The 72,089-nt window shown below is 43.5% G+C and overlaps 1 long non-coding RNA gene across 1 annotated transcript; it reads left to right on the top strand.

The window, feature by feature from the left end:
• The first annotated feature begins 17,243 nt into the window (after nucleotides 1-17,243).
• Nucleotides 17,244-59,213, top strand: LOC122939992. The gene is made up of 3 exons (XR_006390221.1): nucleotides 17,244-17,319; nucleotides 21,105-21,178; nucleotides 59,028-59,213. It is a non-coding gene; the product is annotated as an uncharacterized LOC122939992 (long non-coding RNA).
• The last annotated feature ends 12,876 nt before the right edge of the window (nucleotides 59,214-72,089 follow it).

Below are 72,089 nucleotides of genomic sequence, written 5' to 3'. Positions count from 1 at the left end.
GTATATGGCCAAAAAATGAACAGACTATTGCTGGTTAAATGCACTTGGTGTGACAGCTTGACCAACCACACTACTGAGGGTTAAATGCACTTGGTGACGGGCGCAGCTTGCCCCTGATGTAGGATATGGCCAAAAAATGAAAAGACTATTGCTGGTTAAATGGACTTGGTGACGGGCGCAGCTTGCCCCTGATTTAGTATATGGCCAAAAAATGAACAGACTATTGCTGGTTAAATGCACTTGGTGTGATAGCTTGACCAACCACACTACTGAGGGTTAAATGCACTTGGTGACGGGCGCAGCTTGCCCCTGATGTAGTATATGGCCAAAAAATAAACAGACTATTGCTGGTTAAATGCACTTGGTGTGACAGCTTCACCCTGATGTAGGCTTTAGCCAAAAAACAACCACACCATTGAGGGTTAAATGCACTTGGTGACAGGCGCAGCTTGCCCCTGATGTAGTATATGGCCAAAAAATAAACAGACTATTGCTGGTTAAATGCACTTGTGTGACAGCTTCACCCTGATGTAGGCTTTAGCCAAAAAACAACCACACCATTGAGGGTTAAATGCACTTGGTCGCAGCTTGGATGCACTTGGTCGCAGCACCGCACAAGACACAAAATGGCCGCCGATCACCCCAGAAAAAAGTGACTGACAAACGGTCTGGGCAGCCTAAAAACAGTGAGCAATTGAGTATCAGCAGCTCAATGATCCACAGCTGCAGATCGATCAATTAATCAAGTGCTTTGGAGGAGTTAATCAGCCTAATCTCGCCCTACTGTCGCAGCCGCAACCTCTCCCTATGCTGATCAGAGCAGAGTGACGGGCGGCGCTATGTGACTCCAGCTTAAATAGAGGCTGGGTCACATGGTGCTCTGGCCAATCACAGCCATGCCAATAGTAGGCATGGCTGTGACGGCCTCTTGGGGCAAGTAGTATGACGCTTGTTGATTGGCTGCTTTGCAGCCTTTCAAAAAGCGCCAAGAAAGCGTCACAAAAGCTCCAAGAAAGCGACGAACACCGAACCCGAACCCGGACTTTTACGAAAATGTCCGGGTTCGGGTCCGTGTCACGGACACCCCAAAATTCGGTACGAACCCGAACTATACAGTTCGAGTTCGCTCATCCCTAGTCATCAATAGTAAAAGCCCGGACAGCCCCATTAAACTTAAAGACACATTGAAGTACACTGAGGGGGTCATTTACATACATTTCTACAACAGTTTTTGTCATAAAAATAGTCACAAGACCCCTGTTTGCTACTTTTTAAACAGCCCTGCCACAAAATTTTGTGGCATGGGTGTTTTTACGCCATCATCGCCACTTTGGAGTGGTGGGGGCTGCGCCAATTTGCTAAGATTTGCACCTGGAAACAGGTGTAAATAAGGAGTAAAAACGACTCTAGTCAGGGCCTGGAGTAGTTTTTACTCCAGGCGCACAGACTGCCGGAGGAGAACCTAATTTATAAGGTGCAGGTCTCGTCATACATTAGGCAAATCCTCCGGCAGCACAGGTGAGAAACAAAGATCAGCATAAAAAGCTGGTCTTTGTAAATGACCCTGAGTCTTTTCTTTTTGAAACCACTCTTGGATTTTGGCTTCAAAAACTGCATTGAGAAACCTGAATGTGGAAACCCAGCCTAATGATTTTTGGGCGTTTCTGTGGTATTCTGCCATTTTTTTGCCTAGAAAACACCAGCTCCAGATGTTCCATGGAAGTATATGGGAAACATTAAAAAAGTTTCCCAGGATTTATTTTTATGATGACCCATCCTCTGGATACAGTAGGTCACCAGTATCTGATCGGTGGGGGCGGACACCCGGGACCCCCACCGATCTGCTGTTTTGAGAAGGCAGTGACACTCCTGTGAACGCGGCGTCCTACTCTCTGCTCACCAAGCACAGTGCCGTACATTGTATAGGGGCTGTGCTTGGTATTGAATGGGGCTGAGCTGCTTCTAGGCCACGTGAATCATGAACGTGTCATCACTCGGCCGAGGAAGAGCTGACAGAAGGCTGCGGTGCTCACAGGAGGGCTGCTGCCTTCTCAAACAGCTGATTGGCGGGGGTCCTGTGTGTCAGACCCCCACCTATCCAGAGGACAGGTCATCAGTATGAAAATCTCAGAAAACCCCTTTAATTGCAGGACAAACAGAAGTTTAGTAATAGCTTTTCTCACCTTGAGGTGCATTTTTTTGTCTCAGTGGGGGTCATTTACGTATGGTGCTACACCTATTTTTTGGGTGTAAAACTAAAAATGCACAGACCTTCTTTGCGACTTTTTAAAAGCTCATGCGACAATATTTTTTTTCGAACAGCGTTTTTACGTCTCATTTAAAGGGAGTGTCAAGGGAGTGTTGAGGGCAGGACATCAGCCCCAACAGATTTACTGACATTTACGCCTGTTGTAAATGTCATTAAAAAAAATGTGGATCTTTGTAAATGATCCCCAATAACTTCAATTTTTTTTCTAAAATCACAGTATGCTCTGGGTCTGGTGTTTTCCCTCATTGTCTGCCATTTTTTTTCCCATACACATAATTTTTTTTCCCAGCTTCAAAATAACGTGTGTTGCCATTTTTTTTTTTTATTAATGAGGAATTTTTTTGCACACCGTTTATATTTTACAATGGTCTTTTTTCTACACAACTCTACAGAGTTAAGTGATGATATAAGTGTAGTACAATAGACCCCCAGTCCGACAGGAACTCACTGACTCATAAATCGCTATCGAGGACGAACTGGGAACTAAAAGTGGCCCCATGTTGTAGGTTGGTCCAAACTGACAGAAGGCGAAGCTACACGAGCAGGCGGGGGGGGAAGCAATTCCATTACTGCCCCCTATAGCCATACTAAGGACGTTAAAGCAACAAATGAGGCAGCACTCCAAGTTAGGGGAAGAGGTGGTGGACCGCCTTATCCATGCCAACCGCAACAACCGCAACGTTTCAGCACAACACAATGGTATTATACTGACGACAGTGATACAGTTGAATTCAGGAGTGCACTTGCGGCCGGCAGCCAGGTGGGCTTGGGCAGCACTGTGGGCATTGGCCCCCTGGGATATTTCCCTGTAGGGTCTATGGCCAATCTGCCCCTGACCGCTATGATGCAGTAAGTTGGGGTCAGATGAACAGCTGTCGGCCAACACAAGAGGTGTGGTTCCCAAACATGGTCGTGTGCACATGGCTTTTTTTTTTTTTTTATAAATGTCCCTGAGAACCCCTTTCAATCCATCCCTTTCTGATGAGAGGTTTAAATTATTGCTCTGTTCCTCCCCTTATACTTTACACTGCAGCTCTGCTTGTTTAGATTGGATGCACTGTGGCAAACTTACAGCTGTGACAAGTCCATACACATTTTCAGCCGCGAGTGTAAACAATTAATGATTCCACGTACTGACAGCAAATCCTGAAAATGGTGAGGGATCGAAGCACGTTAGAACGCAATGATTAATATTTATTTACATAAGACTGGTCGAGCCCTTCAATGGAGCGCACAGAACACGGAATACATGGGAATAACCTTCTGCTTACCAAAATTTACATAAGGGGAATAGCAAATAAATCTCATAAAGTTTTTTATGGCCTGAAACCAAATGTGGTATTGATCCAGCAGTGTTTACCCTAGACCCTGATAAATAGCTGTGTTTATGAGCGGAGCTAATGAGATGATGAAACAAGTCGGAGAATGTATATTCCTTGTTGAAGCCGGGCGCACAGTTAAAAGTCTGCCAGTCTTTGTGGCACCTCAGTGGCTGGCAGGTCTCCTAGTGATCCGTGTCGGGGCGTTATCAGCGCTCGCAGTCTCTACTATTAGGCAATGGGAAAGAGCCAGTGTTAGTGTGTAAGAGCCATGTTCAAAGAGGAATGAGTTCCCGTTCCATCTGTACTCAATCAGGGAGCATCTGCTTCTCATTCCAGCTTTTAAAGAGGCTTTTTCTTTTGTAGCCTCCTGCCTGGGTGTTAATTTTACGCACACACGGCTCTAGGTATATACATATCTAAGGGACTGTATACTTTAGGTGGACTGGACTCTGCCATTCCCAGCGCCTGGTGTTTGATGGAGCGTGTGAACGTGGCAGAGATATATCTCATCCCGGGCATTCTGTGAGAAATTTCTCAGAAACCGGAGATGTTCGGGAACATAGTTGCTCAATTATTTTTTCTGTATTTATACAATTGTGTAGCAAAAAAGGAAAGAACGAAAGAAAAAGAACCATATTACACAACAAGTGTTAGACAAGTTAGTCAAGTCTGTGTCATACATTTACTGTTTGGGGGAATCATCAGAGCCATACAATACCCTGGAAGCTTGAATGCAGATTGACTACTGCAGGATTTTTTGCCCCCCAGCACCCGTATCGCTTCAACCACCGCCACGGCTGCCACTGCATCTCCCCGGCATCTGGGGGGCAGCCAATCGTGGGTAACGGTAGACACAAGTGCCGTGGAGTGAGGTAAGTATAATCTCTGTGAGGGCACCGGGCATATGGGGGGGGGGGGGGGGGGGGGCATTATAGAACTTGGATAACGTCTTTAAGTCAAAAAGGGGAGAAATGATGTCTCTGTGTAAAGCCCCATTCACACGTCAGTGTTCCACAGATGTATGCTATACGCGTTCTCCAAAAACAGCACACGTCCTTATTCATTTTAATGTGTGTATTCACACATCAGTGTTTTTAGCACGGATGCATGCTCTATATTGTCAGTCCATCACGCCCATTATAGTCTATGGATCCGTGAAAAACACAGATGCCATCCGTATTTCAGGGATCATTATTAGTAAGAGATACTTTGAAAATTATTTTACAGCTGTGCAGTGTCAGTGAAACATGGACACAGACAGCAAAAAACGGACACAGCACGGATCCATAACGGACATCTTCACAGAGGTATCACTGACCAACTATTCACGGATTTAAGCACTGACGTGCAAATGAGGCTTAAGCCAACAGATTACTGGTATACAGCTACGCAAAAGTGTCTATCCCTAAATCACATTTCTAATCCACCATGAGCCACAATTATAAATTTGGCGCAGGTCTAAATATCTTGTGTAAGTTTATGCCATCTACAGACTTAATAAATGTGCTCCAAGATGTTTTCTGCTACCATAGCCAAAGAGCCAGTACTTTTTTTATTTTATTTTTTTACAGAGCTGCGAGAGGAATTGTTTTATGTACCAGATCTGACCCGTGTTATGTTTGCTGTTCTGCTCTTGTAAGAGAGTAAATCAATGCAAATCAATAGCACTAGTGTGAGAGAAGTCTTCGGTAAAATTAGGCATCTTATTAGGCCCTGCCAGAAGCAGGATGTACCAAGGTGTCAGACCTCACAGCTTTTGTTAGGCCCGCAAGTGCCATGACAAACCCATCGGACCGATGGGGTTGACAGAGCGTCCTCTGTCTAAAAAATTAGGAATTTAAAGGGGTTTTCCAGGATTTAGATATTGACAATCTAGCCACAGAATCAATATCAGACGAGTGAGATGTGGGGTGGTGAGATGTTCCAGGCAGATGCAGATACCAGAAAATGTAAAATGGGCATGGGCAGCATGGTGGCTCAATTGTGCCTTGCAGCGCTGGGGTCCTGGATTCAAATCCGACTGGGGACAACATCTGCACGGAGTTTGTATGTCCTTCCAATGTTTGTGTGGGTTTTCTCCAAGTATTCCAGTTTCCTCCCACACTCCAAAAACATACTGATAGGCAATATGTCTTTCTACGAAATGAACCTTGTGTGTGTTGTGGGTTTGACTTGATCCCCTATATGGCAGCCACTGACTTCCCAGGGAGTCGCCCCAGCCAGACAACCATCCCTGTGCTTTGAGTGCCTGTGGGAAAAGGGGCATTACCAATGTTTGTCATTTGTCATTGACATAGGGTTTGTACACTGTGTGTGGGTTCTGGTGCCGGTGTACAGCAGCTCAGCTGGGATTGCATTCATGAGTTTCAAGGTTCATGGTGTATTGTTAGAGAAATAAAGGGGTGCTCTAGGATGAGCTATAGGACATTAAGGTTCCCATATACTGTTCTGCTGTCTGTGTACACACCTGGAGCTGCAGTACCCTGGCATGGCCACTACACAGTGGGCAGAACCTTCTGCTACTAGCTCCGGCAGCTGATTATGGGGAGGCTGGACATTCAACCCCCAACAATTTGATGCTTATGACCTTTCCAGAGGATGGGTAATCAATATATAATTCCTGGAAAAACCCTGTAAATGCTGTTGTAGATAGTGACTGCAACATCTACATTACATGGTAAGAAAGAGGGAGCAGGTTCTTTCTGCCAATCTAGTGCTTGTCATGGCACCTGGGGGCCTAACAGTGACTCTGAGGTCTGACATCTTGAAACATCCTGCCTCGGACAGGGCCTAATAGGATGCCCGTCAGTGTTATGCATAAGGCTTCTTTAACACTAGTGCTATTGATATCTCTTGTTTTGCTCTGTTATAGGAGGACAACAGCAAAAATAATAAAAGTGCTGGACATAAAACAATGCTTCTCATAGCTCTGTCACAGAAAAACTAAAAAAGGTTATGACTCTCAGGAATATGGCGACACAAAAACAAATTGGGACAAATTTACAAAATCTGTAAATTGCATTAACTTAGAAAGGATGCCTAGATATACTGTACACCAAATGTATCACAGTGGTTTAGGCTGGATGATAAATATGGTGAAAGGACAGACGACATTGTCTCACCGTATATTAGCATGCAAAGGGCCTTTGCCCGGCCATATTGCGGTCTCCAATCCAGAAGGTCTGGTACGGAACGGAGGCATGGAACCCTAAGGAGTGCTTCCGTGGGGTTTCTGTCCATGCCTACGCACCACAAGAAGAGTAGTGCATGCACTACTTTTTTGCGGTGCGGACGGACCATGGATCTATTCAAGTTGAATGTGTGTGGATCCGTCTGCAGAATCCGCACAGATGTGGCCGTGCATTGGGGACTGCAAATTGCAATCCCCAATACACGGAACGGCCGTGTGCATGAGGCCTTACTTTGAGACAGAATTTTATTTTAGGACTGTGGTACTATTTTGGCATAACACGTTGCATATTAGGCAATGGCCCCTTTCCTGCAAAACAACCCCTTTAGTCAAGCCTCAATTTTCCAACTAGGTGTAGAAACACGCTAAACCTAGATGCGCCGTGTTGCGCCACTTTTTTTATGTATATGGGAAGTCAGGAGAGATAGCTGGTGTACAACAGTTATTGAAGGACTATACATATTTTTCGCTTGGCTGTGTGTCCTATAAAGCGAATGCTGCCATTTTTACTCTAATGACACATATGCGGTCAGCAATATGGCAACGGAACCAATACGTTTATGCGAACAAGCCCTAATAGAGCTCTTAGGGTGCCTTCACATGCAGAAAAGTCAGCGACTGAATATCAGTCCCATTCACCTTAATGGAACTTGCAGAAATCCATGTGCCTGCTGCTCCATTCAAATGAATGGAACTGATTTTCACAGAATTTTTGGTCACAAAATCTGCCACGTGTGAAGGCTCTCTTAGGGGCAATAAGGGAAAATAATATCCCATGGATTGAAAGATGAAAAACAGCATGGGTTTACTTCAGGGAGATCATGTCAAACTAATCTTATTGATTTTTTTGTTTGGGTGACTAAAATAATGAATGGCAGAGGTGCAGTAGACATCGCTTATCTAGACTTTAGTAAGGCTTTTGATGCTGTCCCACATAGAAGGCTTATCAATAAAGTGCAGTATTTGTGCTTGGACTCCCATATTGTTAAATGGATTAGGCAGTGGCTACATACCTACATGGGCTTGTTTATCCTTGTGGGAGTTTGCACTCTATAGGGCCACGTCTTCATGCATTGTACTCCCAGAATAATTTGCACATGATATGCCTTGGGATGGTACTTATTCTACGGGCTTCGCATCTAACCCGTTATAGCTTGAATGATTGAATTTACTAGGCTATTAAAACCAGCTGAACTATGTCATCATAATTGAGGGCTCGGCCTACTGCTTCGCCACTTCTCAATGATTACTGATGCCAAAAAATAGCATTGTACTAAAATATGTCCCCTGAGGAACCTGGCAATCAATTAGGGTGAAACGCGTTGGCACCTGACTATACGCCACCAATCTAGGAGGCAGTTCTCTGGTGCCAACTCTGTATATATAAAATACATCCATATGTACAAATGTGTACGGCAATTTTCTCTTGTGTGAACATTACACATTAATATCTTTGGTGTGTGAACATCACACATTAATATCTTTTATTTTGATGATATATATAACTATAGATAATCACACCTGTGGTTGTCTCAGTATCTTCCATGACGTAACTTCTCGAGCAATTTTCCGCCTGTAGACGCAGCATCCATGAGTATGGGCGGTTTACTGCTCTGTATACTGTAATATTTAATATCTTTTTCTTTTGTTCTGTAAACCTAGCGTAGGCCCCCATCAGGGACTCACCAACGTTTTAGGGTCAATCTAGGACCCACTAGGAGGTTCCAGAACATGGGTTCGTCCTTGGCAGGGCGGCGGTCCCGTTTACAGGCAGGGGTACTGAGTCTAGGGCTAAACTCAGGGACAGACCATTATCCACGACTGTCCACCCTGTTCATTATTGACTCATGCCATTGAGCGTTGCAGAATTATCTCTTATGTCGTCATGGTGATATCTTTTCTTCTTTTTTTATTTCTTTTCTATATTTGTTTGTGGGAGTTTGTTATTTTATGTGTAAATTAGATTAAAGGCTACGTTTTATAACAGGTTGTTTTCCTGTGATTACATAAAATAATGAAAGGTGCAGTAGACATCGCTTATCTATTCTTTAGTAAGGCTTTTGATACTGTCCCACATAGAAGGCTTATCAATAAAGTGCAGTCTTTGGGCTTGGACTCCCATATTGTTGAATGGATTAGGCAGTGGCTGAGGGACAGACAACAGAGGGTTGTAGACAATGGAGTATATTTGGTCTTGTTACCAGTGGGGTACCTCAGGGATCTGTTCTGGGACCCATATTGTTTAATATCTTTATCAGCGAAATTGCAGAAGGCCTAGATGGTAAGGTGTGTCTTTTTGCTGATGACACAAGGATTTGTAACAGGGTTGATGTTCCTGGAGGGTTGATGTTCCTGGAGGGATACACCAAATGGAAAAGGATTTAGGAAAACTAGAGGAATGGTCAAGAATCTGGCAACTAAAATTTAATGTTGATAAGTGCAAGATAATGCACCTGGGGAGTAAAAACCCAAGAGCAGAATATAAAATCAGTGATACAGTCCTAACCTCAGTATCTGAGGAAAGGGATTTAGGGGTCATTATTTCAGAAGACTTAAAGGTAGGCAGACAATGTCACAGAGCAGCAGGAAATGCTAGCAGAATGCTTGGGTGTATAGGGAGAGGCATTACCAGTAGAAAGAGGGAGGTGCTCATGCCGCTCTACAGAGCACTAGTGAGACCTCATTTGGAGTATTGTGCTCAGTACTGGAGACCATATCTCCAGAAGGATATTGATACTTTGGAGAGAGTTCAGAGAAGAGCTACTAAACTGGTACATGGATTGCAGCATAAAACTTACCAGTAAAGATTAAAGGACCTTAACATGTATAGCTTGGAAGAAAGACGAGACAGAGGGGATATGATAGAAACTTTTAAATACATAAAGGGAATCAACAAGGTAAAAGAGGAGAGAATATTTAAAAGAAGAAAAACTGCTACAAGAGGACATAGTTTTAAATTAGAGGGGCAAAGGTTTAAAAGTAATATCAGGAAGTATTACTTTACTGAGAGAGTAGTGGATGCATGGAATAGCCTTCCTGCAGAAGTGGCAGCTGCAAATACAGTGGAGGAGTTTAAGCATGCATGGGATAGGCATAAGGCCATCCTTCATATAAGATAGGGCCAGGGGCTATTCATAGTATTTAGTATATTGGGCAGACTAGATGGGCCAAATGGTTCTTATCTGCCGACACATTCTATGTTTCTATGTATCTCTCAAGCAAATCGAACTGTCATCTTCTGGACGTGACTTCCTATTAGTCAAAGTCTGACTTTTTAACAAGCTTTGGGACATGACAAGGGAAGATAGTCAAGCTGAATATTCATTCACAGGCAGCTGTTTCGGGGTGTTTGCCCCTCATCAGTACGGAGTAGGATGCTGGCTCGCTGAGTGAGATCCATGGACACAGCTTAGGGTACTATGGGACAGAAATCCCAATGACCAGTGAGATTTTTACTGTGCATCCATTTTCCAAGTGAATAGTAAGTATCTCTGTGCCGTTATATTGCATTTAGAGTTTCATTTTAATTAGGTGACTATATTAGTGTTGCCTTAATAACCAACCCCTATATTTAGCAGTAAGCAGAACGAAGGTTTCTGGACTGCACAACCTGGACTGATCACAATTCCTTTCTATGTTACCTATTAGGTTAACCTTGGTGTTATTGTATTTCTTTTTGGGTGCAATTTCATTTGAAGGCAGTTTTAGGCTTCCCTTGTCTTCTCTTACAGCAGAACATGACCCAGATATAAACTTACAAAGGTTTCCATCGCGCGGAATGTGGTTTCCATCCATCTTCCTAGAGCTTGCATGTAAGAGAAGCCATTCCTACTCTAGAAGAGCTTAACCAAACTTTTATTACAAGGCGCAAATCTAAGAGCTATTTATTTATTTTGGCTCCGCATCCCGCACTTGGATTGAAGCCTGTGATTCATTTGAGAGCTGTGGTTAGCATTCACTAAATATAGGGCATTTTTGTGCTAATTGTATTGATTGTGCGGTGGTTTTTGCTGTATTCTGTTTATAGTCTTGCTGCTCTTTCCTCTCCATCTTCCCATTAAACTCAACTTTATTATCCTCCAATAATTAAGCATCATTACAGAAACGACTTACAAGAGTGGAGCCAGCTATAAATCCCACAGTAGTGGGTCTCTGGGTCATGCTGGTTCCTGGAGGGGGAGGTAAGAGTATAGTGGTTTTAATACTGGATGTGGCGTCAGGGATTTCATCATTTTCATCCGGGATATCTACCCCCTACAGTCACTGCTTATGTCAACCCTCAAAAATCCTATAAAAGTACCCCCTATAACCGTGGTGTCATTGCCGCCCCACTTTTAATATGTGTAGATATAATTAATGTTATACATTAGAAGTAGTTATCTATTCATGTTGTGTAAGGCCGTGCTTGAGCGGATTAGGTCCGGATGCGTTCAGTGAAAAATGCGCGATTTTGCAAGAAAGTTTATTCAGCTTAGCATGCGATTGCGTTCAGTTGTTCAGTTGTTATCACGCTGGTGCAATGCGCATTGATGCGTTTTTCACGCGCCTGATAACTGAAGGTTTACAAACAACATCTCTTAGCAACCATCTGTGAAAAATGCATCGCATCCGCACTTGCTTGCGGATGCGTTTTTCACGCAGCCCCATACACTTCTATGGGGCCAGCGGTGCGTGAAAAACGCAGAATATAGAACATGCTGCGATTTTCATGCAACGCACAAGTGATATGTGAAAACCAACACTCATGTACAAAAACCCATTGAAATGAATGGGTCAGGATTCCGTGTGGGCGCAATGCGTTCGCATCACGCATTGCACCCACGCGGAATACTCGCTCATGTGAAAGGGACCTATCTCTGCAAATACTTGCTTATCTTGTACTGTTCTTAGGCCCCTTTCACACGGGCAAGAATTCCGTGCGGGTCCAATGCGTGAGGTGAACGCATTGCACTCGCACTGAATCCGGACCCATTCACTTCAATGGGGCTGTTCAGCTGAGCGGTGATTTTCACGCATCACTCGTGCGTTGCGTGAAAATCGCAGCATGTTCCATATTCAGCGTTTTTCACGCAACGCAGGCCCCATGGGTCTGCGTGAAAATCGCAAGCATCCGCAAGCATGTGCGGATGCGGTGCGATTTTCACGCATGATTGCTAGGAGATGATGTAAGTAAATTGATAAAAGTCAATTTACTATAATATTTTTCCTTATAATATGGTTAGAAAGGAAAATAATAGCATTCTTAATACAGAATGCTTAGTAAAATGTGGCTTTAGGGGTTAAAAAATCTAAAAAAATTAACTCACCTCATCCTGTTATTCGCGCAGCCGGCATTATCTTCTTTCTTCTTCTTTCAGGACCTGCAAAAGGACCTTTGATGACATAATCCTTCTATCTTCATTCAGCAGGACTTGCGCTGATGTCACCACGTGGTGAGTGCGATTACGTCATGAAAGGTCCTTTGGCAGGTCCTGAAAGAAGAATTAGAAAACAACAGTCACAGAAAACACATAGATTTGCGTTCACTATTTAGTGATCCTATGTGATGGGAAGTACCCTATATAGTGAGATACCCACTCAGTGTACATAAGCATACACGAACAAAGGATAAACTGAGACTAGACGGGTATAGTAGAAAAAATATATACATATACTTTATTAAGCAATACATAAAAAATCATTATTTAATGGGTGATATATCACATCAGATAAAAAGGTGGACTACACCTGAGGGGACATAGTATGATTACATACAAAGAAGGGGGCAAGGAGGTCAACGCTCAGCTATACCTCAGCTAAGATTCACAAATAGCTAGAGAAAGTGCAAGTGCATATCTCAAAGCTTGTAACATATATATACATATATAGGACCTGTTTCACATGCAAAAAAGTTCTCCACATATATCACAAATATTCACAATTTATGCTGATATATACACCTGTATCTCCACTGCCAGTGCATCAAATTAGGACATACATGTGTATAGCGCACAGACCCAGACCCACATGGGAAAAGGGGACTAGTGCCTTCAACTCAGCAAAGAAGCGCATGTGTGCATGTTATCATCTATTATAAAAAGTAGAAACAGAGTCCTATAAGGATGCATGAACGTGCATGTTGCCTCAGGGGCAGATGAAAATACCTACTGGTGCCCAAGTGGAGCAATGTAAAGACACGCACATACCAATATATGCACCCTAGAAATCAAACAATTGAGTGACCATGTCTAGATAGATACAATCAAGATATCAGAAATAGTCACTAAGATCGATTCCTGCACTAAAGAAGACATAGCTGAATCATGCTGCAGATCATAAGCTGACAAAGCAAGGATGAGCCTCACACTATAACATTGCGTACCCATATAGTAAAGACAGTCCAAACTCAGGAGAGCCACGTACCCCGACGCGCGTTTCGGCTACGATGACTTCTTCTGGGGGATGTGAATCCCCTTCTTTGTATGTAATCATATTATGTCCCCTCAGGTGTAGTCCACCTTTTTATCTGATGTGATATATCACCCATTAAATAATGATTTTTTATGTATTGCTTAATAAAGTATATGTATATATTTTTTCTACTATACCCGTCTAGTCTCAGTTTATCCTTTGTTCGTGTAGGTCCTGAAAGAAGAAGAAAGAAGACGATGCCGGCTGCGCGAACAACAGGATGAGGTGTGTTAATTTGTTTTGTTTTTTAACCCCTCCAGCACTATTATACTATGCATTCTGTATTCAGAATGCTATTATTTTCCCTTATAACCATGTTATAAGGGAAAATAATAAAATCTACACAACACCGAACTCAAACCCGAACTTCAGTGAAGAAGTCCGGGTACCACAGTCAGTTTTTTATCACGCGCGTGCAAAACGCATTGCACCCGCCAGATAAAAACTGAACATCGGAACGCAATCACGGTCAAAACTGACTGCAATTGCGTACCTACTCTCATGATTTTCCCTGATCACAGACCTAATCCGGAAATGCTCGTCTGCAAGGGGCCTAAGTCACATGAGCGTGACGGATTGGCTCCAGATGCATTCAGGGTGCGTTTAGTGAAACTCGCACCATTTTGCAAGCAAGTTCAGTCCGTTTTTTCTGCGATTATGTTCAGTTGTTCAGTTTTTTCTGCACAGCCGCAATGCATTTTGATGCGTTCTTCACGCACGTGATAAAAAAATGAAAAAGTTTACAAACAACATCTTCTAGCAACCATCAGTGAAAAACGCACTGCATCCGCACTTGATGATGCAATGCGTTTTTCACTGAAGCCCCATTCACTTCTATGGGGCCAGGAAAATGCTTATGTACACAGACCCATTGAAATGAATGGGTCAGGATTCAGTGCGGGTGCTATGTGTTCATGTCACGCATTGCACCCGCGCGGAAAACTCACTCGTGTGAAAGGGGCCTAAGGCCTCTCATACAAGCTAGTTTTCTACACGGATACAATGCGTGAAGAGAATGCATAGCACCCGCACTGAATCCTGACTCATTCATTTCAATGGGTCTGTGTTAACAGTGGCATACCTCCAATAGAGGCAGACCACGCAGCTGCTATGGGGCCCCTGCAGGGAGGGGGCCCACAGTGGAGGATAGGCCACACCCACTAATTACATTTTTATGGTTACCTGAGAATGTAAGAGGTGAAGAAGGACCTTTGGTGATGTCATCAACCATGTGACCAGTGCAGGAAGCCAAGGAATAGCAGAGCAGCAGAAGTCTAAAGGACCTTTGGTGATGTCATCATCATGTGACCAGTGCAGAGGACTGGTGAAAGACCTGTGGGATGTGGCAGTGAGGGGCGGAGCTTCTGTGTGGTGACTGGAGGAGAGGTTAGTGGTGTTCTGGGATAACCCATAACATCCTAGAAAAGCTAGGAGTTGTAGTTCTGTCCTATTACAGTATATCCCTCTCATGTAATTTAAACGTATGCCCTATAGTACAGTCTGGTAATGCTGGGAGTTGTAGTTCTTCTGTCCTATTGTATCCCTCTCCATTTAATTTCAATTTATGTCCTAGTACAGTTTGGGAATGTCGGGAGTTGTAGTTCTCTCCTCTTATACCCCCTCTCTGTAATGTATACTGATGTCCCATAATAAGTCTGGCCATACTGGGGGTTATAGTTATTTCTTTTTAAAGCTTTCACCTAGTACAACTAGATGATGTCCTATAAGAATCTGGGCATGCTGGGAGTTGTAGTTCTCTCTTCTTAGGCTGGGTTCGCATCACCGTTTAGTTTTCCGTTTTGCGTGCAGGAATTTTTTCCGTCTAAAATAATGGATCTCTGACAGAAAGGGCATAAACGGATGCCAAAGGTGTAGAACTGATGCTTGAAATACAGGATCTGTTTTTTCTTTATTTTTCTGTTCGACGGATCAGAAGAACAAAAAACTAAACAGTGATGTGAACCCGGCCGTATACTCTCTCTCTGTGTAATATCTACTTGTATCCGATAATAACAGCCTGGAGATGCTGGGAGTTGTAGTTCTCTCCATTTTACTTCTCCCTGTGTTGCTCCCTAATTTCCAATAACAACAATCTGGTGATGATGAGACTTATAGTTCCTTGTCACTATTATAATGTTCTGCAGCTGCTGAGGTGTGTATTAGGAGGTTCTGCAGCAGCTGAGCTGTGTATTATGAGGTTCTGCAGCAGCTGAGGTATGTATTAAGAGGTTCTGCAGCAGCTGAGGTGTGTATTATGAAGTTCTGCAGCAGCTGAGGTATGTATTAAGAGGTTCTGCAGCAGCTGAGGTGTGTATTATAAAGTTCTGCAGCAGCTGAGGTGTGTATTATGAGGTTCTACAGCAGCTGAGGTATGTATTAAGAGGTTCTGCAGCAGCTGAGGTGTGTATTATGAAGTTCTGCAGCAGCTGAGGTGTGTATTATGAGGTTCTACAGCAGCTGTGCTGTGTTTTTATGAGGTCCTGCAGCAGCTGAGGTATGTATTATGAGGTTCTGCAGCAGCTGAGGTATGTATTAAGAGGTTCTGCAGCAGCTGAGGTGTGTATTATGAAGTTCTGCAGCAGCTGAGGTATGTATTAAGAGGTTCTGCAGCAGCTGAGGTGTGTATTATGAAGTTCTGCAGCAGCTGAGGTGTGTATTATGAGGTTCTACAGCAGCTGAGGTATGTATTAAGAGGTTCTGCAGCAGCTGAGGTGTGTATTATGAAGTTCTGCAGCAGCTGAGGTGTGTATTATGAGGTTCTACAGCAGCTGAGCTGTGTATTATGAGGTTCTGCAGCAGCTGAGGTATGTATTAAGAGGTTCTGCAGCAGCTGAGGTGTGTATTATGAAGTTCTGCAGCAGCTGAGGTATGTATTAAGAGGTTCTGCAGCAGCTGAGGTGTGTATTATGAAGTTCTGCAGCAGCTGAGGTGTGTATTATGAGGTTCTACAGCAGCTGAGGTATGTATTAAGAGGTTCTGCAGCAGCTGAGGTGTGTATTATGAAGTTCTGCAGCAGCTGAGGTTTGTATTATGAGGTTCTACAGCAGCTGAGGTGTGTATTAGGAGGTTCTGCAGCAGCTGAGGTGTGTATTAGGAGGTTCTGCAGTAGCTGAGGTGTGTATTAGGAGGTTCTGCAGTAGCTGATGTGTGTATTAGGAGGTTCAGCAGCAGCTGAGGTGTGTATTAGGAGGTTCTGCAGCAGCTGTGGTGTGTATTAGTAGGTTCTGCAGCAGCTGATGTGTGTATTAGGAGGTTCTGCAGTAGCTGAGGTGTGTATTAGGAGGTTCTGCAGCAGCTGATGTGTATATTAGGAAGTTCAGCAGCTGATGTGTGTATTGGGAAGTTCTGCAGCAGCTGATGTGTGTATTAGGAGGTTCTGCAGCAGCTGAGGTGTGTATTAGGAGGTTCTGCAGCAGCTGAGGTGTGTATTAGGAGATTCTGCAGTAGCTGATGTGTGTATTAGGAGGTTCAGCAGCAGCTGAGGTGTGTATTAGGAGGTTCTGCAGCAGCTGTGGTGTGTATTAGTAGGTTCTGCAGCAGCTGATGTGTGTATTAGGAGGTTCTGCAGTAGCTGAGGTGTGTATTAGGAGGTTCTGCAGCAGCTGATGTGTATATTAGGAAGTTCAGCAGCTGATGTGTGTATTGGGAAGTTCTGCAGCAGCTGATGTGTGTATTAGGAGGTTCTGCAGCAGCTGAGGTGTGTATTAGGAGGTTCTGCAGCAGCTGAGGTGTGTATTAGGAGATTCTGCAGTAGCTGAGGTGTGCATCAGGAGGTTCTGCAGCAGTCAGAGAAACATCAGTTGTGACTGGATAAAATCCTTTAGATTTCTGTGTCTACACTTTGTAAAATGTCCCTGTCCTGTTCCTCTGCCAGCACGTGTCACACTGTGACCTGACTGACCAGTCTAGACCTGACCTGATCCTGCACCGTCACCAGTCCAAACTCCAGACTGGTGCTGTGAAGATCTGCCCCAGGCCCGCAGCACAAACAGTAAGTCAGCATTGGGGAGGGGGTGAAGCAGCAGCAACTGCAGTCCATGGAGAAGGATGACACTATATAAAAAGCAGCAGCGGGCACAGTTCATCGGGTAAGGCTAGGTAATAACTTGCGATCAGATTTCGGTATTCTGTTCCAGCCACCAGCAGAATTCCAGAATCGCCAGATCCAGCATATGCCAAACACTGCTGGCACCTGCCGGATCCCATTCACAATAATGGGGTCATTCAAGATTGTTTTGCCCTTTGTTATTGCTAGAATCTGCAATGAAGGCTTTTACTGGAACCTCTGCAGTAGATGTGCACGTACCCTAAGGCAGGCATTTTCAAACTGCGGCCCTCCAGCTGTTGCAAAACTACAACTCCCAGCATGCCCAAACAGCCTACAGGTATCAGCCTACAGCAGGTCATGGTGGGAGTTGTAGTTTTACAACAGCTGGAGGGCCGCAGTTTGAGGATGCCTGCCCTAGGGGTGCAATGGGTCACTCACAAGGGGGCCAAATTCAGATTCAGTGATTTCTATGTACGCCCCTGTCTGTGTACATGAGCTTTTTTTTTCACACATCAGTTCCGCGTTGTGTGAAAAATGCAGCATGTTCTATATTCTGCGTTTTTCACGCAGCCCTGGCCCCATAGAAGAGAATGGGGCTTCAGTAAAAAAAACGCATCGCATCCGGAAGCAAGTGCGGATGCAATGTGTTTTTCACTGATGGTTGCTAAGAGATGTTGTTTGCAAACCTTCAGTATTTTATCACGCGTGTGTGAATAACTGAACGCAATCGCAGACAAAACTGACTGAACTTGCTTGCAAAATGGTGCGAGTTTCACTGAACGCATCCTGAACGTATCCGGACCTAATCCGTCACGCTCGTGTGAGAGGGGCCTAACAGTTTAGCTGAGATCTAACAGTGAACTGCATTGTGTGACTGTACCCATGTCCTGTGTGTCAGAATAATGTCATTGTTTGCTAGAAATTTCAGAAGACGCTCCAAGCTCTTTTTTAAGTGATGGAAAGGAGCTGCGTCCCTGTGATCACCACTGACAGCCAGGCTCCCGCTGCAGTGGATGGAATTGGAAATAACTTAGATCCCAGCCATTTAACCCCCTAAAGAGTATATATATATATATATATATAAAAAGGAAAAAAATGGCAGCACTGATAAGCCAATGAAGTGGGTGCTTTGTCCAGGGGTATAGCTTCTTACCCAATGTAATAGTCAAAGAAACGGACAGCACTCCCAGTAGAAAATAAGCGTTAGTTTATTCACCCATGTGGTACAGTGAGGCAACGTTTCGGCTCATATACTCATACATAGAGCCTTTCTCAAGCAAAGAACACAAGTAAAGTGCAAGGTATACGTTTCTTTGAATATATATATATATATATATATATATATATATAAGCGAAAAAGTAGGACTGTACTCCTGAATTGTAGTGAAATCAATAAAAACTTTAATCACCCATAATATGGCAAACTTGCGACGTTTCGGCTCACATGAGCCTTCCCCATGGCTTGAGGAAGGCTCATGTGAGCCGAAACGTCGCAAGTTTGCCATACTATGGGTGAATAAAAGTTTTTATTGATTTCACTACAATTCAGGAGTGCAGTCCTACTTTTTTGCTTTTTTATATACTATTGGGTATTGCCGTAACCCTTTGCTGGACATTGCACCCGTTTCCTGGATGGTGCTCACGCTGGATTTTTTCTTCAATATATATATATATATATATATATATATATATATACAGGTCCTTCTAAAAAAATTAGCATATTGTGATAAAGTTCATTATTTTCTGTAATGTACTGATAAACATTAGACTTTCATATATTTTAGATTCATTACACACAACTGAAGTAGTTCAAGCCTTTTATCGTTTTAATATTGATGATTTTGGCATACAGCTCATGAAAACCCAAAATTCCTATCTAAAAAAATTAGCATATCATGAAAAGGTTCTCTAAACAAGCTATTAACCTAATCATCTGAATCAACTAATTAACTCTAAACACCTGCAAAAGATTCCTGAGGTTATTAAAAACTCCCAGCCTGGTTCATTACTCAAAACCGCAATCATGGGTAAGACTGCCGACCTGACTGCTGTCCAGAAGGCCATCATTGACACCCTCAAGCAAGAGGGTAAGACACAGAAAGAAATTTCTGAACGAATAGGCTGTTCCCAGAGTGCTGTATCAAGGCACCTCAGTGGGAAGTCTGTGGGAAGGAAAAAGTGTGGCAGAAAACGCTGCACAACGAGAAGAGGTGACCGGACCCTGAGGAAGATTGTGGAGAAGGACCGATTCCAGACCTTGGGGGAGCTGCGGAAGCAGTGGACTGAGTCTGGAGTAGAAACATCCAGAGCCACCGTGTGCAGGAAATGGGCTACAGCTGCCGCATTCCCCAGGTCAAGCCACTTTTGAACCAGAAACAGCGGCAGAAGTGCCTGACCTGGGCTACAGAGAAGCAGCACTGGACTGTTGCATGTCATTCGGAAATCAAGGTGCCAGAGTCTGGAGGAAGACTGGGGAGAGGGAAATGCCAAAATGCCTGAAGTCCAGTGTCAAGTACCCACAGTCAGTGATGGTTTGGGGTGCCATGTCAGCTGCTCGTGTTGGTCCACCTTGTTTTATCAAGGGCAGGGTCAATACAGCTAGCTATCAGGAGATTTTGGAGCACTTCATGCTTCCATCTGCTGAAAAGCTTTATGGAGATGAAGATTTCATTTTTCAGCACGACCTGGCACCTGCTCACAGTGCCAAAACCACTGGTAAATGGTTTACTGACCATGGTATTACTGTGCTCAATTGGCCTGCCAACTCTCCTGACCTGAACCCCATAGAGAATCTGTGGGATATTGGGAAGAGAAAGTTGAGAGACACAAGACCCAACACTCTGGATGAGCTTAAGGCCGCTATCGAAGCATCCTGGGCCTCCATAACACCTCAGCAGTGCCACAGGCTGATTGCCTCCATGCCACGCCGCATTGAAGCAGTCATTTCTGCAAAAGGATTCCCGACCAAGTATTGAGTGCATAACTGAACATAATTATTTGAAGGTTGACTTTTTTTGTATTAAAAACACTTTTCTTTTATTGGTCGGATGAAATATGCTAATTTTTTGAGATAGGAAATTTGGGTTTTCATGAGCTGTATGCCAAAATCATCAATATTAAAACAATAAAAGGCTTGAACTACTTCAGTTGGTGTGTAATAAATCTAAAATATATGAAAGTCTAATGTTTATCAGTACATTACAGAAAATAATGAACTTTATCACAATATGCAAATTATTTGAGAAGGACCTGTATAATAACAGAAGTTCAGGGCAGCACACCTTGTAATAGATGATTGGGTGCCAGCGATAATAACACCTTGAGAAAGGTCCCAGCAAGCGGACCGAAACGTCGCATGGGTGAATAAAGGTCCACACTTTCTTTTTCACCAACGGATGTGCTGCGGTGTCTTCATTTATTTTATATATATATATTTTGCCTCTCCTACAATAAAGGTGCCCATACACTCTCAATATCTGTGGAGCCCAACAATCGTTCGTCCTACAGCTCTATCCTGCCTCTACCATACACATACAAGCTTGGTTCGGCCAAGTACTGTATATAGGTGTTTTCAATGGGGAAGGAGGAGAGAGCTCGTGCAGACGCCTCTGGCAGCAGCTTATTTCCCAAGAGAACAAAAGGATCGGGTGAAGAAACATCAATTTGCCCGATCCTTCTCTCGAGAGTCGGGAGCTCCCCATACACAGTAAATTGGCCGTTATTTTTAAAAATAGCGAGTTTGGCCAACAATACTCTAATGTATATTGGGGCCTTGTAACTGGAAAATGTAAAGATCCCTTTAAAATAATATCTGTTTCCTCCCAGATTATTGGCAGAGATCCTAAGAGGATTTAATACTTCTACGACTACAGAGAACGTACTTGGCTCATCACCGGCAAGTAAGATGACAATGTAATAACAGCAAGACTTTAATTCATTAGAAGGGAATGGATCTGCGTAATATTAATCTCCAAGTGCTGATTCTGTAAGGGGGAGACTTTTCTGTATTATTAAGAGTTGCTTGGAGGGGGGGTGGGGGGTGGAGTGAAACCAGTGCCAGGACCTGCTGGCCGTTGTTTAGGATGACATGTTAATGGTGGACGGACAGACACAGTGATAAGGGATGGTCAGGAGAACACAGAGTCCTGAATGAGATAGTGAAGAAACTGCCTTGTAAGATAGCGGAAGAGCAAGGACACGTTACATGGTAAAATATGTGCTTTGGACCGTGCATATCCCACAAGGCTATGGAACTTCTCAAAACTCCTTTCCATGGGGAGCTCATTCAGACTAAGAGGCTTTCCAGATTGCAGGCTTATTGTGGGATAGAAGCATGCACATTGTACAGCGATAAATCATACAGAATCAGCAAACCTTTGCTCAATCCGCGCTTAACCCCTTCATGCCCACATGCATTCTAATGGTGCTCCTTTGTAAAGAGCGCATGGCTTCCACATACATAGGACATAACTGGATTACTTACAAGAGTGTTTCTCACCCAAGTATCCCCCACTCAAACACATTACATCAAAGTATCCTCAAGCCTATGAGCATCCACTGTGCTGCCTACTAAGGCACAGCATGAGCACAGCGAGAGTACCCCCTAGAGACATGGTAAGTACCCTCTGGGCACATGTACCACATGCTATTCACAATCATTCAACGGATTAAAATAAGGGTCTATTAGATTATTCTGATACATTGCATCGTCACCTTGTCACTGTTGTCCCCATAGCCACGTCTGTTGAATTGCAGCCTGTTGGTAAAACAAACCAAAATGGCGGCGTATGGAGTCATTGTTCTAAATAATTTTTGTATTAGTTATGAGTAGTGTTGTGCGAACTTGTATTTCAAGTTCAGCGTACAAGGTTCAGGTTATTAAGAATCCCGTTATGGATTCCGCTACCGTGGACCATAAGTTATAACGGAATTCTTAGATAACCAGAACCTTGTATGCCAAACATGAAGACACAAGTTCGCTCAGCACTAGTTATGAGCAGTAGTTCACTTTGATGCAACTCTAATATAACCCTTTTGGCCATAAAATCAGAATATTGTTCATTCATCATCGCTCACTGGCACTCATAGCTTCAATAAGGCGTTTAGGCTGCGCAGCAAGCCAATCTAGTATGTCATATGCTAACTGTGATAGTAGGGAGAGGTCATTAAACACTATTGGACTTTGTGATACAGCTACGTGTTTTCCTGGCTACGTGGAGCCCATTGCAGCCCTAGTTTTTAACAACTAAATAAAATTTATAATGTTCATAGTGTTAACCACCTGTACAAGCTGACCACAGGTTTGGTCATTCACATCATGAGGGTATCTGCACACGGGCAGTATTTTTCCACTGCAATTATTGTAATGAATTTTGGCGCAAATGACAGCAAAATCAGCACGTAGGACAAGCAGGTTTTTCTGCAGATTTCATCCCTCTACGGTAAAATCCACTGAAAGAGTTGGCATACTGCAGATATAAAAATCCATGTTAGGCCTCATGCACACAACCGTTGTTGTGGTCCGTTCCGCAAAATGGTGTTCCGTTGTTCCGTGATCCGTTTCCGTGTGTCTTCCTTTATTTTTGGAGGATCACCAGACATGAAGGAAAGTAAAAAAATGTCAAGTTTGTCATGCAAATGATAGGAAAAAAGCGGACGCGCGGACGCAGATGACAATCTTGTGTGCCTCCGCGTTTTTTCACGGACCCATTGACTTCAATGGGTCCGCGAACCATTTTCCGTGAAAAAAAATAGGACAGGTTATATTTTTTTTGATGGACTGGAACTACGGATCACGGACGCAGATGACAAACAGTGCATTAGCCGAGTTTTGAACGGACCCATTGAAAGTCAATGGGTCCGCAGAAAATCGCGAAAAACAGAACAACGGACACGAATGAAGCAACGGTCGTGTGCATGAGGCCTTATATGCAGAAAATGTCCGCAAGATGTAGATTAGGTTTTAAAAACCTATCTTGGCTGCATGGAAAATCCACAGCTAATATGAAATATTTGTATGTACCCTAAGGGTAGGTCCACACTTGGATTTGCAGATTTTGGTGCTGCAGATCCACAGGGTTTTACAGGACTGGCAAAGTGGATGACATTTTTTAAAATCTACACACTAGAAAAAGATCACCAAACAAACGTGAGCCAATCAAGACGTAAAATTTGAGCCAATGCTCACATATACAAACACCGTGTAGAGAAAAATGCACATATGCCTACGGTATGGCGCACTACAAAAAACCTATCAAAAAACTACCAGACCGCATAAGATATAGGTAATTTTATTAACACAATACATAAGGGAAAATCCATAAATAGATAAACCATAAATAGAAAATAGGTGCAGGGAAAGGCGGCATCCACAGGAGGAAGACACAAGGGCAGCTATTCAATATCATATCCACATATAAATAACAATAAAGTGCAAGTGGCAAAAATATCAAACATAGATAACATAGAATCAATTACCTATTATGTGCTTCCTCCAGGATGACGCCAGCCCCGACGCGCGTTTAGGCAAACCTTCGTCTGGGGTTCCATTTATTTATGGATTGTCCCTCATGTATTGTGTTAATAAAATTACCTGTATCTTATGCGATCTGGTAGTTTTTTTTTATAGTTTTTTACACTAGAAAAAGATCTGCAGTTCAAACTGTCTTAGGGTCCCTTCACACTTCCTTTGTTTGGGAAAACACATCCCTTTCGCAATTTTGCGGAACGGGTGCGGACCCATTTGTTTAAAAAAAAGATACAACATGTCCTTTTAATTGTATGCAGAATGCACATGGCCGGTGTCTGTGATTTGCAGACCGCAAAACACTTACGGACGTGTGAATGGACCTTTAGGGTCCATTCACACAACCGCAGGACATCCGTGACCGTATTGCGGACCAAAAGCGGGGGTTCTGCAATATACAGGCACCAGCTGTGTGAGTTCCGTATGTGAGGATTGGGTCCGCAATCCTCAAGATATGGCGCAGTGCGGAGCGGAGGCACGTATTGGAAGCCCACAGAAGCACTTAAAAGTGCTTCCGTGGGCTCTTTGGTCTGTCCCTCAGCACCGCAAAATATAGGACGTGTCTTATCTTTTGCCGTATATTGCAGATCGCGGACCTATTCAAGTGAATGGGTCCGCGCTGCAATACGGGATTCATATGGCTGGAGCCCGTGCATTGCGGACCCCAATTTGCGGTCAGCAGCACGGGCATAGACGGCTTACGTATGTTTGGATGTACTCTTACAGGATGGATTTGGGGAATTTGAAGTGCAATGCACAGGGTTAAATGCGCAGTACAACCTGCAAATAAAGTAAATTTCCCTGCAGATTTCGCCCCTGCAGTTGGGATCCCACGTGGACATACCCTTCTGGTTATGGAGTGTGACCAGTTCGGACAACTAAGCTGCGCTTTGTTTCTCAGCCATGACGCAGAGATTGTGAATCATGGTTCCTGTGTGAATATCTCATTACTGTCCAGACACATGTGAATATTGTGTCACACAAAAGCCACAGTCAGACATTATCAGCCACGTTACGCGGCACTCACTAGCATCTGTACATGAATGAACGGCTCTGCACTCTCCGCTTGTTTGGAAAGGGATTTTTCTGTTAGTGATTTGGGCACAGTTTTATCTCGTATATTCTGCTGCTCAGTCTTCACTTAAGGCTTTTTATTTGACAGCTATTTCCTTTCCCAGAGCGATCGCCAGGACTCTATCAAGAATTACCATTTATATGAAGGGAAGTGGGCTCTGGAGGAGTGAGCGCTTGCAGTGTCAGGGAGAAATGGGTGACAGGTGCCATGTGCCATATTGTGCAAAGTGTAGGGGGTCATTTGAAAGCTGCCTAATGTCTACTACAAATATACACCTCTTTATAAGGCCAGAAAGAATAAGGCTACGTCTACACGACGACATTTGTCGCGCGACAGATAGGGCACAACTACACTGCAACATTTGTAGCGGAACATTCTGTTGCACTAATGTCGCGCGACAATTTTTATAATGGCAGTCTATGGTGTAGCACTGCAACATGCAACATGCTGCGACTGCGACGCAACAGTCGCAGAAAAATCCATCTCAAATGGATTTTCTGTGACTGTTGCGTCGCAGCATGTTGCATGTTGCAGTGCGACACCATAGACTGCCATTATAAAAATTGTCGCGCGACATTAGTGCGTCAAATGTCGTCGTGTAGACGTAGCCTTACTGTTACTATCTGGAAGATCAGACCACAAAAATGATGGTGTCCACAGCAAATCCACTGTCTTGATACATGAACAGTAGAGCTAATATGATCTATGAGTTTTACATAGATAAAATTTAAACGGTTTCTCTGGGATTTGCATATTTATGACCTATCCTTAGGATAGGTCATCAGTATGATTTTGGCAGGGATCCGACTCCCAGGACCCCCATTGATCAGCTGTTTGAGGAAGCAGCTTACCAAGCACAGCATCACACACTATATAGTGGCTGTGCTTGGTATTGCAACTCAGCCTCAGTTCCTTAAACGGGACTGAGCTGCGTCTAGGCCATGTGACCAATAAATGTGAAGTCACATGGCCTAAAAAGAGGCTTACGCACTCCCAGGACCTTCGCCAACCTAATATTGATGACCTATCCTGAGGATAGGTTATCAATCTATAAATCTCGGAGAACCCTTTCAATCTTTGCATCAGAATCAATTTTGCAACCTTCCACCATATTTTATCAAGTCTATGGAGGGAATTCATAATGAGGGGAATTTTAGAAGTCAGTTTTCTACATTGCCATAATTTGCACTGAATTTATCAAACATCACAGGTTAAATACATTTTAAACATAACAGGTGTTACCCCACTTGGAGTAAGATTGCACCATTTCTGCAACTTTTGTTTAAGAAAAAGTTGCAGTGGATAAAACTGGAAAACACCTATTCAAAATAGCGAACCACGTCCACTTTTCAGACATGGAAAGAGGAATTAAAAATTGATGGGGAGATTTATCAAAACTGGTTCAAATTCCACCAATCAAATTCCACATTTTATTTTTCAGAGCTCCTTTGGGAAATTAAAGTTGGAATCTGATTGGTTGGACAGCTAAGACAGTCTTCCTTTGCACCCGTTTTAATAAATCTCCCCCAGTGTGTGCGCTAAAAGATGCTACTTTTTTCCACCATAAACGCCCCCAAAGGCAACCCTTTGTGAGTCAAGTACATCCGCAGCACAACTCACTGTTGCTACGATCTGTAAGTATTTGAGCTCATGCACACAGCCAAATGTCAAATTTTTTTGCCCTGAAAAATAGACTTTTTGGTGCATTCCATTTTGTTCTCACTCCCATCTATAGACATGACTATTGGTCGGCAAAAACACACAAGAATAGGACAGGTGGTGAGTTTCACAGATGTGAGAATATCCCAACATGTATGTAGTTATACAACAAAATGAGTTATATAACACTGGTTCCTTTAGTCCCCTTTTTCACAAAATTATTACCATCGGAAGACTTTTTAACAATAGTGGAGATAGACGTCTCCTGTGCCTACCATGGGAAGAGCAAACGCTTTGTGAAGGGCCTTTGAGAACTGAGCCCACATCACTCTGCTGATCTGTTAGTCTATACTTCCATAGTCTAGGGACCAGCAGCCGCAGAAAGCAGCCCGTTACATTATAATTCACATGATCTGAACTAGAGCCCAAGAAACTGGATACTCCAACAAGAGACCTTCCCAGGAGTCAGTTCCTGACAGATCGCAGGTATGAAGATTTCGCTTCTCGCAAATAAACCAATCTCGGCCTCAGCTGAAGGCAATCTGCGTAACCAAAACAATTTCCGCATCAAGTAAACAGACCTTCAACTTTGAAGGGGGCGACTATTTGTTGACTCATATGGGACCATTTTAAACTCTCCACTGATAAGCAGCTTCTCAAGGCACTGAAAGGGTTAATGCAATTAAATATACACTTGCAATCAGCATGATTAATTGGTACTATTTGTCCAAACTCAGATCTGGAAGAAGATCATGGTTTTTAGCCGGGACTGAAGAAAGAACTAATTATTTGTACTGAAAGTACAGGAACATTTCCCATTTTCCTCTCCCCAGAATGACCCCATCCCCCTGAAAACTTCTGGCTGAAGAGTGAAAACACTCACAATCAAACAAGATGTAAAATAGATACACAGAGGAACCCAAAACGATACATAGAGGCAGATACGTAGGAAGAGCTATGTATAGACCACTCCATCATAAGATGATGACAGAAGTGAAAATCCAGTGTTCTTCAGGACAAGACGACCCTCAGAAACCGTGTGCTCCATCCCAACCTCCGCCTCAAGACTTTTTTGAGGGAATGTTGGTGCGGAGCAGCTCTGTAGCAGTTTGTGCTTTCACATTCTGTAATGCAGAAGATATTTCTTAAAGTGTTTCAGTTTATTTGTAATACAGTAGTGTAGGGAGGGAGTTGTTAAACATGGTTTAATATACTTTATTAGGGAAAGATGTTTGTACTAGAAAACAGGGTGTAAAGAGTCTTTTTAGCAAAACTTTAACTCAGCATTGCTGAGAGAGTGTCTATCATCAGTACTACTAAGTGCTGAAGAAGATTGTACAGAGGCCTTCAGCCTACCTCTTGTCACCACCGAAGGCCTTGACTATGTACATGTGCCCCAACTATCAGGGCCCATCACCCTGCCTATCTGACCTGTTACACACAGGCATCTTCAGCTCTCTTCAGAACGCCGAAGACTGAAGACAAACTTGTAGCTGGCCAGCTAAGACCTGTCCTAGGTTGCTAACATAGCTTATATGTTTATACAGCTAGACCTGCCAATAACCTTAATACAGTTCCTATGTTTGTGTGTTAAAGACAAAAGCAGAGTTATTTACAGCGACTTCATGTTTGGATGTCATGTAATAGTTTTATTTTGTGTCCACAGAAAAAGATAATGGGCCAGATTTATCATTAGCTCAGGTCAGAATAATGGAGTGAAAAAGTCCCAAAAAAGTCCCAAACGCTAAAACTGCGCACAAATTTGCGACTTTTTTCTGCTCTGCACTATGCTTGCCAGTTTGCTGAAAGTGGGCGTGTTTTCTTATGTAAATGAATCTCTAGACAGATTTACTATTGGGACTATTTAGAAAAGTCGCAAAAAAGTCGCAATTTCACTCCAGTGAGGACCATGCTTATCTTATAAGACTTTTTAATAGAACATGCGACTTTTTCATAAAAATGTGCGACTTTTGTAAAGCTGCTTACTGACGGATAAACTGCTACCGTCAAACCACATTTATTACAGTCTTAAAGGGGTTGTCCAGGTTCAGAGCTGAACCTGGACATCCCTCCATTTTCACCCCGGCAGCCCCCCTGACATGAGCATCGGAGCAGTTCATGCTCCGATGCTCTCCTTTGCCCTGCGCTAAATCGCGCAGGGCAAAGGCATTTTTCAGAGTTCCGGTGACATACCGGGCTCTCTATGGGGCTGACAGGCAGCCCGGTGACGTCACCGGCACTGATGGGCGGGATTTGGCTCTGCCCTAGCCAGTAAAACGGCTAGGGCAGAGCTAAAGCCCGCCCCTCAGAGCCGGTGACGTCACCGAACACACTGCTGGGCGGAAGTTACCGCCCGGCAGTGTGTTAATGTAAACACAAGAGCCTGTGCCCTGCGCGATCTAGCGCAGGGCACTGGAGCGCATCGGAGCATGAGATGCTCCGATGCCAGGCTCAGGGGGGCTGCCGGGGTGAAAATAAGGGTATGTCCGGGTTCAGCTCTGAACCCGGACAACCCCTTTAAAGGACCGATCATAAATCTGACTTGGCTAAAATTGACTTTAGCCATATGTTAAAGTGGAGTGAGCTGTCAGAGTCATGATAAATCTGGCCCAATGTGCCTTTAAGATTCATTATATAATGTAAGGTAAGCTCAATGACACAGCAGACACAACAGTTAAACTGTTGTTGCTAAGCAGGAGTCTTGACCAATCCTAGCTAGCCTCACACAGCCCAGGAGTTTTGACCAATCACAGCCAGCCTCAAACACAGCTTGTGTGGGAAATTCTCCTAGCAGAGCCAAATACATCAGTCCCTCTCAAAATACTGCCCCCATCAGCACAAAATACATCCCCAAAAACTTCAAGTGGCCAGCTGTGAGGAGGGCTCGGGCGGCCCCTTGGGCATCGGCCGACCGGGAAATTTCCCTGAAAGGTCTATGGCCAATCCACCCCTGATAGTTGTCCAGGCATACTCTCTAGGACGATCTGACAATGGGCGTAGAGAGATGCAACTCCATGTTGGACAGTCAGGTTGGAGTAACATGCACAGCTCCCATTCATCAGACTAGTATTCATGCTTCATTCTCATTAGGTGTTATCCGCTTGCCTGAGTACAGGACCAGTAGACCACTCAGCGTGCAGTTACACTTTTCCATGCTTGATGTCAGATCAAGTAGGAGAAAAGCCTGGACAAACCCTTTAAAGGGTTTCTGTCATCAGAAATTACGTTATGTAGCTGACTGACATTAGCGATGTGCTAATGTCAGCAGCACATAACCGTATGCTTTATAATTCCCTGCCTGCCGCTGTTCTCTTAAAATAACTGCGCCAAAGGAAGGAAGCCGGCAGCAGGAGCGCGTCCTTCACTCACTGCGCCTGCGCCGAGTACTAAACGGGACGACGCAGGTGTGGGATTTACGGGACACTGAGGAGAACTCGAAAGTCAATCAACTGGACCTGGGCGTGCCAAAGGGTGCATAGACCGAGCCTCTAGGTGCTGAAGCAATGCCCTAATAGCACCTAGAGGCTCATTAGCATATTGTAAAAGTGTTTATTTTAGGAGAACGGCGACGGGCAGGGAGTTATAAAGCACACTGTAATGTACTGCTGACACTAGCGCATCGCTAATGTCAGTCAGCTACATAACGTTATTTCTCATGACAGAAACCCTTTAATTCCAAAGGCCAATTTATCAACAGACACAAACAGGGGTGCACCACCAATGAGGCAAGGTGAGGCGATCGCCTCAGGCAGCACCAGGTAGTGGCAAGAGGGGGCAGCCGAAGGGCCGTGGGCAATGAGCGCTTTCATTGTGGAAATGCTCATCTCTACATATTCTAATGCATCGCTGTACTCAGGACAGCAATACAGTTGAATCCCTGGCCCACCATTTCCTCTAATTGGCTTTAGTCCTAGTTACTTTAGCCTATCAGAGGCCGGTGTCATCATTATCACGCTGCCTGAGCCGAGCGTTTTAGTTTTCGCCTCAGGCAGCAGATAGACTAGGTGCCCCCCTGGACACAAATGTATCCAAATATAATATTACACATACATGGCTAGAACCAATGGATTCTGATCACTAAAAAATGATTGTGAACAGAAACCTTGTATTGTCAAGTCCCCTAATAATTCTTTGATAGTTATGTCGTGTCATATAAGTATGTCAAATTAAAAATGTAGTACCTTGGGTGGATTGGGGATATCCCTCCATTTATGTTACCATTCAGATGTCAAGTTCATTGTGGTACTACGCTCAAAATTACTGCAAAAAGACATGAGGAGTCCAAGTCAAAAAAGATATATTGTAATTTATTAAATAGGGGAAGTTGGAAAGCGTCTGGTGGAAAAATTTTCAAAAATGCCAAGAAAGGTAAAAAGTCACACAATTTCTGCACAAACTCTCCCAATAATGATGGACATATGACTAGATATAATGGAGATCCAGGAAAATATCTGAGCAGTGAGAGACAGTAGCAATGCATAGCTGAGATAGAGGTTCTGAATGTCGGGGGAGGGGATGTCACATCACCTTATGAAGTGACTGATAGGTGCCTGAAGGGCCATTCATTAACATAAAGCCTTTTACTCACCTGCTGGCACAAATAATCCTGTTATCCAGCTGTAACACCAAGGTGATCCTCCTAAGAGACCCCTGCCATGTAAAGAGGGACCATCCACAGTACATCACTTTATCATTGTGGGCCAGAACGCTGCCAGAGGGGCCCAGCATCATCACCATGACCCCCCACCACCCCATACTATTTCTAAAGAAAGCATTAAGAGGTATCCAGGCAATAAGCAGTGTTCACACAATGAGACATGTATACAGAGTACCTTTGTAGTGACGTTCATGTTATTACAAATGGTTTAACATTTACTGGATGTGCCCCAAACTCTAAAGGTGGCTATAAAAAGTTGATTAAAATAGATGATTTCAATCAAAACGATCTTGCGTTGAATGAAATCTAATAATGTACAATTGTTTTTGGTGACCGATGGCAAGCCGACATCATCTTGAAATTTTGCCCATGTTTAAAATATTCACCATGTTTCCCAAAATATAATTTGCCTGCCAACTGGTGTCATTCAACATGTGTGACAAAGTCTAAATGACTGTATCAGCCAATATGGACCAAAATGTGTATGGCTGTGTCAGCGTAACAATCAATAACTAGTCAATCATTTGATCAACGACTGGTCAACCATCAAACTACTTCTGTGTATGGTCAACCTAAGGAACTGTCATACATATACATGTAACATTGGTATAAGTACTCAGTACTTTACATACGCCTAAAATTCTTTTAAAAATAAAGACTACCTAAACCTTTAAACAACTTTATTTAAAAATGTTGCAAATGTCCTAAAAAAAAAATTGAATATGCGGTATTCGTGGATTTTGCCTTTTTACTAAAGAAATAATCAGCTGAACTTGCCTGAGCCTGCTTCACTCAATTGAAAGCTCTCCTGTAATGATGTGCAATTCAAGTGAGCAGAGCGGATCAGGCAGGGGCCACCTCTGCATAGCCCATCGGTATATGCTGCGCCAGGATTTAGCTAAGATCAGGGGGCACAGGCAGGATCAGTACAGCACTGTCTGCGGCCCATTCCACCAGTACAGTGAAATCCGTACACTTGTACATCACTGAAATGTAGTCATTCTAAAGCGCTTAGCAGAGCCCATGAAAAAATCTATTAATAAAGTATAATAGAAAAATAATTTTTAGGGCTTTTGCAACATTTTTATATAAAGTTGTTTAAAAAGTTTAGTTAAAGGGTTTCTGTCACCCCAATTTTCGCTATTAAACAGGCTGACATTATAGATGTGAAAATGTCACCTAAATTTAACTCTGCATTTCTTTTATTTAAGTATGCCCCCGTTTTCGTGTAATTTTAACTTTTATTATATGCAGATGAGTCTCTAGGAGCAGGGAGGGGGGGGCGTTGCACCTGTTCCTAGAGGCTCCGTTCGCCCACCTCATTTCCACGTCCTTCAGTCTTGATTGACAGGGCCAGGCCAGCGTTGGTTCTCCTGCTGGCCATGTCTGCCGTGTAAATCTTGCGCCTGCGCCGTCCCGTTCAGTATTCGATGCAGGCGCAATGAGAAAGCATTTTTTTATACGTGTGTGCCTTGATGTCACTGCAGCATTTCCACAGGATTTTTACAGTTATCTTTTTTCATTTCATTTTTCATTATTTACTGAGATTTCTTTTTGCTCTCCAGCTATTTCGAAGGGAATGTCAAGTTAGAAATAACTCCACTAAAACACTGTTGCGGTGTAATAACTATATTATTATAATGGCAGCTTATGACATTGCCTCAACTTGGGTGGTTGCTACAACCTACCTTACTACAGGATATGTGCAAGTAGTCTAGCAGTTCTACTGTGGAGCTTGGGGTCGACTTGTAATAAAAGATGAAGCACCCAGTGCTGCCTCCTCATGTGTACAAATGAAATACTGTACTGCGGAGAACATAACACTTCTGAACAGCATGCGGCTCTATAGGGGCTGTGTCTACGTGCGGTAGTGGTGGCTGTATGGAGGTATGAATGTAAGGCACGCTCCAGTGCACAGGAAGCTGTGGTTCATCCATTGTAACATATGTGGTCTCGTTAGCCCCATACAGGAAAACCAAAGCCCCAAAAAGACATTTTTCTTTCATTTGCTGTGCATTTAGAAAAAGCAGCCCTTACAGTAAGGAGCCCTTTCAATGTGGGGGTTCTTATTGTTATAACAGAGAACAGAGAGGACATAAAACCATTTCCTTCTGCTGGTCTCCCCACCTCTCCCAAACACCTCTTCAGAGCAGCGAGTGGAATTTCAGGTCTGTATTAAAGGAGAAATACCATGCGGCACCAAACAGGTGAGCTGCTGCTATAGCATTTTATTTCTTTTACATTTAATTCTTAATTTGCAAAGAATTATGGGGAAAAAACAAGCCACTAACAGAATATATACACACCCTGTATCTACAAAGTTCCTGAAAATATGTATGAAAAATTCTATACTCAAGTTTATGTTTGCAAAAATATCTAAAATGATTTTCCTTCCTTCACGGGGATAGTTCTGAGCTATGGGTCTGACAGTCTGGTTACTATGGATAGGCTTATCTGTCACCGAATTTCCTAGCAACCAGCCTGTCGGTGCTCGGAGCACCATTTTCTCTATCCCAGGGGCGTAGCTATAGGGGGTGCAGAGGTAGCAGTCGCTACCGGGCCCAGGAGCCTGAGGGGCCCAAAGACCCTTGTGCCACATAAGACACTGGCATTATATAAAGTGCATGCTAGTCAATTTACACCTCTGGCTGGAGGAAAGGGGTTAGGTCAAGAATTTGGCATAAGGGGGTGCCCTTTCAATGTTTGCCTCAGGCAGCAGGAAGGCTACGTGCTCCCCTGCCCCTTTCCAACAAGCACTGAGGGACGGGGGCCCAAACTGAACTGTTGCACTAGGGCCCATGAGCTTTTAGCTACGCCCCTGCTCTATCCCTTCCCATATCTACAATAGGGTGAGGAACCACTGTGTCAACCAACAGATTTGACTTTCAACTAATCCTAAGAGTGTTATCCTGGCAGTCCTCTGGTACTCAACCTTTAACCCCTATAGTGATCTGAACTATGCTGCAGGGGAGCCACCAGGCCGTAAGTCTCTGTGCGGTTGGCAGCTGACCCATGAGGGTCAGAGACACAAGTGCAGGCAAAACTGTAGTCAGGGACAGGCCCAGGTCAGGGATGGTGGAGTACGTGCTATACGGTAAATGATCCAAGGTCAGGCAGGCAGAAAAGGGTCAATATAGAGGTCAGGCAGCGGAGGGTCAGAATCCAGTAAACAGGCAGAAGTAGGTACGTGGTAGGGATGCACCGGATATCATTACTTTTTGATGCTTTATGCCCGTTTTGGTTTGATGCTAAAATTGTGAATTTTTTCAACACCTAGCTGCGCTATTGTGCAGCTTAGTATAGGTTCAGGTTAGAGAACCTGACACGTGTGCACACCATGTACTCATCAGCTGCCGCACATAGAGAAGAACATATCCCACCCTTCTCATTGTGTCAAGGAGGGAGGAAGAATAATCATTTGCAATGCAACGTGTGAGTGGAGGGTTTGGCTTCCTGCTGGATGTGATAACATGTTGTGTATCGCACCGCCTGAAATATGTTAAGACTTCCTGTCTTTTGAGATCTGCTACATGGGCCATAGACACAATGGACAGGAGAGGAGCCCAGTGCCTTTCATGGGAGAGTTGATAAGCTGTGATATCACCTATTGTGAATCGTGGATTCTGTAATATCTATACAGAGGTGTTACTTGTCATTGTAGTTCTGCCTGTGTGACAACGATAATGGCTACAGTACAGGAAATCATGACCTATTATTAGTGGCCAGTGTGAAAATTGCAAGATTATATACATTTTTTTAAATACAGATTGTATAATGACATGAAAAAAAAAAAACACCCCAAAAAAAAATCAGTTTAACATAAAAATGTGATTTAAACAATAGGTTATTTTTTGATTACACATTTCCTTCAAGCACCCCAGGGTTGCCTGTCATTGGCTGTTGAAGATTAGGGTGTGCTTGCCCTTGAAGAGCTGAAGGGAGCATAGATCAGTGCTTGCTGTATAGGCAGGAGGGTAGGTCTTGCTGGCAAGAAGGCCGCAGCCCGGCGAGGTAATCGGGAGTGTATCAATATTAGTAAAGATCAAGAGGAAGATTTATCAAAATTGGTGCAAAGGAAAACTGGCTTAGTTGCCCATAGCAACCAATCAGATTCATCCTTTCATTTTTCACAGCTCCTTTGGAAAATAAAAGGTGGAATCTGATTGGTTGCTATGGGCAACTAAGCCAGTTTTCCTTTGCACCAGTTTTGTTAAATCTTCCCCACAGTCTCTACTTAGTTACGGGATATTGAATATAATTTGACAAAACAAGGCAGAATGAGATGACTTTCTGAGCTCCTCTGGATGCAGATAATTAGAGAAGAAACTTTCACAGACACAAAAAGTCCCAAAGGTTTTATTCCTAGACCATTTTCCAGGTTTTCCTAAGTTCACCCTAGTACGACATCCAATTCTCAGTTCATTGTTAAGCTGGGGCTATATTTATAGTCTGCATTTTTGCCAAAAGTGAAAGAAGGAAAGTCTTTCCCTAAATGCTTTTTATCTAGTCCTAGACTTGTGGTGGAATCTGTCCCTCAGATGAATGAGCTCTTCTCATCATCAATTACTGCTGTACAAGAAACAATGTGGCTTATTTCTATTTCCAAAAGGCCTCAATACACAGTAAACTATTGTCCGCCAAACAATCTAATTGTGTTCGCTGAATTTCATTGTCTGGATATTTTCGTTCCCTCTCCCCACTGAAAATACATGCATCTTCACCCGGCACCCCGCCATCAGCTGTTTGTAGAGGAGACGGTGCTCATACTGCCAATTGTCTCACTTGCAGCGGCAGTGTAATGTAATTACAAGTACTCGCTCTATTTAAGTAAATGGAGCGTGTACTTGTCATTACACTGCACTTCCGAGACGACTGGCAGTGTAATGAAGAGGAAGTAGCGCTGGCCTGGAGCGCCAACTCCTCTTCAAACAGCAGACCAGAGGGGGTGTCGGGTGTTGACCCACAGCAATCAGATATTGTTGACTTATCCTGAAAAGTGTCCCTCAATAAATACAGTTTTCACAACCCATTTCATGGGATTATGGGTTACAAACTGGTATGCTTACCATATAGGGCAGCCCCTACAGATGCCAGCTCTTTTTTTAGTAAAATACCCCTCCATTCTGGCGCTGTGTCCCCTGTTGTTTTTGGCGCCTGATATGTTAATTTAGAGTATCGGTACAGGGAGGAGGAGACGGCCGGGTTCCTTAATGTAGCGCGGTCCAATCGCAGAGGAGAGCGTCACAGCCAGGGAGGAGGTGAGCTTTTTTTTCTCCTGGGCTGTAACGCTCTCCTCTGCGATTGGACTGTGCTACAGCCAGGGGGAAGGAGATGCCCAATGAGAAACCCGGCAATCTCCTCCTCCCTGTACCAATACTCAACATATCAGGTGCCAAAACAGTGGGGGGACACAGTGCCAGAACTTTCCTGCCCTTCTTAACACCAGGACATCCTCCAAAAGCCTTCGCCTCACCGTGCATGCAGATGCACTCACACCTGCCTGCTGGCATTCCTGAGCAAGCTCTGCACTGGTGGTGACCTAATTCTGTAATACGTGCCATTACCACTACTGCACCCTGCTGCTGTCTCCTATGGTTAAAATCGTGTCATCTTGTGTAATTATGGCAGGTCCTTCACAATGTGCGTTTCTTATTTTGCAACTGTTATGTTTACATGTAATATGCCTGGTTCACCAGAAAGTGGCAGCAAACGGCAGAGCTACAGTTAGGTAGAATGGAGCTTTCTATTCCATTCTAAACCCCCTCTGTGGAGAAGTGGGCGAGTCCCACTTCCTGCAGGAAGAGTAGGGACTAGTTTAGTCAGTTTTAGCTTACCCCCTGCTAGGGGAAGGAAGCAGGTGCACGTCCCTTTTGGATGTGCCTGTAATGACCGGCAACACGCACAGGGAGGAAAACAGGGAAAGCCCTGCCCAAGGGAGAGGGAAAGGTGGTGACCCCTAACTCACCTTGCAGCTGGCACCTGACTGCCCTGACGTCCCTAGACGGGTTCCTCACCCGTGCGGCGATCACGTGCCTAAACCCTGGCTTTCCCTGAAATGAGCCCTAGATAATGAACGGGCCGGTGGGATCGCTAGTCCTCACCACTGCACTAAGAGGGAAACACCAGGGAGAGGACAGACAAACACAGACAAACACAAACACCCAGGTGGACGGCAACAATTGTCCACAAAGGTCCAACAGGGATCCGGAGGGTAGCGTTCTAAGGCAACACTCAGAGAACGCAGCAACACAGCTCCAGTGGGTCAGAATAGATGTCCAGGCAGGAAGCTCTATATCTGGCAACCAGAGAAGTGTGAGAGGGGAATATAAGGAGGATTGGGAGTGCTGGACAAGGAACAGCTGAGAGAAGGAGCTACGGATCCCTGAGTGAGCCAAAAGGGTTTGTAAAGCAAACCCAGAAAGCTACAATAAGGAAACTTCCCTATCTGACATAGAGCGTGCAGCCAACCGCTGCGACCTCCTGACCCCGGGTACAACGGAGTCAGGCGTGGCTCTTGACACCCTCGTGACAGTACCCCCCTCTCTACGAGGGGCCTCCGGACACTCAGGACCAGGTCTCTCAGGATGAGAGGCATGAAAAATCTGAACTAGCCTGTCGGCGTTTACCTCAGACGCAGGAACCCACATTCTTTCCTCGGGACCGTAACCTCTCCAGTGCACCAGATATTGGAGAGAGCGGCGGACCCGACGAGAATTAACAATTTTGGATATCTGAAATTCCAAACTACTATCCACGACAACAGGAGGGGGTGGCAGCGGTGACGGTTCTAGAGGTGGAACATATTTTTTGAGTAACGACTTATGAAAGACATTATGGATTTTAAAAGTCTGAGGTAACTCCAGGCGAAAAGCCACGGGGTTGATGATGGCTACAATCTTGTAAGGACCAATAAACCTAGGACCCAGTTTCCAAGAGGGAACCTTCAACTTGATATTCCTAGTAGACAACCACACATAGTCATTCACTCCTAGGTCCGGACCTGGCGACCGTCTCTTATCAGCCATGCATTTGTATTTACCTCCCATATTTTTCAAGTTAGCTTGCACCTTCTGCCATACTGATGAAAGAGATGACGAAAACCGTTCCTCTTCGGGAACCCCAGAAGACCCCCCTCTTTGAAAGTACAGAATTGGGGATGAAAACCATATGCACCAAGAAATGGTGACTTGCCAGTGGATTCCTGACGGCGATTATTTATGGCAAACTCAGCTAACGGTAAATATGACGACCACAACTCTTGGTTTTCAGACACAAAACATCTTAGATATGTCTCCAGGTTTTGGTTGGTACGCTCAGTCTGTCCATTCGACTGAGGATGGAAAGCTGAGGAAAAGGACAAGTGAACCCCCAAACGGGAACAAAAAGCTTTCCAAAATTTAGAAATAAACTGGGTTCCCCGATCCGAAACAACATCGGAGGGGACCCCGTGAAGCTTCACGATCTCACTGACGAATACCTGAGCAAGAGTTTTAGCATTAGGTAGTGCGGGTAACGCAATAAAGTGTGCCATTTTGCTAAACCTGTCCACTACTACCAAAATCACTGTTTTACCCGCAGACACAGGTAAGTCAGTGATAAAATCCATAGACAGATGTGTCCATGGTCTATTGGGAATGACGAGTGGTAATAGAGACCCTGCAGGACGTGTATGTGAAACTTTTGCGCGCGCACAGGTAGAACAAGAAGACACAAAATCCAATACATCCTGACGCAACCTTGGCCACCAAAAACGACGAGACAATAGCTCTAAGGTTGCTTTACTACCCGGGTGCCCAGCAAGTGCCGAATTATGATGTTCCTTTAATAATTCGAGACGTAGGTTCAACGGTACAAACAATTTCTCTGAGGGGCAAGAGACCGGGGCGTCCCCCTGGGCCTCTAACACCTTCCCCTCCAAAGCAGAGTGTACCGCAGAGACAACCACTCCTCTTTGTAGAATGGGTACCGGATCACTCACATTACCCCCTCCAGGGAAACAACGAGATAGTGCATCAGCCTTGGTATTCTTTACCCCAGGACGATAGGTAATCACAAAGTTAAACCTGGTAAAAATTAGAGACCACCTAGCCTGTCTAGGGGTGAGACGCTTAGCTGATTCGAGGTACAGCAGATTTTTGTGGTCCGTAAACACAGTGACGGGGTGGACTGCCCCCTCTAAAAAGTGACGCCACTCCTCAAACGCAAGTTTAATAGCTAACAGTTCCCTATTGCCAATATCGTAGTTCTGTTCTGCTGCAGATAGTTTTTTAGAAAAGAAAGCACAAGGACGCCATTTGCCAGGAGACGGACCCTGAGACAGTACAGCCCCCACTCCCACCTCTGATGCATCGACTTCAACAATAAAAGGCTGAGAGACATCAGGTTGGACTAGTACAGGTGCTGAGGTAAACCTCTCTTTTAGAGAGGAAAAAGCAACTTTAGCGGCGTCAGACCATTTAGAAAAATCAGTCCCCTTCCTAGTCATGTCAGTAAGGGGTTTTACGATCACCGAATAATTTTTAATGAATTTCCTATAGAAATTCACGAAGCCCAAGAACCGTTGTAGTGCTTTGAGGTTCTCAGGAAGATCCCAATCCAAAATTGCCTGGACCTTCCTAGGATCCATACGGAAACCTGACGCAGATAAATAATAACCTAGGAATTGTATCTCCTGAACGGCAAAAACACATTTTTCAATTTTAGCATATAATTCATTCATCCGTAGGACCTGTAGTACTTGTCTGACATGCTCCTCATGTGTTCTCAGATCAGACGAATAAATTAAGATATCATCTAGGTATATTACCACAAACCTGCCGAGGCCAGATATAATGTAATGACCGGCAACACGCACAGGGAGGAAAACAGGGAAAGCCCTGCCCAAGGGAGAGGGAAAGGTGGTGACCCCTAACTCACCTTGCAGCTGGCACCTGACTGCCCTGACGTCCCTAGACGGGTTCCTCACCCGTGCGGCGATCACGTGCCTAAACCCTGGCTTTCCCTGAAATGAGCCCTAGATAATGAACGGGCCGGTGGGATCGCTAGTCCTCACCACTGCACTAAGAGGGAAACACCAGGGAGAGGACAGACAAACACAAACACCCAGGTGGACGGCAACAATTGTCCACAAAGGTCCAACAGGGATCCGGAGGGTAGCGTTCTAAGGCAACACTCAGAGAACGCAGCAACACAGCTCCAGTGGGTCAGAATAGATGTCCAGGCAGGAAGCTCTATATCTGGCAACCAGAGAAGTGTGAGAGGGGAATATAAGGAGGATTGGGAGTGCTGGACAAGGAACAGCTGAGAGAAGGAGCTACGGATCCCTGAGTGAGCCAAAAGGGTTTGTAAAGCAAACCCAGAAAGCTACAATAAGGAAACTTCCCTATCTGACATAGAGCGTGCAGCCAACCGCTGCGACCTCCTGACCCCGGGTACAACGGAGTCAGGCGTGGCTCTTGACACCATCGTGACAGTGCCTTGTCTAGGCTAGCTAGAGCACCTTCAGCTCTGCCGGATGTGGAGGCCACAGCTTGGAGCCTCTGAAGTCAGGAGCAGTTTTCCCTGAATTAAGCCAGAGTCAGACTACAGAGAGAAGTTGCAGCATCCTGCAGAAACAGAGACTCTATTTAAGCCTGTCAGTACAGCAGAGCCAGAGAGCAACAGATGTAGCACAGAGGAATTTGCCTGCCAGTTTTAACTCCTGCTGGGAACCAAGACAAATGCTGTAAATTGTTTGGAGAACTGTTTATTTAAGTAAAGCTGTCATTGAACTTCATCACAAGGTCTGGACTCAATTTATTTCTTCAAATCCCTCAATTATTCACCCTATTTGCTCTGCTTCGGACGATAATGCCTGGGTTCCAGCGTATCCAGGTAGGAACACCGAGACACGTGCACCAACATTAAGGGACATTATAGACTACCCTACACCACTCTGGCATTCCTGCACCTGGGTACCATAGACCACAGTATCACTAAAAAGGGGACCTGTGCCCATGTTGCTTCACTGCAACTGGCATCACAAAAAACATTTGCTTTAAAGGACCCATGGCCGTTGCTCGCGTCGGTCGCAATTCCATAGCTGAATCTTCTTTAAGAGATGGTCCTGGCACTTGCTGCTCTTTCTTGGGTGTGCTGAAGCCTTCTTCAAAGCAAATTAACATCTTTACATGATGTTCTTAAAGATCTGATAAATGGTTGATTTAGGTGGAACCTTATAAGCAGCAATGTCCTTGCTTGTGAAGCTCGTAATGCAAAGAAGTTATGACTGTACGTGTTTCCTTTGAGTTTACCATAGTTAACAGAAAACAATGGTTTCAAGCCCTTCCCTATAGAGAAGGGGATAAGGCTACTATACAGAAGGTTTGGGGTTCAAATCCCAACAAGACCTGTAAAATGTTTACACTAAAAGTTATGGCCGAAAAATAATTTGTGGGCAGCATGGTGGCTCCTGGGTTCAAATCCCACCAAGTACAACATCCGCATGCAGTTTTTATGTTCTCCCTGTGTTTGTGTGTGTTTCCTACAGGCAACACGTTTTCCTGAGCTAACGAGAAGATCACTGAAATGATGTTAGCAGGTCATTTTGTGGCATGGCTGAAATGCAGTGGAAATCAGGTTTTTGTGATTTAGTTCATTTTCATGGCTTTGCAATTAATTGCAATTCATCTGATCACTTTTCATAACAATTTCGAGTAAATGCAAATTGCCATCATTAAAACTGAGGGAGAAAACTTTGAGTTAGTCTCAAAACCTTTGGCCAAAACGGTATATTAGCAAATCACCACCAGAGTCTGCGCTCCCCCCTAAGACCAACATACCCCACAGGAAAAGTATACCAAGAATGTATTTAAACTAACATGCCTTACATTACTTCCCATATTTATTTTACGTGATGGGAAAACGATTGTAAAATGTTTCTATAGATAGGATCAGTATGGAGATGGCAAGGCTGGTGCTATAGCAGCACAGATGCCATCATCCGTTCCTGTTGAGAATAGTTATGTGCACTATTTCACATGTCACTGCTATCATGTGCATGGGTCTGTCTCTGAATATTGACCCTGGGGAACAAAAACATCATATTATAATATGGCAGCCACATCTGGGGACAAGCAAAACAACTATTAACAATAGCTAATATGAAAATTCACAGTACCAGTTAGAAAATAAAAGCAAAATCCAATGCCGTTTTCTTTGCATATTTCTCCTGCCAAATCCCTTAGGGAAATGATGTGACACACACAAAGATAGACATCTTTCAGGACCTGGGGTGAAATCAACACTTCCCACAATATAGATGATCAAGGCAAGTCCTGAACAAGAAGGGTATGCTGGAAGATTTTAGCTCTGAAACCAGCATATTTGTGAGCGCAGCTTTGGAATATAATACAGGTTGTAACTCAGGAACAGAATGGATAAGCAATGTGATGTATGTACACAGTGACTCCACCAGCAGAAGAGTGAATGCAGCTCTGAAGTATAATACAGGTTGTAACTTAGGAACAGAATATATAAGCAATGTAATGTATGTGCACAGTAACTTCACCAGCAGAAGAGTGAATGCAGCTCTGGAGTATAATACAGGTTGTAACTCAGGAACAGAATGGATAAGCAATGTGATGTATGTACACAGTGACTCCACCAGCAGAAGAGTGAATGCAGCTCTGAAGTATAATACAGACTGTATACTATAAGTCTGCACAGGATAAGGGAGTGGATGCCACATACCCACAGATCTATAGTGTACTAATGTAAAGTTGTAAAATGTTATATGCCATAACCTCAGTAGGTACTGTATATTACACCCATAAGAAATCTATCATCCACCCCATCTTTGCTAATTCTGAAAGTGAAGATCACATGATGAAACTTTACAGAACCGATTACATCTGAAATGATCCAGTGAAGGCAGGCTGATGTACCCATTTTTCTAGACAATGCAGAAACTAGTAATATTTCTAACATTATCCATAATGTGCAGAGGTCTTCAAAAGAACAATCAATCTCCCTGTACTTTGAATCGTGAGATGCCAGGAAAAGGATCTCCCCCACAGACACAGAAATCCCAAACAATTAATTCCATCTGGTCCCGCAATGCAGGGGGTATGCCCGTCCGCACCCCCTCACCAGGAACTACGACTTGTCCTGGTCATTAATCGGTTAACTATGACAGTGACTTTCTTTTATATTCTATACAAACAATTTATGAGACCAGTTGTAAACGATCTGAGAATGTTGTTTCTTGACAGCAAAAAAATGTTTATTTAAGTGTTTGGCTGTTGAATCACTTGTAATTGCTACCAGTCATTACAGGATAAAATGCAGTCCATATGGAGGAAAGTGCAGGGACATGGAAAGACATGAAGGCCCTGCTCTTATCATAGGCTCGGTGACACAAAGCAGGAGACATCCCCTAAAACAATGGTATCAGATGTCTTGGGAGATGTGACGTTGCTCTTTGGCGCTCCCCTTTAAAGGGTTTATTTTATCTTGAAGGTGGAAGGACAGCGATTAAGACTGTCTCCATTACACTTAACAACTTTGTCCAGGGGGGCCCGGGAGGTATTTGCAATAGTAATGTGATGCAGACCTTTACTGAAGAAAATGACTTCAATTCTCTAGAGGCTTCTGCAAAGAGAAATATGCATGTAACTAGGCTGGTGCCAGTCATGAAACTTAGTCTCGCTCAGACACAGATGTATGAAACTGCAGTTTTTACAGGAAACTTGAAAGGAATTTGTGGATTTAAGTATATAACTCTTATTCATGAGGTAATGAAAACTTCTGCAACTTTCTTACAGTATATACGTTGTGTTCCCATTCCTCACTATTTTCAAGAGCTCTGCTTGCTCATAGAGTATAAGAATGTTCTTGTTTACCCCCAGCAAGCATGACATAGAGGGTGTGGGGAATATTCTCAAACTTTAATCTGGGTGCCATACTGTATAGAAAAAGCGCTTTATCCGCCCTCCCCTTAGAATACACATACAGCCACCGCCATGTATGTGCATAGGGAAGCCGGGATAGATATTTGTCAGCCGAACGGTAATTTGTCAAAACTTCGGAATAATACTGTAGCGGAGATTCGTTAGAATGTATGGGCTCCGATGAGCTAAAGTCAGTTATTCACGAAGTCACGCTTTGTCAAATAACTTCGGCAATTGATTTTTTAAGTGAAAAACCACTTTAAAACTCAAACAAACTCGGCTTTGGTTCTAACTAGTATCTATCTCGGAACCGAAGCTGAGTTCGGTTTCAAGTTTTAAAGTGGTTTTCCACTTTAAAAATCAAATACTGAAGTTATTCAACAAAATCACGTGTGACTTCGCTAATAAGATACTTTGGCTCATCGGAGCCCATAAATTCTAATCTCCGTACAGTATTATTCCGAAGTTTTAAACGAAGCGACTTTTGATGAAGCATCTGAAGCTCACTTCGTTCAACACTAATTGCAAGCTTTAAAGGAGTATTCCAGTTATGTAGAGGGTCCTGCCTCTGGGAACCCCATCGATCCTGAGAACGAATAGATCCCTGAGTCTCTATGCTCGCAGGTGTGAAAACAACACTTATAACAGAGAGAGGCCCAAAATAAAAGAACAAATCTGTTAACTATTTTACCATGCTGTACGAGGTAGAGCCACCACACCATACTAGAGGGTGCAAGGGGTCCAAAGCAGTATGTAGAAGGAACTCTAGAGACCAAGGAAGGTAAAAGTGTCAGTGCGATATAATGGTCCATAAATAATGGACCTTCTTCAGAACAAATGCAAACAATGAAGTAGGAGAGAAGACAGGACTACAGATAAGCACGAGTCATGAGACTGCTGGGGCATTTGCTTCCACTCTAAAGGTGGATTTACACGATCCCAATATCAGGAACGAATGTTCCTATGAACGCTGGTTCCCAATAATCTTCCTGTCTAAAGGCGCCGCAGATCACCTGATGAACAAGCGAAACGCTCGTTCATTGGACAAGATGATCGTTGGTGCGGACACCTCAATCATGGTTCCCGGGCAGCAGATTGTGCTCTGCCCAGGAGCAATGATTTTGTATGGAGACGAGTGATAGTAGTGATCGCTCGTCCTCATACTGTGGAGGTGATCGCTGCATGTAAATGCAAAGCTTCACTTCCACCTAACGAGCAGCCGACTGTCAGGAAGCCGCTACCTTCCCGACCAGTGTTTAATGCACCTTTCCTTGGGGTCCCCTTGGTGTCAATGTCATACTAACAATATTTCTGCTATTACCATGTACCTTTGACCATGCAGTTGCTTGCATTTTGCACCTACATGATGTTATATTACAACCATGGACAGATGGTCTGCCATACACGTGGAGTCTGTTTTATCACTGGTCCATTGACTATAAAGTCTATAAAAAAAAAATAAAAAAATTGAATTTAGACCACGGCAGAGGCAAACCGATCAAACTTTTTGCATCCTTAAAACGGACATGGATGTGTGAATAAGGCCTAACAGAAATCTCTCCACCCTTTCATGGAACGAGGCGAGACATCCTCCCCTCCCCCCACCTTACATATTTACATAATTCGCATGTCAGATATGAACTTTATAAAAATGCAGCGCAGGCTTCAGCAGATCTTAGGGAATATAAAGTTGCCTGCTCTCACATTACACATGCCCCTCACCACGGGATACATAGGACGCTAAGAAGCTGCTACATCAGGAATTAGAGCAACAGTTTAGACTAATGTCTATATTAGGTTTTCCTGGTTGGCTGCGGGGAGACTGTGTGTGTTTTCAATCTGAGCTGGACAAGAACCAGTTCTTTCTCAGCAATAATAATAATACATTTGGGGGACTCCGTGAGCAGTTTATTGGCTGGGCCTTCCTTCGTACTGCTCCATTACCTCCCTTCCTCCCAGGATAATATCAGATTGTGGAAATGTTACAGAACTGGGCCTCCCACCTTGCAGAAAGGCCTGCATGGAGGAAATAGATAGAAAGGAGTTTCATGGTGTCCTGCTGGCTGGTTTTGGGATGAGGAGTGACCCCATTCTCTCAGCTGAGGGGAGCACCACCCGCGTCACCATACATGATAATCAGGCCTTGCAGGTGCAGCACACTAATGATAAGTTGATTGAGAGCATCGTCCTGCGCTGGGTTCTGCTGCAGCTGTGGTCTACCTCGCTCGCCAGCGCACTTTCTGCTGTCTAATAACTGTATATTTGTACAGTACACGTGAAATACTCAAACAGTCCATTCATGCTCCCGAAGCGGGGGCTGTGTTTCTACAGCCTTATGGTTTATTGAGCCTGGATTTGTTGCCTTGACTTCTACAGAGAACCAAGCTGGGTGGTATTGCTCGTCACCCTGGTGGGATTAGATTGGGGCACCGTGAATTTTCTCAAGTCTGCAACTGGACCCTTAGAGGGAAAATATCTACGGCTGCCCATCACAACTACCTTGTGCCACATTAACTCACAAGACTTCAAAGGAAGGTTCCTCCAAGAAAATGAATTCTTGCAGCAGGAAAACTAAGATACATTTATCGTTATAGATTGCAGTGAATTATTTTAAATTTTTTTTTTTTTTATAAAACCCTTATTCATCTTATTTAATTGGGTGACAACCAATCTGTCAGTACCGACCCCATAAGGAACTTCACACAAAACTGTCCAGTTCTGCCGTGATACAGAAGCCATGGAAGGAATCGCTAAATGATTAGTGTTAATTCCATTGTTAAACGTAAAAATGAAAATAAGCCATCATATAGTAAACCCCTTTAATGTGATTCAAGTTCTATTAAAAATAAATTTGATCCGTAAATTATTTGGCATAGTGTTTTTAGTTTTTTTTCTCCTTTTCTGCATTTACTAATTTTTCCAGTCTAGACAATCCTTTTTGGGTTGAACAGATCAGCAGCACACATCCCTCCTGTCCTGAAATCTATCATTGTGGGTCCAGGTTGTTTAGTTCACAGTTGACTATAAGGGCTCATGCACATGACCGTATGTATTTTGCGGTCCGCAAAAAACGGATGCTCAAAAAATACGGATGACGTCCGTGTGCATTCCGTATTTTGCGGAACGGAGCAGCTGGCCCCGGATAGAACAGTACTATCCTTGTCCGTAATGCGGATAATAACAGGACATGTTCTATTTTTTGGGGGTACGTAAATACGGACATACGGAAACATAATGCACCCGGAGTAACTTCATTTTTTTTTGCGGACCCATTGAAATGAATGGTTCTGTATACAGTCCGCAAAAAAAAACGGAACGGACACGGAAAGAATATACGTTCGTGTGCATGAGCCCTAAGTTTTATACACTTGGGTGTAAACAAAGAATTATCCTATTTGCTGGCAGCAAGCATAGATCTTAAAAACCCTTTATAGATGAGTGATGGTAAAGAAAGCCAGAACCAAAATTAGAAGAAAAAAGCATAAAATGTCTAGATCCCAATGTCCATGTATTAGTACATGACCAATAGGAAATGTGCAAAACACTTCTACTCCCAATGGAATAACAATATGACAGGTACCATTTGCGCACACGTCACCAGCAATGCACTGGAAGCTTTCAGAAGAGAGTTGTACATTGTCGAAATACCATAACCTGTATATAAATCATCCACACAGCTCCTGGCCTTGCATAATATAATGGATTCCAGATAGGGGACAAGGAATTATAAAGCAGCTTGTATAAGGCTGGAAGGCACCAAGAATACAGCTGGAGCCGCTTATGGCTATTAACCCGTCCCTTCACGACAATGCAGAGAATGCTCTATATAAATGACCCCCCGCAGTACAACAAGGGTTACATGACCAGTGTTTTTGGAGCCACTAATCTCCCTTGGGAACCCTACACATGCTTCCCCACATGTGCACCATTGACGTTAGGCATGAGATAACATATTGACGCTCAGCTCCAGGACCAGTAAAATGGGGTAAGATGTAGCAAACTTATATTAGAACTGCACGACTCTTGGGTTGTCCATGCGCCGCAAACTGAAATCTACACCAGCTACATCCAATTTAGGATAAATGTGTTGGTCTTGAGGATGACTTGCCTCTTCCACTAGGCCCTGGCCACTACTGGGAAATTCCAAAAAGTCCGATTTTTTGCAGAAAAAAATACTGCAATGCTAAATTTCCGACATAGTACTAAGACCAGCACTGGAGAATGAGAATGCAGGAGCAAAATACACCTGCTATAGGCCTCATGCACACGACAGTTGTTTTTTTGCAGTCCGCTAAAAAAAACTGATGCGGCATCCTTTTTTTTTTTTTGAGGATCCGTTTTTTTTCCACAGATCCCTTGTAATAAATGCCTATCCTTGTCCGCAAATGTAAAAAAAGAAGGACATGCACTATTTTTTTTGCTGAAGGGAAACACGAACAATGGACGCGGAACACAAACGGATGAACTATCAGCATTTTTTTGCTGACCTATTGAAATGAATGGGTCCACATCCTATCCAACTGTCGTGTGCATGAGGCCATACAGAGCATTCCTCCATAATACGCCTCCTCCATAATAAAATACCACTGCAATCACATGCCCTGACTCCTGATTGTGCCCCACTGCATAACTAGGCAGGTTTCCTACTAAGGGGTGACAGCAAGCTAGATGACAACCCTGTGGAGCCGTAATTGCCTCCATAGTGGTTGAAACCCAGTTTTTCAGGAAACAGCTTAAGGCCTCATGCACACGACAGTGTTTTTTCACTGTCAGTGATTTGGCTTCAGCGGTCCGTGTCCGATTTTGCTTCAGTTGTGTTTCCTTGTGTCTTCCTTTTTTTTTGTCTGACGGGGAAAAAAAGGAAGGTTAATGAAAAGAGTAATTTTATTGCACCAAGGTCTTGTAGAAAAAAACGGACACGGATGACATACCAGTTGTGCATCAGTTTTTTTTGACGGACCCATTGACTTGAATGGGTCCGTCCTCAATTTTCCACTGACAAGAATAGGACAGGTTATATTTTTTTGACGGACTGAAATCACGGATCACAGACGCGGAGAAAAAACTGAGGACTATCTTTTTTTTTTCACAGCTCCATAGAAATTAATGGGACCTTTGCTAAACTGTGAAAAATTACGGAACGGACGCGGATGCACACAATGGTCGTTTGCATGAGGCAGGGCTCAGCAAAAACTCTTCTGTTAGGCCTCATGCACACGACCGTTGTTTCATTCCATGTCCGTTGTTCTGTTTTTCGTGATTTTCTGCAGATCCATTGACTTTCAATGGGTCCGTTGAAAACTCGGCTAATGCACCGTTTGTCATCCGCGTCCGTGATCCGTGGTTTCAGTCCGTCAAAAAAATATAACCTGTCCTATTTTTTTCACGGAAAATGGTTCGCGGACCCATTCAAGTCAATGGGTCCGTGAAAAAATGCGGAGGCACACAAGATTGTCAGCCGCGTCCGCGTCCGTATTTTCCTATTGCATGGAAAACTTGACTTAGATTTTTTTTAACTTTCTTTCATGTCTGGAGATCCTCCAAAAATAAAGAAAGACACACGGAAACAAGAACGGAAACGGATAACGGAACTCCTTTTTGCGGACCGCAAAAAAATACTGTTGTGTGCATGAGGCCTTACTGATAATACAACCATCTGCATCCGTTATGAACAGATCTGGTTGTATTATCTTTAACATAGCAATGATGGATCCATCATGAACTCCACTGAAAGTCAATGGGGGACGGATCCGTTTTCTATTATGTTAGAGAAAACACATCCGTCCCCTTTGACTTGCATTGTGGGTCATGACGGATCCGTTTTGCTCCGCATCCCATGATGGAGAGAAAACCGGAGCATGCTGCGGTTTGCTCTCTGGTATGAGAACACAACCAAATGGAACAAAATTCATTTTGGAGCATTCCTTTTTGTTCAGTTACGTTTTATCCCCATTGACAATGAATGGGGACAAAACAGAAGCATTTTTTTTACGGTATTGAGACCCTATGGCCTCTTTCACATGGGCGTCATGGATTTGGGCCGGATAAGATGCAGGTGCATCACGGGAAAAAGCGTGATTTTTCCACGCAAGTGCAAAACATTTTAATACGTTTTGCACTCGCGTGAGAAAAATCTGCATGTTTGGTACCCAAACCCGAACTTCTTCACAGAAGTTTGGGTTTGGGTTAGGTGTTGTGCAGATTGTATTATTTATAAGGGAAAATAATAGCATTCTTAATACAGAATGCTTAGTAAAATAGGGCTGGGTAAAGGACCTTTGTTGACATCACTGCGCGCATCACATGATCCATCACCACAGGTCCTTTTCCTCCTGCACAGCAAAGAAGAAGAAAGAAGAGAAGCCAGGCTGCGCGAATAAGTGGATTAAGGTGAGTTAAATAAAAAAATATTTTTTTTTACCCCTTTTCAACTCACACATTAAACTCACGCATTGCACCCGCACGGAAATCTCGCCCGTGTGAAAGAGGCCTATGATGGATCTCATTACCGGAAAATAGAAACGCTAGTGTGAAAGTAGCCTAAGGCTATGAAACGGCTAAAACAACTTTTTAACGATTTAGAGGCTTGCAATTACTGACAATGTTTCTCGTTTGGGGGTGAAATGTATTCAGATTGGGAAGGAGTAAGTCGTCTTGGTTAGTGGAATGTTCAACCAAGCTACAGGTGGAGGTGTCTGGCTCTGTCAAGGGTTAAATAAGCCCCACTGACTGTACACCCAGAAGTATAGCATTTCTTGCACATTTCACAGGCGTGAAGCAAGCCTCTGGAAGATGAAACCTCCTCGCTCCTCACCATTACACATTGGGATCCTACACAGGAAATATTACATGTCACACTTATAGCTAATGCTGGAAAAGCAGCTGATTTCTACAATAAAAAAGTTGTCACATTGGATCTTACATGAAGGCTGCAGTCAGGAACCAGTGTACCTAAAATATCAGTTCATTTATTGCTGGATTTATGGATTAACACTTTCCTGCATAAAAATTTTAGTAAAAGCAGGAACAGACTTCTCTGCAATGTTTCATATTCCAGAATTGTTCACATAAAATGCTAGCAATATTCTAGCACTCTAATTTGTTTCTTCACAGCTCAGCTACATTAAACCCTTCCATTGTAGGCAGCCACGTCCTGTGTCAGTCTGACCACCAGTGACTAACACACAAAGATCCCACAGCAAAACATAGTATGAGCCCCCACACACCCAATTTCCCAGTAAACGTGCCTCAAACACTCCCATGCAACTCTGAATGCAAAGGGCAACATTACAGATTTCTAACAAAGTTACAATTTATTTTATTATTAAGTGGAAGAAAATTTAAATAAAAAAAAGTAATAAAAAATTTGCTCTCCGCCTCATACACTTTATTAACTACAGGACCTAAAACCACATTACTCAATGCATTTATACCACACAAGTGGCATAAATACATGAATAAATCTGCTTCTGCTCACATAGAATATTATAAAACGGGCTGCCTGCAGCCACCACTAGGGGGAGCTAAGTGTTTAGGAATTTATACAGTTAGCACTGAGGGCTTTGGAAGCTATAACATCTCTCTCCACTGAGCTCCCCCAGTGGATGATGCATGGAAATGCAGTGTTTTACATATCAGGAACACAAGAAGTGGATCAGCACCAACCCCCAAACCTCCACCATAGTAGTTGCATGGTCTGCCTTCATGGCAGGTAGACCACTGTTACCAGTTCAGGCCTTAAATAATTAATAATTAAATAAATATAAACATATTTAAATACAATAATGATAAAGTGCAATTGCAACAATATGAGAGCTAAACAATAAGTGAGCATGATGAGTAAACACACAAAGTGAATATTGCTGCACTTGCACTTTATTATTATTGTATTCTAACAGTTTTTAATTAATAATACTTTTTTTGCGCATATTTATAGCTAAATCTCAACGTAGAATAGCCTGCTGTAGCTCTGTAATGCTAGTGTGAAACCAGCCTAATACATTAAGCTCTATGTGGCATATTTATTAAGACCGGCGTTTTAGACTCCGGTCTTAATAAAGCCTTAAGCTGGCGGTGGATCCAGTGGAGTTATGAAGAGGCGCCGGCCTCTCTATGACTTTGGTGCATCCAGCGCCATTTCTAACTGTAAGACAACTTCCGAGCTGTATTCCATTTAGACCATTTTCTACGCCTAAAACAGGCGTAGAAAATGATGAATGAGACAGGCCTTCTGGACCATCCACTTCCCCACCCACAATTTTAGACATGGCGTGAGCGGGGAGAAGTCACAGATAGCGGCGCAACTAACGGCCATTTGTGCCAGAAGTATGCCTAATTTAGGCATATTTTAGCTTAGTAAATGACCCCCCTAGGTCTCTATGGCACAGGCTGTGGTTAGGGCAACACTGTTGTGCCCTAACAGCAAGATTACTGATCTTACAATCCTTTCTAGGTTCTCAGGGCTGACCCAGCCTCCGATCAGATCACTAGGACCCAATCAGAGGGAGAAATCCCCACTGATCATGCCTTTCTAGGTTCTCAGGGCTGACCCAGCCTCCGATCAGATCACTAGGACCCAATCAGAGGGAGAAATCCCCACTAATCATGCCTTTCTAGGTTCTCAGGGCTGACCCAGCCTCCGATCAGATCACTAAGACCCAATCAGAGGGAGAAATCCCCACTGATCATGCCTTTCTAGGTTCTCAGGGCTGACCCAGCCTCCGATCAGATCACTAGGACCCAATCAGAGGGAGAAATCCCCACTGATCATGCTAGGGTCACAGACTTTGGAAATCAAAAAGGTAACAGTTGGGATTGGAGCTACCTCCAATCCTGGCTGTAGAGCAAAATGCTGCTCTAAGAACAGGAGCTGTTAGATACTGTTCATCCATAGATCCGAAGTGCTCACAGTGCTGAGCTTGCTCTAAAACAGCTTTGAGAAACACTGCAGGTGTTCCTTAAGGGGTTAATTCAGATTGACAGGCTAACCATGCCCAGTTTCGCACCCATTTTTTGAAAAACAATTGTAAAAGTTGCAAAATTGTGATGCAAAAAAGGCCAAAGTGTTACAAAACCCTATTCTGCATGCTTTTTGAAGCCAACACTGTAGAGTGCCAAGTTTCATAAATTCCCCCCAGTGTACCAGAAAAACAATGGAGCCACCATCACCCTATGTTCAAAGGAACTACTCCTGGTCCAGATAGAGAGCAGTACATGATGCACTAGATAAACAATTAATGCTTGCACTTTGTGAAATGCCCAAACGATTGGTTGGACCTTCCTGTCAATCACACATGCTGCAGATCTCAACTGTCCCACTGAATGCTGAATGTGGCTTCAAGTTATAATGGCCTAGAAAGACCTAGAAATATTGTAACCTGAGGTCATTGGAAGCTGAGTGACTCTAGTACTAGTTTTTCCATCACCAGCTTATATTTGGGATACCATTAGTGTTTAGTGTTTCTGATTATTATTTTTTTATTCCTATGATCTAGCTGTTCGTGGGACAAGCCAAATACTGTCCATCTGCCCGTACCCCATGATTAATAGCTGGAAACCAGTGAGGTGTCTCCTTGTAACGATATCTACACGTTTTACCCATATTATGCTGTTTTGCACTAGAGAAGACTTTCCCACCGAGTGCCATGTGAAATTGTAAACCTCCATCAGAATAATTTGCCCCAGAAACTATGGCGATGCTCTAAATGTAATAAATGATGGAACCACATGTGGAATACGTGACATCTCACAATAACACATGCAGTTCGCTCGCTGTAACTGAAACAAAGTAGCCAGATACGGTGATTTAGGCACTTCACACTAATGACAAACACACGACTACCTCCACATATCACAGAGCCCGCCAGAGACTTCTCCCACCTAGAGAAGATAACACACACTTCATGGCAGACACCACCACAGATATCTCATGTAGCTACTGAGAACCATCAGGTCAATGACACAAACATGAAAATCTCCAGAGGAAAAGGCAATGACCTTTTCTAGGTTAACACTCCAACAACCCAGAGTATTATGTACCCAGACAAGTAAAATGAGTTAAACGAACAAGAGAATTATTCTCATCTAGCCATACAAACCTCAGACCATAGCCACGTTCACCAAAAGGTCCTCGATGTGGTCCTGCAAACGGGCATTTACTGCACATGATGTGGGAGTGCAAGGAGTTGGAGAGGTTTTGGAAAGGTATTGGAAATTATTAGAAGGGTGTTTGGAGGGGTGCACAACCTGCAGCCCTTAATACCATTCTGTGCAGCCCCCAACCATCTGGTAACAGACAGGTATGTCTATGTCCTGTGGCTGCTCACATGTATCTTTCATGTATTCTCCCATTAGATGTAAATCGTAGAAGTGTAACCAGACGTTTATTATATACTGTATGTTCAATATGCTACAAATACAGTATTTCAGTTGGTAATACCCCTTAAAGTTTTATTTCCAGTCCTTGAGATTGGTTCAGTCTAAGGGTTCATTCACACATCCGTATATGTTTTGCGGATCCACGGATCCGCAAAACATGGACACCGGCGATGTGCGTTCCGCACTTTGCGGACTGCACATCGCCGGCACTATAATAGACAATACCTAATCTTGTCTGCAATTGCAGACAAGAATAGGACATGTTCTATTTTTTTTTCGGGAATGTAATTGCCGACCCGAAAGTGCGGATCCGCAATTTCGGATCTGGGCAGCAAATAGTGTGGCCCCATAGAAATGAATAGGTCCGCAATTCCGTTCCGCAAAATGCGGAACAGAATTGCGGACGTGTGAATGGAGCCTGATAATATGGCCCCCATGCAGGAAATGTTATGCACCCCTGGTGTATAGCATAGATTCCTCCTCTCCCAAACAATGCATACTTGGCCTTCTGACTGGGGATATTGCTAACTGTGCTGTGATGCTTGGGATACAATGAATGTTATCTAGCTGGGAAGTTAATAGCTAGACACTGGTCCAGCCGTCGCCTCCTACAATTACAGAATATAGTAATAGGATGAACACTAGGTTGCAACAATTTTATAGATTGTAAGCAATTGCCTGTATTATGTATGTGCACCCCTTTTCATATGTACAGCGTCATGGAATGAATAGCGCTTTAACCCCTTCATGCATTTGGACGTAACTGTACGTTCAAATCGCAAGTAATTTACTGCATTTGGACGTACAGTCACGTCCAAACTGCTTAAAGGGGGCTGTGACACTATAAAGTGTCACAGCTCGGAGTCTCTGCTCTCCCGGAGCAGTGGTCCCTTGCCGGTAAGCGCTCCGATTGGTTAGTCTCTGCAGACTAACCAATCGCAGTGCTTTAGTATGAAAATGCCGATTTCAGGCTGTGATATCCACGCTGGATATCACAGCCTGAAATCGGGTAAGCCCCCCAATGTGCCTCCAGTAATTTAGTGGCCCCCATAATGTCCTCCAGATGCCCCCTGCAGCCTTATCCTGTCTGCCGTCTATGATGACAGTGGCTCAGGAACGAAGCCGCCGCCATCAGCCGAGAGTGCCAGCTGTGACTTACTGCTGCTATAGTCGAAATCAGTGCTGGCACTGATCTTGGTCGTTTAACTCCATAGATGCCGCGGTCAGTAGCTGCCTGCGGCATCCATGTGGTTGAGAGGGAGGGAGCTCCCTCTCTCTTCCATCGGGCCGCCGCTACTGTAATGGAAGCGGGCCGATGGTTGCCATGACAACCGGATGCCTTACAAAGGTGTCCGGGATGCCATGTACTTAAGGCTGATCAGACCCTGTGGGTCTGATCAACCTTAGTGTAACTGTAATACAGACTATACAGTGCATTGCAATAGATGACTATTGCAATGCACTGTATAGCCATCAGGTCCACTGGATCTTCAAAATCCTAACAGGTCTTGATAAATAAAATAAAAAAGTGTAAAAAAAGTGAAAAAAGTAAGAAAAATAAAAAATCAAATAAAACAAAATTGGCTTTTCTCATATCCATTCATTTATGTCATTAAAAAATTAAATAAATAAAAAAAGACACATAATTGTCATCGTCGCGTCCGTAACGACTTGATCTATAAAAATATCATGTTACTAATCCCGTACGATGAACGTCATAAAAAATAATGTAGAAAACAATAACGGAATTGCTGTTTTTGTTACGTCACCTCCACAAAAAATAAATAATAAGTGATCAAAAAGTCATATGTACCCCAAAAAGATGCCAATAAAAACTACAGCCCGTCGTGCAAAAAAACAGGCCCAAACACAGCTACATTGGTGAAAAAATGAAAAATCTATGGACTTTATATGACAATGCAAAATATAATACATTTTTTAACACAAAAGTGATTTTATGCTGAAAAGTAGTAAAACATAAAAAACTATACAAAGTTGGTATCGCCATAACCGTATCAACCCACAGAATAGAATTATCATATTTACTGCAAAAGGAACCCCATAAAAAATAAAAAACACTGACACAATTGCCATTTTTACCCAATTCACCCAGCTAGTTCATAGCTCCTCCCACCAGCTACTTACATAGACACTCCCCTATCACTGACACAGATTTTCGCATATGAGGTAGTACTGCTGATAGCACTTGGAATGGCTCGCCTGCAACATTTGGAGTGGATAACATATTACGATATCGTAGCATGTGGAATGCAGGATAACAGATGTGGACCGATTCCGCATATATGGCAGGAAAGCTCCCATTGTGCATGATACATGTATCACATTACCCCGATAGAGTCAAAGAGTGTCCTTTTGGCTTTGGCGTCCATATGACAGTTAGGCCCCTTTCACACGGACTATACTGATTGTGTCAGGGTGCGTTCAGTGAAACTCGCGACATTTCGCAAGCAAATTCAGTCAGTTTTGTTTGCATTTACATTCATTTTTTCAGTTTTTTCCGGGCGGCTGCAATCAGTTTTGATGCGTTTTTCTTGCGCGTGAAAAAAAACTGAAGGTTTACAAACAACATCTCCTAGCAACCATGAGTGAAAAACGCATCGCACCTGGACTGCATTCAGGTTACATCCGGATGCAATGCGTTTTTCACTGAAGCCCCATTCACTTCTATGGGGCCAAGGTTGCGTGAAAAACACAGAATATGGTTACATGCATACGACCGTGTGTGTATTGCGGTGCGCAAATTGAGGATCCGCAAAAAATGTATGATTTTTTTTTGTGGATCCATTGTAACAATGCCTAAAACGAACAAGAATAGGACGTGTTCTATTTTTTTTTTGTGGGGCTACAGAACAGTCATACAGATTTTTTGCGGACCGATTGAAATGAATGGGTCCGCATCCTATCCGCAAAATAAACGAAACGGACACGGAAACAAACAACGTTCGTGCGCATGTAGCCTATAGAACATGCTGTGAGTCTCACGCAAAGCAGAACTGATGTGTGAAAAAAAACGCTCATGTACACAGACCCATTGAAATGAATGGTTAAAGATTCAGTGCAAGTGCTATGCTTTCACGTCACGCATTGCACCCGCGCGGAAAACTCGCTCGTGTGAAAGGGGCCTTAAATGTCAGCACACTGCAAAAAAGTAAAAATAAAAGTAAGGAACAGCGAGCATATTTGTAATCAAATTTAAAATATAGTTCTAAAGTAAAATAACTGATAAGGGGAATCTGCTGTAATATTCCTAATTGTTCTGTGCTGGATTCTTGGATTTAAGGAATTTTACTGTATTTGTAAATAATAGTAATCTTTATTTATATAGCGCCAACATGTTCCGCAGCGCTTTATAATCAGGGGGTCCATGAGTCATAAATAACATAGGAAGAAAGAAGTCAACAATTAAAAGAAGAGGAATGAGGGCTCGCAAGAGCTTACAATCTATGAACCCATTTCAGAATAAAACACGACCCCTTTAACAGAATGAAAGCATGTCTTCCCTTTATTATATTATCAATCCAGCTGCTGTCAGAGAAGCAAGCTTTGCTGTTGTCATGGAATGGTGATTTTTCGCTATGCTATGTCCATTGAGGGGTTAAAAATAATAAACAAATTTAACTCACACCATCCACTTGGTCACGTAGCGGATCTCCTCTTCTTTCTTCTGGACCTGGGTAAAGGACCTTTGATGATATCACTGCACTCATCACATGGTCCATCACATAATCTATCACCATGGTGATAGATCATGTGACGGACCATGTGATGAGAGCAGTGACGTCTCCACAGGTCCTTTTCCTCCTGGGCATCAAAAAAGAAGACAGAAGAGAAGCCGGGCTGCGCAAACAAGTGGATGAGGTGAGTTAAATTATTATTTAAATTTTTTTAACCCCTTCATCACTAAGCATTCTGTATTAGGAATGCTATTATTTTCCCTTATGACCATGTTATAAGGGAAAATAATAATGATCGGGTCCCCATCCTGATCGTCTCCTAGCAACCATACGTGAAAATTGCACCGTATCCGCACTTGCTTGCGATTTTTACGCAGCCCCGTTCACTTCTATGAGACCTGCGTTGCGTGAAAAATGCACAATATAGAGCATGCTGCGATTTTCACACAACACTCAAGTGATGCGTGAAAATCACCGCTCAAGTGCACAGCCCCATAGAAATGAATGGGTCCGGATTCAGTGCGGGTGCAATGCGCGGAAATCTCGCCCGTGTGAAAGAGGCCTAAGCAGTAACACCCCCACACACCCCAATCGATAGACACAGCGCCCCTTTAGAAGGAGGACTAGAAACACTACATGGAAACTGTCTCTGTAGCAAAGTGCTGTTAGCAGGAGTCTAATTGAAGAGTGACATAAGGCAGACCCTTGAAGTCCTTTGTAGCAGCGCACGGCTCTGCAGTGCTCCACACGCTGCTCCTTCCTCACCCGGCCTTTTGTGCCTCAAGCACATTGTCAACAAGTGAGACTAATGCTGCACACTCTCTTTATAGGCTCTACAGACAAAGTGTCGCCAGGATAACCCTGCGTGGAAAATTCTGAGGTGGAAGGGAACCCGTATTAATTAGCTTGGAAGACGCCAATCTCTTCACAAGTGTAATGTGAGCCGTTTTATTGGGGAAAAGTGAAACAAGCGTTACATTGCTTTCGGTTAGCCCAGTAAAACAGAAGGTGATCCATACATATGTATGTTATGCTGGTCTGAAACTTTTTTTTTTCCTAATGGTTTTCTAGGCTGAAGTCCAGAATTTTACAGTACAAAATTCCCATTGTGAAGCATTAACGGTTTCTGGAACTGCAGTTTTTGAATGGTCTCGGCTGCCGTTCTGAAAACATATACAGATAATCAAAAGTCATTTTCAAAACCATACTGGGGAATAAAATATACGTCAAACTGCACCGCCTGTCAGGGAGCAAATGAATGAAAAGTTTGGGGAAATGTTGTCAGTTAAAGAGGACCTGTCCCCTCTCCTGACATGTCTGTTGTAGTAGCTACTTGCATTCCCCCTGTAATAACAATTCTGGATGTCTTGTGTCATTCCTTTATTATTCCTGCTGGAAGGCTACACTCACACTTGCATCGTTAATCCCGGTATTGAGATCCGGCACAGAATCTCAACACCGGAATTAAACTGATCCGTTTTGATTTTGCACATCAGGATGCATCCGTTTCGTTAGGATGTAGTCGTGTCAAATCAAAACAGGAAAAAAAATGGATCTGTCACTAAATACATTGAAAGTCAATGGCATCCGGTATTTTAGTCTCCTAAAAAACGGATCCGTTACCATTAGCTTACATTATTTTTTGTGCCGGTTCTGTTTTTTTCTGTTTTTATGACCAGACACAAAACCACACCTTGCAAAACGAAATGCTGACAACGTCCTGATGCATCCTGAACGGATCTCTTTCTATTCAGAATGCATGAGGAGTGGACTAAACTTGAGATCCTCTACCGGAATCTCAATATCGGAAAATAACAACGTAACTGTGAAAGTAGCCTTAGTAGTTTGCAATGAAGGTCCAGATGGTTGCTACCAGTTACGGGTGTGTCCATGCAGCTGGGTACTATCCAATCAGTGCTGCCAGTGTCCGACTGTCCAACTGTTAACACATATCTTGACCTTCGGTATTCATTGATAACGTCTAGCAAGAATAAAAACTGAATGGCACAACATACATTCATAAGAATAGATGCTCCAGAAGAGAGGCATCTGTCAGCAGTTCTGTACCTATGACACTGGCTGACCTGTTACATGTGCACTTGGCAGCTGAAGACATCTGTGTTGGTCCCATGTTCATATGTGCCCGCATTGCTGAGAAAAATGAAGTTTACATACATGCAAATAAGCCAGGCAGTGAAAACGTGATCACGCCTGCCTGGCCCTGTCAATCAAAGTGGATAAGTTGTGGCAATTGCAGAGAGAGCAGAGCCTCTAGGTGTAATGGCAACACCCCCGTTGCTCCTTGAGGCTCATTTGCATAAATAAAAACATCATTTTTCGCAGCAATGCGGGCACACATGAACATGGGACCAACACAGATGCCATCAGCTGCCAAGGGCACATGTAACAGTTCAGCCAGTGTCATAGGTACAAATCTGCTGACAGATGCCCTTTAACGCAATATTCCCCAAGAATCTACACTGAGGGATAAGGCACCTTCTCCAGGTGCTAGTAAATAAAATATAAAAGATTGCAATTCATTATTATAAAGTATATTGTTATCCAGACGTAAGCCTCTCTTTGCTCCGGAGTCTGTTTGCCTCTGGTAGGTCTCTTTCACACGAGCGATACGGAACATGTCAGAGTCTCTTCAGTGAAAAATGGATGATTTTGCAAACATGTTGAATTTGTTTTGTATGTGATTATTCAGCGTTTTCATTATATGTCCCAATTGCATCCGTTTGTCATCTGTATTTCATGCTTCTGAGAAAAAACTGAAGAATAAGGCCTCTTTCACACGTCCATGATGACATCCATGACAAGATGGTCAGTGGTTCATCTGTAAAGATGTCCTTGAAGGATCTATGTTTGGTCCATGAGTCAGTTTTTTCCCTTTGTGTGCCATTCATATTCATTGCACCTTATTTTGGCTCACAATCACTGATGGAAATCACTGACCAAACACTGACCAAAACAATGACGTGTGAAAGAGGCCTTTATGTGCTGTCCATGGAGACAAGGACAACACCTAACACACAGCATCTTCTAGAACCATCAGTGATAAACAGACCGCATGTGAATGCCGCCTGTGTACTGTCAGTTTTTTGTAACTGATCCACTGACATGAATGGGCCACTCCTGCATGAAAAACAGATGGAAATAGAACATGCTGAGATTTATCCTGAATGGACAGATGGTCAGTGAAAATCTATGCTTAGGTGCACATACCCATTGAAATGAATGGGTCCAGGTCTGGATGTTGTCTGTTGTCAACATGGACCACATCTAGATGTAAACAACACTCATGTGGAATCAGCTTCAGGCTAGGTTCACATCTGTGGTGAAATTTCGTTTTTATGTTCTGCAATATGCTGAACACCACTGGCGCCTGCCAGATCCCACTGACTCTAATGGGGTCCATCGGGTCTCCAGCATGCAGCAATATCTTGTCCTTTTTTTCTGAATCTGTGATGAAGGTTCCTACCAAGACCTCATCCACAGATGTGAACCTAGACTTACTGTGCTGTGTGCATCTTGTACTAAAAGTACAGATCAGTACAGTACAACCCGGCAAACCACAGGACAATCATCATTAGTGCACAGTTATATTAAGGAAGAATACATTTTTTGTGGAAGTTATATTCATAGACAGAACTTTTGAAGTAGTTGTCTACAATTAGAAAATTTGGGCTGGTCTCTCCCAGAAGTAGTGCCACAACTGTCCATGGGTTGTGTCTGGTCAGGAGCTTAGCTATAATGGAAGCATGGGGAAGCGGCTGCTACAAACTCAGAAGTGGCCTGCCTGGGAGGAGGACTGAAAGATTTTTATTGTTAGAGCCCCCTCAACAGTATTATACAATGACATTATATACAGTGACATGACATACAATATACACTACTCACAAAAAGTTAGGGATATTTTGCTTTCGGGTGGGATTTATGGAAAACGTAAAAAGTTCACGCTAGAGTGATATTATATCATGAAAGTAGGGCATTTAAGTAGAAGCATGCAATGGTGATTTACCAACAACAGTGGTTGGTATACCCCCACAAAAAAATATCAGTGTCTCAATAACTTGTCATGTGGCCTTGAGCATCAATTACAGCTCGACAATGACGTCCCATTATGTTCACAAGTTGACTTTTTGTCTGCTGAGGCATGGCATCCCACTCTTATTGAAGGGCGGCCCTCAGGTCATTGAGGTTCTGGGGTAGAGTTACGAGTCTCTACACAGCGACTCAGCTGATCCCATAGGTTTTCAATGGGATTCAAGTCTGGAGTATAAGTGCAGGCCACTCCATTTGAGGTACCCCAGTCTCCAGCAGCCGTTCCCTAATGGTGCGACCTCGATGAGCTGGCGCAATGTCGTCCATGAAGATGAAATTAGGCCTATGTTGTTCATGCAGAGGCACAATGACTGGATTAGTGATGTTATTTAAGTAGTTTGGGCTTGTCACTGTACCATTCACAAAGTGTAGGGCAGTTCTGTCTTGACTAGACACACCTGCCAACACTGTAACACCAACACCACCAAAGGCTTGTCTGGTGACAACAGTGGCTGATGCATAGCGCTCTCCTTGATGTCTCCGTTGGCAGCCATAATTTCTGTTCAGCGTGAATCAACTTTCATCAGTGAACAGCATTGAGGCCCACTGGTCCCTCATCCAGCGTAGATGCTCCCTGTGCCATGCATGACGATGACGCGTGTGCCTGGTGGTGTGGTCAGGTATCCTTGCTAGTCGTCTAGCACGCCGACCAATCTGTTTCAAATGGTCAAATGCACTTGGGTGCATCTTACCTCCCTTAAATGTACCTGGAGTTGTGTGGCATTCATTATCCAGTTCTGCAGGGCATTGTTCACAATGAAGCTGTCATCATTGTGGGATTTGGCCAAAGGATGTCCACTTCTATGCCTTTCTTTGATTCTTCCAGTCTCTCTGTATCTAGCCATGGACATCCCATGGAATGTTGAAGCAGGAATGAAAAGATTAGACCCTGCAAATAAGAACATAACTACTACAGTACAACTACAGGCAAGCAACAGAATGGACACACAAAAAACACAGTGAAGCTGCACAAGCTCAAAAGAATCAGGGAGCTCCACAGAATTAACAGGGATATTCTAGGATACCCTGTCTTAAAGGGGTTGTCTGGGTTCAGAGCTGAACCCAGACATTCCCAGAATTTCCCCCAGACAGCCCCCTGTTATGAGCATCAGAGCGATCCAGTGCAGGGCGCAGTGCAAGGGCTTTTTTTTTGTTTATAATAACACACTGCTAGGTGAAGGCTTCCACCTAGCAGTGTCCCGGTGACATCACCAGCTCTGATGGGCGGGCTTTAGGGTTTACAGGCAAGGGCGGTGCCAAAGCCCACCCACCAGAGCCAGTGACGTCCCAGGGCTCACTGCTAGGCAGAGCCTCCGCCTAACTTTCCCCATGGAGAGCCCAGTATATCACCAGATCTCCAAAAAATGCCTTTGCCCTGCGCAATTGAGCGCATAGCAAAGGAGAGCATTGGAGCATGAAATGCTCATATTAGGGGGGCTGCCTGGGTAAAAATTCTGGGTGAAGCCCCTTTAAAAACCACTTGCACAAATATATTACAGGAGCTGCACCCCTAAGGGAAGGGTGATAAACTGCTAATATCAGAAGAGCCACAGTATGCACAGAAACAAAAATGGTGGAGTATGGCCGTCTAGCCATGCTTTTGTCTTTCAGTGCCTGATTTTATTTCATAGAAAATCTGTGCTGCTTTATTCTTGGAAGAGAGTCTGTGCTATTTCCTTTGATTTTCACATATAGGGGGACATTTATCATTTGAGATAGTTTTCATGTCACTTAATTCTGGTTCTGCATTGTGTGGTTGCACCAAATTTATGAAATGGTGCACAGTTTGTATGTATTTGGTGCATTGTATTGTATTGTTTGACTTAGGGCTCATACACACATTCGTAAGTGTTCTGCAGTCTGTAAATCGTGGGTCTGAAAAACATGGATCCCAGCCGAGTGCATACCACCATAATTTTTTTAACTTCTGTAGAAATGTCCTATCCTTGTCCGCAAAGCAGACAAGAATAGAATATGTTTTATATTTTTTTGCAGGGCCATGGAACAGACGTGTGGATGCGGGCAGCCCCATTAAAATGAATGGATCTGCATCTGATCCACAAAAAATGCAGACAGAAACTACGGCCTTGTTCATGAGCCCTTAGTCTTAAAAAATACACCAGGGGGCTGCCTGGTGTAGGATCAGACTTTTCTGCCGCTTTGTCACCGCACTGCGCCTTTTTGTCAGAGTAGGTCCCACTCAAAGACCTTGGCGTGGTGAGTGGGCTCATGCCTTTTGGTCAAAATGTACACTAATGACTCTTGTACAGCATTTAGTATGGCGGGCTGTACACTTTATTATAGTGCTGATAAGCGAGTTAGATCAAAGCATAGCATTGTGGATGTGCGATCCAGTTCTGTTTCTCCCCCTGACGACGGATCGGACTTTTCTGCTACGTTTCCAAGCGTCACAGATAGTAATAGTAATCCAGGTCACTTTTCTGCTTTAAACATTGACCTCTTTGAAAAGTGGTGTCTCCTAAATTTTGCACAAATGTTGCAAAAAAGTAGCAGTTGGCATGTTTTACACCAAGAACCTGACTATCTTGTTTGATAAATGTCCCAACGCTGAGTTGGTACAAACCTTCTGTATGTGCAGCTATAAGTGCTACAGACTGCCATACTCCATTTTTCTTTCTGTGCACTTTGTAGTCACTGTGAGTAATGAAGGTTTCTCTAGAAAAAAACAGGTATGGGGGGGCACACTTCAAATGACAACACTCTGAGGGATGATAATAATACAATTTAATAAAATTTAAATTAAGATTACGCCCCTAAAACATACATAAAATGTGGTACATCATTGAATATGTTCCAATCAATTAAAATGCACACTCAATTCGCAGGATGGCTCTGTAAAGCAATATAAACTGTTGTCCACAATCAGCAAACAATTGATAGTTAAAGTCCGGCACCTTCAAGCTAAAAGGTGATAGTGTCCCGCAAGTAAGTGGGGCAGATGTATATATTCGCATCTACTGTTTGTTCCAGTGCCCTCTCAATCTCATGCCCACATTTAGGAGCTGACAGTCAAGAACTTGAAAATGCTGTTATGAGGTAAAATGCTCCAAACCGAGCCCGGTCTTACCCTTCACCGCTGTTGTAGCGTTATTCCAGGAGGCCGCACACCCGCAGCGTCCCACGTGGTGTGCTGCTGCCTGTACGCGGCGTCCCACGTGACCTGGTTTCCAAGGGGACCGGATGCAAGCTCGTGTGACGTGTAACTTGTGCGTCAGCGTCCACTCTGTACTTTTAGTTACGTGACTCTTTCTTTTCTTTGCCGGCTTTCTCGCTTTTTCTTTGCTCGTGTGTAGATCAACGCTTACTCTAGACACCGCCAATTTTAATTGATTGGAACATATTCAATGATGTACCACATTTTATGTATGTTTTAGGGGCGTAATCTTAATTTAAGTTTTATTAAATTGTATTATTATCATCCCTCAGAGTGTTGTCATTTGAAGTGTGCCCCCCCATACCTGTTTTTTTCTAGACAATTCTTTACATTTGGTCCTAAGGGTGGGACCAGGGGGTGTGCACCTTATCCGTATAGGAAGAGGGTGAGCCACCGCTGCCGTTTGATTTTCCAATGAAGGTTTCTCACCCCCAACATTTGGGGTAAAACTCCCGGGAATATAAGTAAAATAACAGTATGGGTGCATCTGATTCAGTGGCCCTCACAGTTACACTATTGGCTTACAGGTCATGGATCCCAGCGTTAATTGAAAATGCATGTGGTATTTGATACTTTCTTATTGGATTCTGGTAATTAATATCACCTTGGTGGCCCTATTTCAACTTTTCACTATGTATTCAATTACCCCTTAATTCCACAATTTTGTTCCCTGTACTGCCTGCTTTTACCTCTGCTGAAAATAGGGTTGCTAGGCATGGTCCGTCTATCTGTTGAAGGATGGAGGACGCAGAAGCACACTGCGTGCAAGGTCAGATTAGTGACAGCCAGGGACTGTAAGTAAATGATTAAAGCCAGGTCCTCCCCAGCAGCTGATAACAGTGCCTGGGCTGTGTGCACTTCTCCCTGTCCCTGCGCTTGGCAGACGCTCCCTCACTCAGCAGAGCAGGAGAATGCAGAGTTGAAGCAGCGCAGACCAGGGATGGGAGATCTGCCATCTGCTCAGTGTATAAATGAAAGCAACATGTGGTAAGAGGACCCCTTTGTGCTGCAGGAGATTAACCCTTTAGGGGGAGAGCTCTGGTTACTGACACTTTTGGGGGGCTATTGTTACTGGCTGGTGAGGGCAGTGGCAGCCATCTTAACTGAATAGTGAAATTGCAGTTTTATGCAGACTGGTTGCTAAGGGCTGAATCTTATTGATTCTGGAATATCATGTTATTAGTAACTACATATATGAAAATTGAAATTAGGGTCTAAGTGTGACAGGTATCTTTTAAATCTAACTGTGCCTGTCATGATGAAGGTTTCCTTAAATGTCTCTCTGTCATCAGTTGTCACTTTTCAGAGGCCTTTATTCTTATTGCTGGTCATGTCACTGGAATTTTCAAAAGATTAAAATGCTGCCAATCACATGTATGTCATTTGTGGAGCTATAGAATTATACCTGTGCTATACTTTCTCCATCCTTGAGTCCTTTCTAGAAGCACAGAACTAAACATTATTTCACACAAACGATCCTTCTGTCCAGATGTGGTCCGTTTTTACAACGGACAGCATACCAGCTGAGCATTGATCCATTCATTTCAGTTAGTGTTGTTTTTTCACGGACCATCTGTAAAAATACAGTGGAGGAGATTTATCAAGACTGGCGTTCCCATATACCAGTCTTGATCTCCCAGAGTTGGAGTAAGATGCACCTAATTTATTAAAAGGCAGATTATCTTAATACATTAGTCTCATCCTCTGCCCCTCCGTGTGCCAGAAACTCAAGTCTGCGCCAGCCAGCTTCTGGCTTAAGTTATAGTAAATCCGGCGGGCCAGAAAAGTTGAGAGAAGTTTAAAATGCTGCAAATTATTGTGCAAATATGGGGTGCACCATATGGTGTGAAATTGACTAAGGCATAAAAGCTTTAGTAAATGTCCCCCAACATGCTCTATCTTCATCCGTTTTTCACACAGGACTAGTCCATTCAAGTCAGAGGGACAGTGAAAAAAACATCTGTGTGCGGTCCATTTTTCACTGATGGTTGCAAGGAGATGCTGAGTATTAGTTATTCTTCGCAAATGTGAAAAATGCATAAAAAACTGATGACATTCACCCAAGCTGTGGAGTTGGTAAACCAAAATTCTGACTCCAACTCCTCTATTCCGACTCCTTCATAAATGGCCAATAATTTACTGTCATTAAAACAGTAACACTGGGCTTTTTCTCACCGTCGTGTAAGTAAGCAGAACATAAAACATATTTAATGGAATGCGATTTCCATTCCTGTAAGTAAATATGCAAAGCACTAGGCATTTAATAACTTGAAAACACTGTTATACACTTAATAATTTGAAGAAATTTATGAATTTGTCCTCAGTCAGATGCTCCTTCATGGGTGACCTCCAAACCGATTGCATTACAGTATTTTAAGAGCAGAGAACAACCTGTCTACACTAACTTGGGTTGGTGGCAAAGCAGTAACCACAAGGGGAACATCTGTGACTACTACAGGATATAAAGGAATAACTTGTTGCACTGTTAGTTTTGATGAATGGTCAAACTGCTCCAATTCTTTTGGTGCAAGTGAAAAATTAATTAATTATACAATATTAATAACAGATCATATTATTTTAAGCTGGAGTTGGATTCAGTACATTTCTACAGACTCAGGCGCCACCCAAACACTAGCTTTGACTCCACCGCCAACTTCACCGCCATACCATCTACGTGGAAATAACACAAAAAAAAACAGATTTGCAGAAAACAATTAAACAAGAAAACTCGGATGATGTCTATATTGCTTGTGTGAAAGTGACCTAAGGCTTCAATTTATTACCTAGTCATTATAGACGAGTCAACAGAAGAGGACTGTATTTTCTCCTTTTAACACTTCAAAGGTTTGTTCTTGGCTTCTGGTATGTCTCATCCACTGGACTCCAGTAGAAGGTGCTACATTTGTAAGCCCCAGGAGATCTGGGAACTATTGGCCTATATAACATCTATGAAGAGTACTGACTCTCTGGAGGAAACCTAAACAGCACATACAGCTGAGAGGCAATGAGAAAATCTACAATATATCAGATGCTGAACAGAAAAATGAATGCAGCAGACTGTGAGAAGTCTCTATGGAGAATGCAGAGCTGCCTTTCAGATAATTCGGCCTGTAAAAAGTCCCGCACTGGCAAAAAGTTTCCCATACCAAGAAGATTTTTTCAACTTTATTCTTTAGGATGGTCGATTTCACAAGGATAATTTATAACGGAAAGCTTTCAGGGAGGGACGTGTATGGCTTTTCACATATGTAAAATTCCACTCTAGGCCACAGTTGACATTTTTAGGGGTCAACAATTTTTAGGGCCTACCCGGCCAAAGAGGCCCCATGAAAGTGATTAAGTTGTTCTGGGATAACCTCAGATGACTGCAGACATTGGGTAATGTCCACAGGTGAAGACCAACAGCTTAAGCATTAGTATGTCAGATAAATGCACATCTTATGACCTCTGCAGAGGAAATGTAGGATCTGTGGAAGATTTTACTGTCACTTCCATATATCATGTTTGAGGGGAGGCTTTTTGGTGAATATTCCAGGATACTTAGGAGGTCAGAAACATACAGGTAAGAGAGAATGTGCAACCATGCTGCGCAGTCTCTCGTGGAGGCTCTGTAATCTAGGGGAAGGTGTAAGAACTTGAAAAATAAGGAAATTTGGCCCTTTAAATTTGTGGGTAGTTTGATGAGCATATGGAATGTAGTATTCCATTCCCAGGTGGAAATTAAGCACGTACAAGTGAGAATGTAACTTATAGCTTGCAGGTAAGCTAATTAGAGTACTTTCACACTAGCGATTTTCTTTTCCGGCATAGAGTTCCGTCCTAGGGGCTCTATACCAGAAAAGAACTGATCAGGCATATCCCCATGCATTCTGAATGGAGAGTAATCCGTTCAGGATGCATCAGGATGTCTTCAGTTCAGTCGTTTTGACTGATCAGGCAAAATAAAAAACCGCAGCATGCTACAGTTTTCTCTCCGGTGAAAAAAACTGAAGACTTGCCTGAACGCCGGATCTGGCATTTTTTCCCATAGGAATGTACTAGCGCCGGATCCGGCATTCAGAATACTGGAATGCCGGATCCGTCGTTCCGGCATGCGCAGATCGGTAAAAATGTGAAAAAATTTACAAGACGGATCCGTCGGTCCGCATGACAAGCGGAGAGATGGATCCGTCCTTGCAATGCATTTGTGAGACGGATCCGCATCCGGATCCGCATGCCGCCACACATGCGCCATGGTGACTTATTTCTGGCCTGTATAGTACAGAGCCGGCGTGCGCGTTCGCGGCTCTGTACTATACTGGCCAGGAAGAAGTCATCATGGTGCATGCGCGGCGCCGTGCGCATTCAGGACATTGCGAGGCCCGGCCGGGAGAAAATCTTCAGTCTTCTGCCCAAGAGCGGCCACGGGATTCGACAGGCGAGAGGTGGCCGTAACCAGGGGAGATGAAAGACAACAATCAGGTAAGAGGGAACTTATTTTCTCAAAAAGTATGGGAATTGGGTAATAAAATGTATTTACAAAAATGATCACTGTCAAATCATTAACAGATTTAACAGTGATCATTGTGATGGGACTACCCCTTTAAGGATGTTGTCCTGGCAGTCCCCTGGTTTTCACCCTTTAATCTCTATACAGGGATCTGGTCTTCGCTGCTGGGGAGCCAACAGACTGCTATCTCTTGGAATTCTCCCAGAGTTCCTGGCAACTGACCCACTGGGATCAGAGTCACTACTGCAAAGCACTAGACATCAGGCAATACTCCTGATCAGGAAACAGGCAGAGGTCAGGGCAGGCAACATTGTACAAATACGTGAAACAAGTCCAAGGTCGGGGCAGGCAGCAAAGGATCAATACGGTAAACAGGCTAAGGTTTGGACAGGCAGCGGAGGGTCAGAGTTGGTAAACAGACAGAGGTTGCCACACAAGCAGACAAATTCATCAGCACACATTCACTGGTTACTAGAAAGCCATGAAACTTAAAGCTCAGGCAACCTACAATAGGGGAAGGTGGCTTAAAGGGGTTATCCAAAATATCCTCCCCCCGTTTTGATCCACGCGAAGGGGAGATGCAGCAGCAGCCGTACAAGGATCCGGAGCGACGCCAGTGCAGGGGAGCAGGCAAGTATAATGTATACGAGGGGCCTGGGCATTGGAGAGGATCTTTTAGACTTTAGATAACCCCTTTAAACACACAAGTGGCCAGCCACTGGCTGGAGAAAACTAGGGCGTTTGTTCTTCTCTGATCTTAAAAGGACCAGCGTGCACCTTAGTTTTCTCCAGCCAGTGGCCAGAGACCGGCCATGTGGCCTTCACAGAAAAGCCTGCAGAAGTTATGCGAGATGCTGGAGGCATAACACACTGCTTGTGGGTAGCAAAAGGCAAGCGGGTCCACGCTGGCAGCACAGAAGGAGAAGCGGGATGAGTCACATAGTGCAGTGCCAGCGCGAAGGAGTGCAACAGTGGCAGTTATGGTCTGCAATTGCAACAGATTACAATCATAAGGAGAAAGTCAATGGGGTCAAGATCTTTGTCCTGGTATATTTTGTGCCCTGCCCGTAGGTTGAGAGTAATAGAGGGTTATCTTTAACAGACAATAGAAGGGCTTTGTGGGGTGTATGTTGTGGATTAGGAAGTTTTATACAAAATTTGTTTCGCAAACAGTCTGTTGCTGCTGTGCATAGGGTTCCCACCCCAGGTAATATTTTTACAAAAATCACAGCAGATAAATGTAATGTTCTTGTGTTTTTCTTTTATTTTGTTTCAAAATTGAAGCATAGTAACATACGGCAATACGTGTAAACGTTTTCGGCTATGCAAAGCCTTCCTCAGACACTGTGCCGCAGAGTGATGTGGATATGGTGAAAGAATGGTGATAATTGTGCCAGTAGAAACAGAGCTATGCTCCAATTACACCAATAATGGGTTCACTCTGCGGCACAGTGTCTGAGGAAGGCTTTGCATAGCCGAAAACGTTTACACGTATTGCCGTATGTTACTATGCTTCAATTTTGAAACAAAATAAAAGAAAAACACAAGAACATTACATTTATCTGCTGTGATTTTTGTAAAAGTAGATTAGGAAGTGATATTGTTAGTATCAGAAGTTGTTCCAGTACAACATGTTAAATAAATTTGTTTCAGCTGTAAAAACATAGTGAAATAGTTAACAGTTAATATGGTTAAAAAAAATACTTAAGTCCATCAAGTACAACCGAGGCATAGGTGGGAAACCACAGCAAAATGCTTATTTGTTTCCAATGGAGTTTTGATCACACCATAATTGTTATGTGTGAACATGCCCTTGATCTGCTCCCTCTGTGTCTATAGATAAGCAAAAAGAGGGGGAAAAGTAGTGGAGTAACTTTTTAAAAAATTTTATTCATAAAGTGCAAACAGTAAAAAAAAAATTGTAAAGATCAAATTAACTTTACATTTGCTCGCTACCTATCCAATATTAAATACCAAAGTTACATAAATTCATAATAAATTCTACCAGCATTGAGGACTTGATGCTTGGGACATACAGGACAAGCCCTCTATACATCTCAAATGAGGTCACTGGGAAATAATGAAAAATCAGACCAAGCCTTTGAACCTGCCTCAGCCTCA

The sequence above is a fragment of the Bufo gargarizans genome, chromosome 6 (genome assembly GCF_014858855.1).
Source record: "Bufo gargarizans isolate SCDJY-AF-19 chromosome 6, ASM1485885v1, whole genome shotgun sequence".
NCBI classification, from domain to species: domain Eukaryota; kingdom Metazoa; phylum Chordata; class Amphibia; order Anura; family Bufonidae; genus Bufo; species Bufo gargarizans.
This window is presented reverse-complemented; position numbering and strand designations above follow the sequence as displayed.